Source organism: Hakea prostrata, chromosome 8, assembly GCF_041222555.1.
Source record: "Hakea prostrata isolate BN-2017 chromosome 8, UWA_Hpros_2, whole genome shotgun sequence".
Classification (NCBI taxonomy): Eukaryota; Viridiplantae; Streptophyta; class Magnoliopsida; order Proteales; family Proteaceae; genus Hakea; species Hakea prostrata.
This window is the reverse complement of record NC_142607.1, coordinates 43909493-43964178: the sequence shown is the minus strand read 5'-3', so window position 1 is coordinate 43964178 and position 54686 is coordinate 43909493. Positions and strand designations below refer to the sequence as shown.

General features: G+C 36.9%; 2 protein-coding genes and 1 pseudogene across 4 annotated transcripts; 2 read left to right on the top strand and 1 right to left on the bottom strand.

The window, feature by feature from the left end:
- The first annotated feature begins 16725 nt into the window (after nucleotides 1-16725).
- LOC149008056 (serine/threonine-protein kinase STY13-like) lies at nucleotides 16726-26391 on the top strand. 2 transcript variants are annotated; one of them, XM_089165677.1, is made up of 6 exons: nucleotides 16726-17833; nucleotides 18731-18863; nucleotides 19084-19276; nucleotides 20878-20984; nucleotides 24257-24415; nucleotides 25205-26391. In XM_089165677.1, exons 1-6 carry the CDS (start codon nucleotides 17601-17603, stop codon nucleotides 25490-25492), a joined length of 1113 nt encoding a protein of 370 aa, XP_089021803.1. In that variant the 5' UTR covers nucleotides 16726-17600; the 3' UTR covers nucleotides 25493-26391. The 2 variants fall into 2 exon arrangements, with proteins under 2 accessions (XP_089021803.1, XP_089021802.1); XM_089165676.1 differs by having other exon boundaries at nucleotides 20860-20984.
- On the top strand, nucleotides 26088-28606 carry LOC149008055 (putative inactive ATP-dependent zinc metalloprotease FTSHI 3, chloroplastic; annotated as a pseudogene).
- LOC149008054 (proline dehydrogenase 2, mitochondrial-like) lies at nucleotides 28139-46364 on the bottom strand. 2 transcript variants are annotated; one of them, XR_016175064.1, is made up of 6 exons: nucleotides 45738-46364; nucleotides 44883-45528; nucleotides 44545-44785; nucleotides 44221-44454; nucleotides 28389-28502; nucleotides 28139-28238 (listed from the first exon to the last, which is right to left on the bottom strand). XR_016175064.1 is itself a non-coding variant. In XM_089165674.1 (4 exons), the coding sequence occupies exons 1-4, from the start codon at nucleotides 46311-46313 to the stop codon at nucleotides 44376-44378; spliced, it is 1542 nt and encodes a 513-aa protein (XP_089021800.1). In that variant the 5' UTR covers nucleotides 46314-46364; the 3' UTR covers nucleotides 42363-44375. The 2 variants fall into 2 exon arrangements, 1 of the variants encoding a protein (XP_089021800.1); XM_089165674.1 differs by lacking the exons at nucleotides 28139-28238; nucleotides 28389-28502 and having other exon boundaries at nucleotides 42363-44454.
- Between the last annotated feature and the right edge of the window lie 8322 nt (nucleotides 46365-54686).

The window sequence follows — 54686 nt, the reverse complement described above, 5'->3', positions numbered from 1 at the left end:
TTCAATTATGTATTATGTATTTTTTTTTTCTCTAGACCATTCACTAGAGCAAATTAATGTGCAGGACCACAGCAATACAATACCATCTCCATCCATTAGTGTAATTGCTCAAATTTAGGTTAGTCATTAAGTCCGCATGAACAAGTTATGACAAATTTGACCATTGAATATATAAATGTACTTTTCACAAATTCCATCCTTTTATTATACAAACATCCATTTAATTTTCAAAAGCCCATTTAATGCCCAAGTACTACTTTTGAGTTAGACCCTAACTCAATTGCACTACAAGAAAAAAGGACTTTTTACTAAGTTTTTTCCCTGTATTTAGGTGGCGAAGAGCAGACATCGAGGTGCCAAACATTCTCATCAATGTGAACTATTGAGGAAGGTCAATCTGTTATCTCTAGAGTAACTTTTATTCCTTGAGCGACAACCCTTCCACTCGGCACTATCGGATCACTAAAGCCGACTTTCATCGCTGCTCGACAAATGGGTCTTCCAGTCAAGCTCCCTTCTGCCTTTGCACTTGAGGGTCAATCTCCGTTCGGCCTGAGAAAACCTTTGCACGCCTCTATTACTTTTTGGGAGGTGCCGATAGCTGTCCCTTAGCTTAAAGTCCTGACACAATGTTAGAATTCTAGCTCTTCTAGAGTAGTATCTCACTGATGGTGATTGCCAATTGACACAATGGGGGTGTATATTATCCGTTAACCAATCCCATTGACAATGACTATATATTTATTGAATGAAAAAAACAAAGATACGTTAATTAAAATTAATTAAGCACAAAATTTCAAGATTCTGCTTAGCTAACACGTTTAAGGATCTTATGACAACTATTAACATGGGAAAATGTTTATTATAAAATATTACTATGGAAAGCTACTTTTTACCACAGCTCATTTGTCCCTAGCTACTGCTTTTGTCATTTCAAAGTAGGGTTTCAATCTGTCGGTAGCCATGACCCGGCCGGGTTGGCCGGTCCTTTAGTACATATTGGTTTAGATTGAACTCCGGTTTGGTTCATTTTCCAAACCGCTTGGTCTCATGCATTTCCTCTTCTGGTATGGATCAGTTTCTCTTTGTTTCTTCTTTATAGTCAAAATCAAAACCAACCACAATAGTAAATTTGAATTTATCTTACTTGGTAAGACTTGAGGAGCTTTAATAGTTGGTGACCAGAATCAGAATCAGTTGCTAATAAAAAGAATTTGGTAAGCTTGGTCAAATATTGGAGGAGAACGTTTTAAACTAACTGCAAGTTGGAGCTAATTATGGTGTTTAATTATCTAGATTAGGTTTTGGCATGTGAGTGGGGCTGAAATTTATGAAGATTGGGTTATTGATCGAGAATGAAATGCTAAGCTAAGGATTAGAGATTTATGTTTGGTGGCTTTGTAGCTGTGTCAAGGTGTCACAAACTACTTAATGAAGTATTCTATTTCTTTAGTTGTTGAATAGTATTTGTATTTAATCTTTTTCATTGGAACAACACATGATTAGTTAAGGGTTGTATGGTAATGATTTTATCGATTTTCTTATTTTCAAGTAAGAAATAGGAGGAAAATATCACATGAATTTAGTGCATAGTTAATCAATTGTACACTGATACATTACATATCCCATATCAAAACAGATTGACAGCCTGAGCAAAACTGCTCCTGGATTTCTATGAAAAATGGGTTTCTTTGTTTGGATGCTAGTCACTTGTTAAATTGATGTACAACTGGCCAAACGCTTGTCATATGTGACTCAGTGGCGAAGCCACATTGGGGCCAGAGGGTATAGATGTCATTCTTAATCATTATTTAATGGTTACCATTAAACCCATAATTTTTAGAAATAAAAAGTTAAATCCTAATTAAAAACTAATTCATGATCCATTAATTTCTCCCTATTTATTTTGTCATATTTTCATTATTATTTATTATCTCTTGAATCCTCTTTTATTTCCTATCTTCTCTCTCTTTTTTCCTCATACGTCTAACAGTTAGTAGACCTGGGAGTTTTCCTAGATCTTCTCCACAATTATCAAGTATTCACTATTTTTTTAAAATTATTTTTCTCTTTCTCTTGATTTTAAAAACTACAAAGGCATAATTGATTTTTTTTTTTTTTTTATATCGTTGTTTGTTTTTTTTTCTTAATTTATTTGTTTTATCCCGATTTTGTTGTTGTATCGTTTGTTTTTATGAGTCTTGTATTTTTTTTCTCTTTCTTTTTTTTTTTTTTGCCTCGTTTTTTCCCCTTTAATTGTATTGATTTTTCGTTAGTATTTTTTCATTGTGTGTTATTGTTTTTTCTCTCTATTTTTTTATTATTATTCTTTTTAGAAAACAATGACCTAATCGAAAGTTTTTTCAATTTAATTATTGAATTAATGGTTTTTATAACATTGTACGTTTGTATATTTGTATAGTATTGAACTAATTATTCTATTAAAAGAAAATTATAAGAATAACGTGTAGTGTACTGCTGTTGTGTTCAATGTTATGAAGCTAACAAAGTAAGCACTTCATGGCTAGTGATCATCCTCGAGGCGAGCAATTGTTTCATTTTGTGCATCTTTGGTCTTTTAAACTTCTATACATGTTAGATTGATGATCATCTCTTCCAAGGGGTTTGATCTGGAATTGTCATTGGTATATGTTGTATATCTTTTTTTGTTTAGAAGTTAGCTCACCTTCTTTTTGCTTGTTACTTTGCTGACTATTAGTGTGAGATGAGGGACTTCCTTGTAAATTTGTTTTTCCCAAAGGAATTTTTTTAAGGGTCACAACATTGATATTTCCTAAAAATGGGGCTACAATTTTGGTGCTAATCAAGGTGGCTAGAAGAAACGGCTTCCTCAGCCCCTCCCATATTTCATCCCTATTACTTGCGTAACTGATAAGCTTTGGTGTTGTTGGCTTTTGGCATTACTTTGTGTGATGATAAGCATCAGCATGTAATGTTATGAGCTTTGAGGGGAGAGTAGGTGGCCTTTAGGCTGACTTTGTCATTACGGTATTTGCTACTTATTTTGACCAGTTTTTTTATACAATTTTTTAATGCATGTATCCTTCCATTCAAATTTTTGTAGGTGTAAACCTATAGTTTAGCTTGGTTTGTGGATATTCGAAAGATTCTCATCATTTCTTTGCTTTTTGTCTCTATTGCTTCAATCGTTGTAGTCTCCATTCGGTTGGAAAATATGATTCCTAATTTTACTAACACAGTTCTTTTTTATGGGTTTTTGTCAACTCTTTAATTTGTTTAGGGTCCTTTGAACATGTGTGAAATTGCCATTCCAGTACACAAGGAACTTATTGAACATTTACCCAACATTGTAGTATTTGGTCTTCAGATTAATATTCAAGTGGAGTTCTTTTTATATCAACGGAATATATATACTCCTTTTCTTGCTGGATGCATAAATAAGGGAGAGATATTTGTAAATATATATAATAATATAACCAAGGGTATATTCGTCATTTCTTCTAACTAATTAACGGCTCTAATGGAAAAAGGGAGGATTACCAAGTTAGCATAGTTTTCAGGTGTATATGCTTTTCACCAATTATCTTGAATGTCTCTAAAATTTTTCCAAATAAATTTGGTTAGATTGGACTTGTGGGCTTGGGCTGGGCTTGGACTTGGGCATGGGCTGAACATCACAAATCCGAGGATGGGTTGAAATATGTGGCCTGGAAAATGGGTTTTGGGCCTTAAAAATGATGTTCATGAGTTGGAAAGGTGGTTATGGGCAATATACGAATGGGCTCAGAAAATAGGAATCGAGCTTGGAAAAATGCAGTTGGGTTCGTGGAATTGAAATTGGGGTTTCTGGGAGGAATGGCTTAGATTTATGGGTCTCTGAAAATTGAAATTGGCCCATGAGAACAAAAATTGGTTCGTGGGCTTAGCAGTGTTTATTGGGCTTATGAGGGGTAATCAGCCTGAGAATGGGCCCTGTTCAATTTTTTTTTTCATCCTTAGATGGTGAAGGGGTAAAATATCTTACTTTTAGACATATTTTAATAATTAAATAAGTTGGGGAAATTTGAGGGAAGCCCCAGGATAATTGGAAAAAGGTAGAACACCCAAAACTATGTCAAATTCGCAATGACACAATATTACACTTCACTAAATTTTTAAGTCATGATTAGATAATTTCATAATTCCTATGTTACTTTTAATTTTAGTGACTTTTCAATGTTGTCCCTAGTAAAAAAGAATTCAGAATTTCATCTTCTATACTCCTCTGTCATTTATGTTATAAGATATAGAATAATACAACGAAGGATATATTCATCATTTCCTCTAACTAATTGATGGTTCTAACAGAAAAGAGAACAACTGCGTTAATTTGACATAGTTTTTTTGACTGCCAAAAAATAAAAGGCATAGTTTTTAAGTGTATATGTTATTTGATAAATATTTATAAGATATCCATGAAATTTTTCCGAAAATTTATTATCTTTTTTTTTTTTTTTTTTTTTGGTCATTGACCCAAGAATGGGGAACTAAATTAGCTCGAACAGTCTTCTGCTGACAAAGAGATCTCGATCCCAGGAGTACTCCTACCTTTCCCTAACATGGCCAATGGAAAGATGCTTGGTTCAATCCTTTCAATGCCCCTTTGTCCATGGGTCAATGTTTAGTTCTATAGTGACTCCTGTTACTGACCTAGATAGGGTGATCGGGTCCGTTTCCAAAGTGAAAAAAAATGAAATCACTTTTGGATAGGTATACTCCCTATATATCATCCATACGTATGCACCAGGTGTATGATGAGTTCTTGGCCAAAGTGTGACCTATTAGCCCATAAGTAAGAACTGTGATGTTTACCAAAAAAAAAAGTAAGTACTGTGATGAAGCGGCTCTTACTCACCTGACACGATCGTACGAGGTCACAGATCCACCTATCATGGCCGGCATAACCATAAAAAGATCATTAAAGAAGTGTGAGCCGTTATTAAAACATTATACAGTTGACGATTCCCACCAAGAAATTCCAAAGTGTTGCAGCATCAAACTTCACCTTAGTCGTCCAATCCGCAGCACTATTATCTTCTTTTTCATAATGTCCTTAAAAATCATGATATCCACACAAGATTAACTTGAATAGTTATGTCCTTTTGGGCAAAGCACTATGAATGATTCTAAGATCAGAATCATAGATCGGTTATATTTTTTTTGGAAAAATTAGGTAAGAAGAAATTTAAAATTGTCAACCCATTTATTTAAGATTGGATATGATCGGAATGTCTTGGATCTGAGTCAGCTTTGAATCTAACCATGATAATTTGGATCTAGAGTTGGAGTCTAACCATAAAAATACAAAAAAAGTCGTTGGTACACCCATTATAATCCTAATTTAAAATATCTCAATGCTTGTTACGGTTAATTTATATTTCAATTTATAATCTATGGTTGCATGGCGATATGCATACTCTTACAAATTGAAAATAGCAAGATAATTGTATGTGTGTGGACTACTACGCTTAATCTCAGCTCACGTTTGACACTTTTCTTTAGAATTTTTATTTGCAGATATAGAGGATTATGTTCCCCTCACATCCATCCATCATATTAAAGCAAGAGGAGTCCATCTTTGAGTACTTTTTTTTTTTTGGTAACCTAACTTTCATTTAGACAGGCTGACCCAAGGGAACAAGAGTACAAAGACTTTATAACCAAGGAGAGGACGAAAGCCACATAGCGTCGCCTGAAAGACCTTGTGCTCTCTGGGCTTAGGATATCAGAAACATTGTTGCAACTCCTATGAATGTAAGAAAAAGATACAGATAAAAAAACAGAATCAATTTTCCTAATATCCTCCACAATGGATTTGATGCATGAGGGGATGGGATATCCATGGTTTTTTATGCATTTGAATAGCTCTAGGTTGTCTGACTCCAAGTGCACATGATCATGAATCTCTGCTATGGCTTGAAGAGCACCACTTCTAAGCGCTAAGGCTTCCCCCCCCCCCCCCCCCACTAGGATATTATCAAAATGAGCAATCTGAGATGCTGCGAATTAACAAAGGGCTACCTCTTGAATCTCTTATAATGAAGTTGAGTCCTCCTACCTTACCTTCACTTTTAAGTGTTGCGTATGTATTAATTTTATTAATTGAACCAAGACGGGGGAGGGGGAGTCCATTCCTTTGCTGTGTTAATAGAAATACAAGGTCCCTGAAGCATTTTGCTTTTGGGATTTAGAGCAAATTCCATGGCTGCTTCTTCCCCTGATTTTGCAAGTTCCATCAGAGAACATGATCTCTTTCTAAATATGAGGTTGTTTTTTGGGCCTTTGAATACATTTTTAAGGTTTTTAACCCAAAATTGTAGTTGGGTTAGGCCATGAGCCAAGCCTCCGAATGAATATACCATCCAACGTGCCTTTGCAAAGAGGCAATTAAAGAAAATGTGGTATGTTCACTCCAGTTCCTCCCCACACACTTCAAGCAACCTTACTCACTTTTCATGTTCCTACGCCGGCTCCAATAGCTAAGCCATTTGCACAAGCTCACCACATAAAGTGTTTAACTCTTGGGGTGGTTTGACATTTCCATATAAATTTCCAAGTGCTGGTCTCAATTTGTTTCCCAATAAGAGATGCTGAAGATGATGTTTTCTTGGCTGAGTTTTTTTTTCCTTTGCATTAGATAAGGATGATACACCTTTGAGTACTTACAAGGTGGACCAAGAGTTTAACTCCCCTCTTAAATGAATTTGGAACAGTATGTGCTACTCCAAAGCTTTTTCCCCACACAGTCGTATAGGGTCCATGTAAAACCCATTTGGGGGTCCCATGATCCCATCTTTGAACTTTTTTAATCAGTACTTATATATGTTTCTCATACGACTGTGTGGTGAAAAAATATCTTGGGAGCAGTTGGAGGAGATGATCCAAACTCCTCTTAAATATGTGATTCAGAAGTGAACACAATCCTCTAACCTCGTAAATAGAGAATCCCAACTCTCTAATGTAGAAGTTAAAATCAACGTATGAGATTGTTGTCGAATGTGGATTAAATAAAGTAAACCCAAATAAAAATCAGTAAAACCAGATATTAAAAAAAAATTTGTTATTTCTTATCAGACCCGGTCCAATTGGTATTAACCTCTAGAGTCCTCTACTTCAATTTTACTTTATCAAAAGACTAACCATAATGTGTGAATCCTCTTCTTCTTTTCCTCTTCTACTTTTAAAAAAGAGCAAGCTTTTCATTAGAGTAATTCATGATCCATTTTTAAAGCAAGTGCAATGGCAACTTTCTCCATAGACCACTTTTCTATCTTTCGTGATAAAGTAGTAATTTAAGAACAATTATTGCTTGAACTTTCTCTATTAAACGAATCACCCTTTTAATGCTAAGCCAAATTTCGTTATTTAGTGAATCTTAGCTAAGATAACTTACTAAATTTTACAAGTTGCGTAAGCGTGTGTGTTTTCTTTTGGAAGAAGATACAGAAACAACATCACAAAATTAGTTAACACCTGAGGTGTCTTCTACGTCTAGTCAATAACATGATTGATCTCTCTATGTACAAATGAAACTAGCAAGAAAGTCAGCGCTTGATTAGTTTCTGTTGGTGGGGAAGATCTATTTCCTTGATCAACCCTGGTTTTTTCTGGTTTCGGCCTACCTTAGCTTCCTGACGACAAAACAAGATTTAGAGTGGGCCGCGACAAAACAAGATTTAGAGTGGGCCGCCTCTGAGAACGGGAAACCACCTTCAATGATTAAGTCAGTTTTAAGGAAGAAGTTGAGAATCAATGCTAACAGAATAAATGCTAAGGGTTTGCGGAAGAATGTTTTTCATGGAGTTATCAGGGAGAGTAATGGCTGGAGAAAGCTCTGGTTATACCTGAGAGTGCTGCCTTTATTTATAACGAACATGTAACCTTCCTTTGCCTGTAATGGCCGACTGACCCTTAACGATGTGGCTCAATGGTGGAGATGGCTACGGTGACCTAGTGACGTCCTCCTCTGACGGTTGCAGACCCCAGGGCTGCTGCGAACACCTTTTGTAATCAAGGAGTCAACTCAAGTGTTGGCTGGATGTGACGTTGTTCTTAGGACAAAAAGTGGTGTCACAGTCCTTGTGGCAGTCGTAAAACGAATGTTGGGCATCCAAGTTGTCCCTTATCACTGCACGGCCCTCGAGACATTTATTGCTGAAATTAATGCTATGAGACACTGCAAACGAGGAGATATCAAGGATCCCCCAAAGGCCGCTGGCTTTGCTGAAAAGACACTGGGCGTCTGGACTTGTCAGCGGGCCGCTCGCTCCAGTCTACCCTTTCATCAGCCTAGAAGCTCCTTTGTTCCAGCTGGCGTGCAACATTTATCTGAACCATCAACCCGTCGGGTTGGGTTGATTGAACCATTCCGGTTTTGTGGTTCCTTTCAGGTCACCCACAACATTTTCATAAGAGGCTGAAACACTCTCTATAGCACAAGGTAACCACGCATGAAGGCCTCCATTGCTATTTTGTAATCCAATTGAACCTCAATGTGCAAGAGAACTTGCTCACGAGATCTATTCAAACCACACTTAATAGTAAGAAGCTCGACCCGAATGATAACATTTTCAAGAACACCCAGACTTAAGGGCTTGTTTGGTTACAAGAATTCAAATATTTGAATTCTCTGGATTCATAAATTGGAGATTTATACCCGTTTGATTGTGAAAATCACTGGATTCATGAAATCTGTAGATTTTTTAGAATGAATTCACAGATTTCATTCCATAAATTCAAATTAACCAAACAATTAATTTTATGAATTATGACTTCATATAGATTTAAAATATCTAGATATTTAGAATCTCCAGACTCATGTACCCAAATAGACCCTAACAAATTTATTTTTAATTAATTATTACGATCTCAAACTTTTGTTATATACTCTAGAGTTGAGATCCATCTACTATCAATTAGGTTTCACTTAATCAAGTCATTTAGTATCTCAAAATTTTACTTTATTTTATCTGTTTGAATATCATTAACCAAACAAGAACTAACTAACATAATCAAATTTAGACTCAATATACTAACATAATTAGACAAGGACAGGGCACAAGAACTTAATTGTCATTAAATTCAATCTAACAGATCATCTATGGTATCCAATTGAGAAACAAGTTAAGACATGCATGGTCCAGATCTGGACCCCAGTTTCACTGGTTGAGACCAAGTCAAATTCTAACCAAATACTTGTTTCTTGAACCACTTGGCACCCTTAAATTTATTTGAGTTACGAAAAAAAGAAACCTATAATTCTTATGTGTCCATATTCTTGGGCACCTTCTCTTATGTCTCAATCATGGACCTCACACTCTTTTTTTAAAGACGCTATTTGATGAATGATTCGAACACCCACCTCCCTTTTTTTCGTCTTTTGGTAATATAACTCACCTCTTCATGAGTGTAAACTATGCTTTGTCATCATAGTGATTCATCTCTGGAAAGTTCTATACCATTAATCACGTTTGTGCTTAAATTATTTGTCCGACCCCAATTGATCTATCAACATCAATTCATCAATAATGGGGTGGCTCAATGCATAGGTGATGAGCTCTTAAGCCACGTGTGAAGAGAGATATAGTACGAGTTTGGATTCGCTATCTCTGGGGAGAGGTACGTGAAAGATCCCTACAATACATAGGGTAGGGGTCGCACCTCTAAACAAATGGATCCCGCATCTAAGAGGTGGGTCTCCACCCTACATTCTAATCTATCTATAAACATAGCCCATCGAATTAGAATAATAAAAATCATTAAGAATGACTAACTTCTCCAAATGATAGGTACTCAAGCAATTGCTTGAAGTAAAACAAACAATTGTGGTGATAACCACCCCAAATTATTGATAATTAACCAATCTTGTTCATGAGATAACTAATTATTATACCATATCATAACAATATTTGTTCACCCAAAAAAAAAAAAAAAAATTAAAACAATCTCATTACCACAAAAATAATAATTTAAACTTTCTCGTGGACTTTTCATTGGGTTAAGGTTTTCAGCTTTAGATCCACTAGATTGGAGAATCATTCGGTGCATTTAATAATTGGTCCCAAAATCAGCTTTCAAAACCATCCCTTTCATTCGAGCTTCCAATTGCACATCCATAAATTAAGTTTATAGGTAGAAATTGCATTATGTGGGATTATAATGGCAGTTTTGTGGTTGGATTTAGTTCTTCGATAATTATAGTTGAACTTGAAGACATTAGAGATGACATTTTTCTTGACTCTTCTTTAGAAGTTGTTGATTTGCTTATCTATTTGGATTGTTTACTTATGATTTTGGCTTTCTAAGGTCTCCAATCCTCTTTAGATTAGATGAATTTCAGTTTAATTATGGATATTTTGCAATTTTGCTCTTTGTTTGGTAGGGTTTCATTTAGTTATATTCTTAGGATTGACAATGATTTTGTTGATTTTTTTTGCTAAGGGTGCTTGTAAATACTCCTTAAACACCTTTATTTATTGTGGATTCTTCTTGTTTGTATAAGTCTTATGACTTAAACTGTTTCATATATATTCTTTTATTTTGGCAAAAAAAAAATATATATATCAAATCCCATCCTTATTTTATCTAATTTAAGAACAAAATTAACTGTAAGGAGTTGGCTCGATTAGTTGGTAAAAGATAAACCTCTCATAGTATAAGCATGGTACCGTGTGTCGGCGATATATCGTCGACATACGGCAATAAATTGACGTGTCGCTGGGGGCTACACGAAACCCCCCAGCGACACGAAGTTTACCTTTTATCAGCAATATATCGCCGATGGTCGATTTTTTCGACTTCCAAATCTCCCAAAACCTCACCATCGTTGTCGATCCTTCGGTCCTTCCTCATCAACTCGCCCGTCCGCCAAGTAGATACCTGAAATTGAACCTTAGGTTTACCAAACATGGTTTTAAACAATTTCTTTAGTGAAAATATGTGAGTAACAGCACCAAGAGCGATCGATGCTGCACGGCTGCACCTTCCTTCTTGGTTTCATCGATCCAAAGAATCCGATGTGTGGTCAGAATCAAAATCTTGGTTTTGAAGTCAGGGAAATTAAGGTTTTTTCACATGCGAGGTCGACAGAAGAGAGTGTGGAGCGTTTGAATTCGCCGGAAAGGAGAACCGCTTAGCCGCTGTCGGTAAGTTCTGCAGGTGGAAGCCATTTTCCGGTGATCAGCAATCCTGAAGAAGTCGCTCGATAAGTCAGCATGTGTCGCCGTGTCTCCTGTGTCGCCAGGCATCGACACGGCGACACAGGTCGACATGTCGGACCGTGAGTATAAGGTCAAGAGTATGATCATAAAACATTCTCTCAAAAAAATAAAAGAAATAGTTTTTTACCTGTCACCCACTATAATAGGGGTGAAACTCTGGGTTACCCACTATAGTGGCCTAAATTATACGTTACATGCTTACTAAATTACAAGTTACCCACAAGTAGATTTTGAACCAAGATTTTGTTAAGTGAGTTGAAAAATGACCATAGTGCCATTGGATAGTAAAATGATGAAATTATCCCCATTTAAAACCCTCCCATACTCAATTTTTAGGAACCATCTTCTACCTGCACCTTGTCAAAAACTGCCTACCTGCCCTGGAAACCACCATACCCCTGTCGAATTCTCTCTCTCTCTCTCTCTCTCTCTCTCTCTCTCTCTCTCTCTCTCTCTCTCTCTCTCTCTCTCTCTCTCTCTCTCTCTCTCTCTCTCTCTCTTGATTTTATTTAGAAACCCTAGTTTTCCTTGAGATTTCGTTCTTATAAATGAAACCTATAAGGAAAAATTGATGAAGTTCTCTCTTCTCTCCTCAATTAAAATATAGAAAAGTAAATGAAATTGATGGTTGTATTCCTCTAGTTGTTCGATTGTCGTCAGATTCTCTTCGGAAAATTGCCAATGGTGGGTTAGTTGAGCGGTTAAAAGCCCAAACTCTCAGTTGAACGGTCAAAAGCCCAAACTCCCATGGGGAGGTCTTGGGTTTGTACCCATTTGGGAGCACCAATATTAGTAATATCCCCCCTAATATAAACTCGTTAGCTACAAATTTTCGATTGTATATTTACATCTTTACCACTAGACCAGCTTTGCGTTGGTGTATGTTTACATCTTTACCATTTATTTGCGAGGGGTAAGTTTGAAATTTAAGAAATTTAGCAACTTTAGTAGCTATTTTAGTAGAAAATCTAGAAAAATAGTCACATATCATTGGTACACAATTTATAAAAATAAGAAAAATAAATCTAAATAAATAACTTAATCGGATAATTTTTTCGGACGGATAATAATCGGTAAGAAAGGGGTACACCATATCCGCATCCTATTAGTAATAGGACAGATCAGATGCCCCTAAACGGATGCATATGTGAATTCGGAAACAAATTTCGGTTATCCATTTACACCCCTAGCTGCTTGTAGAACTAAAGAGATAATTTGAAAAATTAATTTAGGAACTTGTTCTTTAATAAACCCAAAGGAGAAGATGATAGAGAACTTGGAAAACCCTAAAAACCACAAAGCTTTGCAGGATCTTTCCATTCAATTCTCCATTAGTGAGTTTAGTTTCAGGTTGAATGGTTCTTGTTCCCTTTGATGGCGATGTCACTGTTCTGTCTGGTTCCGTATTGCTTATTTAATTTTACAGTGCATAAAGCCAGTGGTGTAAGAGTAAAACCAGTAAGAACTATCATTTCACATCCAAATAAACAAAATGAAGGTCTATATTTCTGAATTTTAAATCCGTCCAAGCAATCTCCAAAACCTACATAACACAAACAAGAGAAGATCAAATTAACAACCGTCAGTAATCAAGTGTAGATCTGCCATTGCAATTTCATGATCAAAACCTCACGAACTTCACAGAAAGATTCATATCTACTTCAAGAGCGTTGATGGAACCAGTGACTTCTTTCTTTGTTTTTCATTTTTTTGCTGCGGATTTGTTCTTCTTGCAAATATGATATTTACGAAAACTAAGGTTTCTTAAAAAAATGGGGCAACAGAAAAGAGAGAATCTGGCAGGGGTACAGTGGTTTTGGGCAAAGGTGGACGGTTTCTGGCGAGGTATAAGTAGAATATAGGTGAACGCACCTAAAAGTTGGGTATGGGAGGGAGTAAATGGGATAATTACCACAAAAAGGAGGGTAATTATGTTATTTTACTGTCTAAGGGTATTATGGTCATTTTTCAACCATTTCATAGAATCTTGGTTCAAAACCTAACGGAAGTAATTTGTAATTTAACAAGTGGTGACATGTAATTTAAGCCATTATAATGCAGAACCAGAGTTTCACCCTAGTATAGTGAGTGACATGTAAAAAATTCTAAAAAAAGTTATCTAATTATTTATACAAACAAGATTCACAAATTCTTACATGATAGATTAATCTAAAAAAAACCCTTACGATTCAGTTAATTAAATAATTAAATGGATTTATATCTACAATATTATTGGATTGTTTCATTTGCGAGGAGTTGGATTAGAAGAAACTCTCATCTCTAATTATGCAGTAAAGATAGAATTTTTAAATTTCTATTAATTATAACCCAAAAAAAACTAAATCCCATAAACAACATAAAGGAAGAGTGAAGGGAATATTTTACGAGGCAATGTGCTCTTGAAGCACTTAAATTAGCTTAAATTACATGTAGACAAATAGAAGCACGGTGACGAGCAACACCATATGTGTCATGGTGGAAAAAAATATGGTTATGTACTTCAAGTTAGAGTCAAAGCCTTGTCTTATGTTTGGGACCATTTATAACCCATATTTGGGACCATTTGATAATCTACTAAGTGTTTTGCTTAAAAAAAAAAAAAACAATATAACAAGCATTGAATCATAATTAATGAAAATAGAGAAGATGAACATTAGAAACCCATTTTTGCATAGATAAGAACTAGGGTTTCACAGAAGATATAGAAGATGAAGAAGACCTTTGGTCACTAGAGATATAGAAGAAGAATTGAATGATGCAAGACTACTATTGTAGTATGAGAGCGTTTTAGCATGGTTTTTATGTTTACAATGCCAAATTCTATGAATACCCCTCTCTAAAGCTATCTCATTTAAATCTAGTGTATTCCACTTTTCTTTCAAGAAATAGAAACCAACAAAATTTCTATTTATATTGTGAAAATCACTAGGAACAAAACACTCTTATCAAATGGTTTTTGAACAATTTTTTTTTTCCCGAAAACAAACACCAGAAATTGTTTTTTGGTGAGTTATCACATGGATTCTCGAATTATATATGAATATCACTATATGGATGTAATTACACGCCATTAGTCGTCTATGAAGCAATCTTAAAAAGTTGACTTAATTGGCAAAGACCAATGGATCAAAAATTTAATAAAATTTACTGTATATATATATATATATATATATATATATATATATATATATATATATATATATATATATATATAATATTTATGTATATATATATATATATATATATTTTTTTTTTTTGGAGAAAGGTAGCTTTATATTAAAATTTTTAAAAAATAAAGGGTTTACAGACGATAGAATTTTTTCCCATTAGCATCATTCCTAATAAGACAGGAAAGAGCTTCAGGGAGATAAAGGGGGTGAAGGTGGAATTCTTGGGTGGATTGCGAGAATCCAGCCAGGAAGTCCGCACAAGAGTTCACTTCACGCACAATATATTCAAAAGAACATGCAACGAAATCCCCAGTCAGCTCATGAATTTGTTGCACAAGATCTACTACATACCATGGAACCCGATAAATCTTCTGTATCATCTTAATAGCCGACTCGGAATCGGATCGTATTTGGACTCGTTGTGCCCCAAATTGCGAGCTTTCAGTAGGCCAATAGCAATTGCTTTAAGCTCAGCATGAAGGATGTTAAGGCTTGGCATACCACCGGCTATGGCAAATATTGGTTTGCCAGTATTGTCACGTCCAAGTGTCCCATAGCCTCCACGGCTACCAATTTGAGAACCATCGCAATTAACTGCAATCCAACCGTCTGGTGGCCGTATCCAACGAAACATCTTCTCTATGTCAAAAACGAATCGAGCTTGGATCTGCCAACGTTGAAAAAATTCCCTTGTTCTCGCATTATTTGGCACCTTGTCTGATGTTGACGAAAAGCGGTGTCGTGTTTCCATAACAATTTGGCTAAGTATCGCTGTAGGACTTCGCCGATTAGGAGAGTTAATTCTTAAGTTTCTTTCTCGCGAGATCCTCGTACACCGTACATACAAAGCTAAAGCACCGTATTTGATTCATTAGAGTCTTACCAGGTGAATTGATCTCGCCACCCATGCAAGCACCTCCTTCCATGATCCAGTGGTAATATGTCTAAATCCGTTGAGCTTTAGTATCGAAGACCAAATCTCATTGGAAAATCCACATTGAAAAAAAAGATGATTATGATCTTCGTTAGCGTGAGTGCATAAGACACATGTACTATCAATCACACCTCCCCACTTCATGAGTTTATCCTTTGTTTGTAACCTTTCTTTAGCAGCAACCCAACTGATGAAAGAGAAACGTTTTTGGCATCTATTACCCCATATGACCTTATACCATGTAACCGACGGACGTCGTTGACGAATATGTTCCCATGCTGATTTGAGCGAGAATACGCCAGATGAGGTTGGAACCCATACTGGTAAATCATGAGGAATCACCAAGTACAGTTTGGTTGAACTAATGTCTCCCCATCTTTGTTGAATCGTATAATCTGCTGATGGATTTATCCAAACATTATTTTCTGCAATCAAGGTCTTCACAGTATCACCGTGGGATCGGCCAAGAGCTGGTGCAATTAATATACCCGGCTTCCAAAGAGGACCATGCACAAGCCAAGGATCAAACCATAAATTGGTTTTCTCACCATTTTTAATGAGATTCTTAACACAACCGATTACCTCCATTCTAATTTTGAGGATGGCTTGAAAAGTACCTGAGCAACCACTTGGCCTTTGAATTGCCCAAATTGAGAGGTTGTTTAACCATCTACATTTGATGAAATGGACCCAACATGAATTAATTTACTGTATATTTAAATAGTTATAAAACTACCTTCCTTAGTCAAGGTGTTTAAACTAGCTCAGAAGAACCTTAATACCAAGAAGACAAAACATCTTCTTTGAAACAATCCTCTTGTCAAAAGAGGGGAAAAATGCATAATTTGTTGATAAGATTTGTCAAAATTATTGAAAATAGACCTTAAATATGTCTACCGACACAATATGGGTGCAAAATAATCCACTGCGGTCTAGAAGTTGAAGTATTCCCGATAAGTTTCTAATAGTGTGGGATCTCATAAAGAAGTTTTGTCATTTTGTTTTGACTTTTCTTTGAGCACGAGGCGAATAACAAGCAATGGAATCTGCTCATTTATATTATTTTATTTAAACGAAAGGGATAGGATAATTGGAATTTTAAAAACTAATATAATAATTAATAAAAAAATCAAGTCGGCAGGGAGAGAAGATGAAGAAGAAGAAAAAGATCACATTGTCTCCATCCGTGTGGGTAGTCTTCATCTCGGCTATTCTTCGACGACCAAGAACTTCCAAATCGCTGACGTTGCCACCACAAACGCTTGCTTACCTTCCAATGCTATCCACGTGGCTAAATTTCATTTGTGGTGTGGAAGACGTTTCGTCACTCTCTTTCTTAGTTTCTTTCGCACGCGCTTCTCCTCAGTTGAAACAATAACTCCCAAGAGAAGAAACCCTGAGAAGAGAACAGAAAGAAAGAAAGAGAAGAAACTCTTTGGAGATAGAATATCTTGAGTGAGACGCTTTCCTTCACCATTAGCTCCGCAGAAAGCTATGGTGATTCAAAGCCTTAAAGAGCGACATAAAGTGAGATAGAAGAGATGCTTTAGGTGTAACTGGCAAGGTTTTTTTTTTTTGTTTGTTTTTGATTGATCTCAGAATCAGTAGTTGCGGAAACTATTTTCTACTTCAACAACGATAACAAGAAGCAGTCAACACCACAAGTTCTATGATTTCGAGCTCTCTTATCTTCTCTTCTCTTGTTCATTTTTCAATTTTCTTATTGGCTTTTTGAAGTTCGAGCATTTTTTTTCTCTCAAAAAATACAAGAACGAGTTGCAGAGAATCTTTAACAACAGTAAACGGAGGGGATTTGAGCTTTTATTCTTGTTCTGTTTCTCCTTGGTTTGCCGATGTCCGAGCTGCAACTTTGAATTTTTCTTTTTCCTCATCGGTTTTTGTGGTAGCTTTAGTATTTGTAACCGTCGTTTGAGCGAGTGCTGTCTTTCGTGATGAGCGCTTTTTCGATGTTGAGGTTTTGTTTGTTAGCTTAGCGTTATAAATGAATTTGGAAAGAAATGAAGGGAACGGTTTGAGAGGTTAGTGGAATTTTTCTTGAAATACAAATACCTGTGGATTTCTGTAATCTGTGCGAAGAGTGATCCTTTATGGCATGGATGGTTGGTTTTGTTTAGAGGAAGGCAGGATTTCATGAAATTTAGCATAGTTACTGTAGCTGAGCTTGAGGGAGCATATAGGTGTTGGAGTAGGAGGACAAGTTAAATGAAGTGTTCTGCGATCGTTTGAGACTGCAGCATGAGTTGTGGGGAAGAGAGCAAAGAAGGTAGAGGTGAAAGGGAACTGAAACAGACGGCAAGGAACAGCTCAGTTGAGGTTGGTGATCAGTTCGAGAAGCATCCAGTCACACAGAATGGATTGGTCCCAACGCCACAGTTTCAGATTGATGAGAAACTACTGATAGATCCAAAATTGCTATTTGTCGGGTCTAAAATTGGGGAGGGAGCGCATGGAAAAGTTTATCAAGGAAGGTAAATGAAGGGGAGCTTTCTCTGTCTTTTTGATGGGCTATACATAAACTGTAATTTCCATATTTTCGTTGTTTTAGCTTTTGATTTTGTTTTCAGCTTGGATTAGCTCATTCTGCTCTTGAGATCTAGTTATATGCTATTATTTGCATTAATACTCTTGAAGGCTACAAATTATCGATCAAGGGGTCAAGAATTTTCTTTATATCCTGAATTATGCTATTCTAAAAAGGCATTCTTTCAAAATTTTATTACAAATTCTCCTCTTGATTGTATGGATCATTCTAACAACTAAGACGCTTCATTTTTTGAAAATGAATGTTCAAAAACATGTGTTGGAGGGGACATGTGTCCTATCTTTTTGACTAACATTTATTGCTTTTGGTTCGACTACATCTTTCCTCCTATCCACTCACCAAGAACCAAAGATATGTAAAGTATTCACGTTTACTTTTATCAGAGTTCAGGACAAACCTTTCAGATTTTGGTTCTCCCTCACTTCTTTTTCCAACTTGAATTCAGGGGGAGTGACCTACAAACATATTGAGTATCATACAGGCGCAGCCATGCAGGACCGCATATTATTCATTAAGATTCATGTGTAATACTTAGAGATACACCAAATCTTCACAGAACTGGGATAATATTTCTAGATATGTGACACTTAATACATGCAGGCATAAAGATTGCATAACTTTAACATTGGCTCTATCAATGTACCAAAATGCTAATGCAACAGACTTGTATGGACAGTATTAGTATGGCATTTATGTTGCCAGTTTATGCAACTTGGCCTATTATTTGCTTTTCTGACAAATGCTCTGTTTTATATTAATATTTATTTGGTAATATTTGATTTATTAATATATCCATATGTGTCGCCTCCTTTTTGTAATTTAGGTACCGGGATCAAGTTATTGCTGTCAAAGTTCTCAATAGTGGAAGTACCCCAGAAGAGAAAGCTAAACTTGAAGGCCGTTTTATGCGTGAAGTTACAATGATGTCTAGAGTGAAACATGAGAACCTTGTCAAGGTCATCTATTTAGTGAGAATGTTTAGTTTTCAAGGGTTTAGATAATTTTGCATGTCTGCTGTTGGTTCAGTAGTCCTGAGCCTTCAGAATGGCTGCTGTATCTCACATCCTTGGTGGATTACAACCTTATGTTTACATACTTTCTCCTCTTTTCTTACTTTGATGTTGTTTCAGTTTCTCTTATCATTGCATTCAATTATCTTCTCTGATCCCGTTGCAGTTCATTGGAGCTTGTAAAGATCCTATGGTGATAGCTACAGAACTGTTGCCAGGGATGTCACTCCGGAAGTATTTACTCAGTATCCGTCCAAAACAATTAGATCTTTCTGTAGCAATAGGTTTTGCCCTTGATATTGCACGGGCCCTGGATTGTCTACATGCAAATGGGATTATACATAGAGATCTTAAACCTGGTAAGAATGACAGTATAAATACAGGACATTTGAATTTTCTATGGTCAATATTTTATTTTTTATTGTATTTCACTGCTGCTATTTCTTCCACTAAATATCAGCTTAGAGGTTTTCTTGTCAAGGTGACTAGGTGACCCAAGGCATTGGAGGGTGCGACACAACTTAATAGCCATGTTAATGGAACATGATATAATTATGCTAGCAATGGCTTAATAATTTAATTTGAAAAAGCCAACATATAATAAGCAAAGCATGGGATATACTGTAAGCATATTCATTAAAATGAAAAAGAAGCAATTAACATAAATATATGTAAACTACTGAGTTTCAAAAACTTGGTACAATCTAAGGTATGTTTTCACAAGTTCACAAGGCGAGTGCATCAAACTAGGCACACTGTTGCCTTGGACACAAGAAGCCATCTGGACATTCTGAACTCCTAGGTGATGCCTTGACAACTATGCTTTATTGATCTAGTGTTGTATATTTCATTGGCATACCCGGTGAGAAAAATATAATTTATGCACAACCAGACATATCACATATTATGACCATGCAATATTGGAATTCTGTTTGAAAGGTAAAACTTTAGAAAATATTAATGTTCAATTCCTTACATGCTGATGAAAGATCTAAAATAGCTAGGGGCAGGCCTCAAATGACTATAGGAGAGGTGGAAACAAACTTAGTCTGGGGAATATGCCACTTTTGACTTCTCAGCCTATTGAAGGGCAAAAGGCCATCTTGTTGACACCATGAAGCTGAGATTTTCCTCTTTCTAGGGGCTATACTCTTACTCTTATTTTCCATTTTGTACGTCTCTTCACAATTCTCTTTCATTTTTAATCCTTTATCCCTATTGCTTTTTGGATGGATCCATGTAGCCGACCACATTTGGATGAGATTAAGCTGAGTTGTTGTTCTTTTTATGTCCAATTCCTAGCAAAAGCCTAGGAAGTTGTTTAGCAGTGGCCCAGGATTGTGTTTATAAGTTAGGCATTTTGTGCAGAGCTCACCTGAAATGGTATTGCTTAGATTACAAGTGTTACTCTACTTCAGCAGACTAGAAGTTTTGTACACTTCGATTGTGTGGACTCCTTACCACACATTTTTCTCAACGTCCCGATAAATATCTTAAGTTACAAGATGGGGAAGTTAAAATCATTCTGATCACTTTGTTTGATACTGAAATTCAAGCCTGAATGGATTAACTTTGGTTGTAATGGAATATAATTTCATCCAATTTATGTAAAATATAATTTTTGTGTGAACATAATCTAGATCAGGTCATTAGCTGTGCTTCACATTAAGTGGACATTATATCTTGCAAGGATGGTTTGCAGCCTGAGAACAGTAAGCAAATAGTTTTATTGATATAAATGATTATATGGATGCTCTAATTTCTCTGAAATGTGCTAATTTCTTGGGTGAAGATGTTTTAACTCTTGAGGACAACTTTTGGAGTTCCTCTTGTGCCGTTTAAAAATTGATTGTGGTTTTGGGTTGCGTTTTCATTTGAATCATGTAAGAGCAACTGAACCTGAACCTTTACTAATTATCTGATGCAAAAATTAATTGTGCAGACAATTTGTTGCTTACAGAGAATCAGAAGTCCGTGAAATTAGCAGATTTTGGTCTTGCAAGAGAGGAATCTGTGACTGAGATGATGACTGCAGAAACAGGAACTTACCGTTGGATGGCTCCTGAGGTTTGTGCCTTTTTGACTTACAGATATGTAGATCATAGGAATTGATAGTTGAAGTTTATTTGTATGCCACTGTATGCTTGAGTGAGAACAATCTAGAGATGAGCAGTGTTGATTAATCAATAGTTTGGGTTTTGGAATAAGTGGGGGCAAACATGAACAAAATGTTGAGCTCAGAAGGATTTCCATGTAGATTTGGTCTTTACTTGTTTCCTGCCTTTATTGATGCAGCCTCGAGTGGGGAGTCCCAACGAGGAAGCACGCATCCATGATCTTCAATGAAATCAGCCCATAAACCAGAATTTCAAACTAGATTGTAGAGGGTATTCTGGGTATTTCTAGTGGTCGGATTTAAATGGAACTCTTGAGGGATTCGTACAGCAGCCCCTATGGATGATATAGTGTGAAAAATTGGCTAGACATGATGGTTGGTTCGAGAGTCCTAAATTAGGTGGGAGTTTGAATCCTAGTAGGACTCCTATGGTTGATGGGTTTAGAGGATTTGGTTGGAGCTGTGACTCAAGGGGCATGTGGATGAGGTTCCTCCAAGTTATTGGTATAAATTTGCCATGGAAATTTTGGTGTTAAAGTGAATCTGAAAATCAAAGGAAAAAAATACAGAATAGAGGAAATAATATGGGTGGAAGGCTAAGGGGTTGTACAGAAGGGGCCAAAGGGGTTGGGAATCAAACATAAGATAAAAGGGTGGAAGATGGAAGTGAACAAATGCTGGCTTACCAGTTTACTTGGAGAACAAGCCTTGTAGTGGATTGATATGGAAGTGGACAGAACTAGGCAGACTGCAATCACTGGCAAAGAGTGTCTTCAATTGCAAAACTTGGGAATTATATCACTTGAGCACCTGGAGGTTCATTGCCACTGCTGTCTGCTGGAGGAATCTCTCCCTTAAGCAAACACACAGGCTGTAATAGTCAATATTAGTAATCTGAAATCTGAACTATTACAGGCACAGGGGTTTATAGCCTTACAATTGCATTCCTAGTTGTACTTGAGTAGAACACTGAATTGAAATATAAGCACTATTTAATTAATATATCAGGTCCCCAATAGTGACTAATTAATTAATGTGTATCAGGTCCCCTGTAAGGTGTAATTAATTAATGTGCATTACTCTTAATAGACTTCACCTAATGTAGACTCAAACAGAAATAAGAAGCCTATTGTGGGTCTTATTACAAACTCGCCACTGACAGTTCAAGTGGCTTCCTTATGCTGCTGGGCAACAAGCCTTGGACTTCTTGGCCTTGGTCCTCCATGTTGGTAGGTTTTGGGACCTACATCAGTTGTCAGTTTGTATATGTTTGTTTCCAGTTGGGCTCTGTGTTTCTTTTCAATCTAATCTGCCTTCTTCATTGAAATTGGAGCTAAAGAAGAAATTAGCTTCACCTTTTCCATCTGTGCAAGAGTTGAGAAAAAAGAAGAAAGAGAAGGTTCTCTCTCTCTCTCTCTCTCCCCACCCCCCATCTCTCATTTTGAGGTGCTTGATGATGGCTTTCTCTATATCAAAAGAAGAATAGTATTTCAGCTACTTTGTATTTATCATTCAGGTTTTGAGATAGTATACTGTGATCTTATGAATAAACTTTTGACTGGTGAGTTTCTTTGAATCCGAGAGGGTAGTTTTCTTTTGATATTTAGCCATTATATCATTTTGACTTTTGAAAAGAGATCTTGCAACCTCATTATTCATTGAATTGGGGTTCTCTTCTGTCCTCCTTATTTTGTTGTGTTTTCAGAAAAAAAGTTGTCTGGAGAAGCTACTTTCTGGAGGTAGCTTGTCCCCATAAGTTTCACTTTTCTCTAATTGAGTCCATAGATACCTCCATAGATGGGTATATACCGTATCATAACATCTAATGGAAATTTAGAGATAATGTAAAACTTGAGAAGGTTGTTCAAAATTAGGTTTAGTTACCCAAGAGGTTTGAAGCCTTAAACAATGCTTAAGTACATGTTCTGAAAAAACTTAGTTAATATGCCAGTATATAACATCTTAAAATGGTCTGAAATGCAGTTTGCTGACTTGTGAAGTGAGACTTTCTGCTGCACTAATGAAACTCCATCATCTCCATCCTCTGGGTTGGTGAGGTTCTAATCAAATGGCTACGACTTTGATACAGACTTGATCCACATCTTTTCTCCTTTTTTTATTCTTGCCTTTTCCCCTTCTCTAGATTCCTGTTAAAGTACTCCAGTCCTAAGAAGCAGAAGGACATTCAAAAGCAGAATCTTGGAAGAACAGGATCCTGGATCATATTGGTCTCTGCTGATCTTAATTTGGATTGGACTATAATGACTGTTGAACATGCCAGAAAAAGCAAGAATAACAAGAAAAACAGGGGCGGGGGGAAGAGGAACCCCAAGGAACTCTGGGATTGTGTCTATTGGCCGAGGAAATGATGAACTGCTGCAAAATCACATCAGAAACTGAAATTCAGTTATGAAAGCAAGGTGTGGCCAAGTGGACTGATTGGCCAACCCAAGGGGTAAGATTTCGGTTGTTCCACTCTGAATACTAATTTGATGGATTGGCTGATATGATCTCGACTCTTGAAACCTTTCAGTTTGAACTGCATTGAAGTGCCACCTAAAGCCAAGATTTGAAACAAAGTAGGTACAGATTAGATTATAAGGTTGAAGCAGGTGTAAAGGCTTGGCTGGACAAGCTGTATCCCGTTTGGAAGCCTAGGCCTAGATCCGGTTTATTGAGTTCCTTAAGGATTAAAATTTTTGGTAAAGTTTAGGGGTAAAGATTGTAATTTTAACATTAAGTTGAGATATGGTCTTTAGAGGTTGTTGACAGGTAGTTTGACAGGAGTCAATTTTGTCTACAATGTTAGATTATGAACCTTGTAGTAGATTTATATGAGTTGACAGTGGAGTACATTGAGTCCAAGAGAGCCTTTTATTTCATTTTCAGGTTATGAAAAAAGGATACATGTTTATATTCGTTTTGTTAGTAGCTATAAATTTGTAACCATCTCCTGTCATCAATTCAGTTTTGGGATTATTTCTGTGATTGCTGATTTGCTTTTGTGCACTAGATGGTGATCATTTTTTTCTGAACCATTTTTATGGTCACCTTTGGGTATGCAGTTCTCCTGAAAAACTGCTGGTACTTCCAAAACATCCAGACTCCAGTTGCTTAGCCTCTTTTTAGTTAAAAAGTTCCATTTTCCTTATAAAATTTACCTCTGTACTTCTCTGGTAGCCAGAAACACTAGTTTTTATCAGGAATCAGTTTGGCCTTGCAGTTATACAGCACCGTGACTTTACGTCAGGGAGAGAAGAAACATTACAATAACAAAGTTGATGTCTACAGCTTTGGAATTGTCCTATGGGAGTTGCTGACCAATCGAATGCCATTTGAAGGCATGTCAAACTTGCAGGCTGCTTATGCTGCTGCCTTTAAGGTGAGGAGGTCTTACATTTTTTGTCTTCTTACTTTGGCATGAGATTGCTTCAGTGTCAAGGAACTAGCCTTCCTCTTCATTTTTGAGCCTTTATTAATTGTTGCTACGATCCTGTGAATTCAATGCTATGTAGTTCCATGGGTTACCGTACCTTGGTGTTCACCTTGCACTATGACCGCAATGATCTATAAGGTAGTAATTTGTTTCTTCATAAAAGATGTTTCAAGCTGGTTGACTAAGTTCAACTGTGCAAGTGATTGGATTATATTATGTAAAAGGAATATGGATTCTTGGTGATTCTGGTAGATGCACGGATCATTCTCTCCCCCCCCCCCCAAACAAAAAAAAAAAAAATCAGATACGTTTAGATGTTAATTTTTAAGAGAACGTTGTCATGTGAGGTTTTTCCCTCAATATAGAGCCACCATATGCTTTTCCTGTTTCTTCTATTTCTTACAACTTTACGAGTATCAACAATATCTGTTAATGAAATCTGCAGAGAACTGGGTTTGACTCCAAAATAGTGAATTCCTGATACTTCCAGGTTATGCTTTAGTTGTACAGGCTTAGAAATAATCACAAATTTTCCAAAGGTTTTCATTATTTTTGCATTCCCTTGAATGTATTCTTTTAATCCCTCTATGTTGTTAAATGAGAGTTCCTGACAGTTCTTTTTTTTTTTGGGTGACTTTTTGTGACCATTACTTATTAGGAACTCAAATAGTTCCATAGTAATACTGTTCTTTGAGATCTAACAAGTTGACCATGTTTTGTCATTTGGAAGAGCAGCAAGCGAGGCCAAATTTGCCAGAGGACTTGCCTCCTGATCTCGCATTCATCATGCAATCATGTTGGGTCGAAGATCCCAATGTTCGCCCCAGCTTCAGTCAAATTATCCGCATGCTCAATGCATTCCTTTTCACCCTCACACCTCCCTTGCCTGAACCAGACACCACCAAGGAGGCAGCAACAAGTCGTCATAATGCGATCAGCGAGTCATCTGCACGTGCAGGACGGAAGTTCTCTTTTCTTCGCCAACTTTTTGCAGTAAAAAAAACTAAGAACAACAGTCACTGAAGGGATGAATTTAGTTGATCTAATTTGACCAAGGAAGTCAGTCCAACGGTAGGAATATCTTTGGTAAGTTGATCTATGGTTAAATGCTTGAGCCATGACATGCAATGGTTAGAAAACTGGAATGACATGGTTTTAGTATTTAATGAGGAACCACACAGAGAAAATGAATATAGGAGAAAAAGATGGAAAATAATTGTTAATGCCTTGTCTACCCTCTTGTTTATACCATTTACTCCCCAAAAGGGCTTCTTGTAAAGCGATAACATTTGCTTATTTTGAGCACTTCTGTTTTTGTATTGGGTACGTGTAGTGACTACCCAAACTGCACAGGCGTGTGGCAATTATGGCTATTCAACACTGTCCTGACTCTTGGAAAACACTCTAGAATTGCTCAAGGCAATGGTTGGTTAGTTTTGGGCAATATTTAGTGCCTATTTTGGCATTTTTACTGCATTTTCTGGAATGATAATGCAACTTCGACTGGGTGTTTTCCCTTATTCAATTGGAGACCGATATAGGTTGGGAGTTGTGATTTCCTGACTTTTCTTTGGGGAATTTTATCTTCATAGACCCACTAGAGTGGCAATTCATTTGTATGGATTCATCAGTGGTCCCTGTTACAAGCCGTAAGGATAGGATTTCCATGGTCCAAATACTTCAGTTGCTTTTGTGTGGAATCCTTGGAGGCTTTACCATTCAGAGGCTTGGTGTGTGGTCAACATATGCCTTGACACATCCCATTTAAAGGTAGATTATCGAGGGTTTTGTTCATTTGGTAAGGGCCAAAAACCCTTGGTATGAGGTTGAAAGTTTAAATCTACTTGAGAGCATGGTCTTATGAAGACGGAGTTGTGATAACACTTTACTTGAAAGCTAAAGCTGCCTCAATTTGTGAAAATAAAACAGTTTAACAATTCAGCTTGATATAGGCTGAATTGTTGATCATAACTGAAGTGATGTTGGAACAGGTCGTACCCAAATTTGAACTACACTTACTATTTTGAGCAAATTGCACTGGCACCCAAAATGGAGGTCTTAAAGCATTGGTACCCAATTTTATGCTTAAAAAATATGGACATCTCAAAAATTGAATTCTTAATGTTGCTGAAAACCATTAAATCACTCTTTATTTTTTTTCCTTCATATTTTGATAGGAATATTTTTAGAATTGAAAAAAATAAACAACGATTTAATGGTTTCAATGACTAATTGGACTAATGTGTCTAATGAAAATTCAATTTTGGAGTGTTAGTATTTTTCAAACATAAAATGGAGTGTCAAGTGTTTTTCGACTTCCATTTTGGAGTGCCAGTGCAATTTACTCTTATATTGTTTTTACTTTTACATGTTTTTAGGGCCTGTTTGGTTACATAAATCTAGAGATTTCAAATCTTCGGATTCATAAATCTAGAGATTTCAAACTGGATTCATAAACGAGAATATACCCGCGGTTGTAAAAATCTAGATTCAGAATCATAGATCACCTTTACACAAACGGAATTATAAATTTATGGGTAAGGGGTGAAATCGAGATTTCAAAAAGCTATACAGCACATCACAAAAAGCGATCAAATATTATTTTAGGATGGATCCATAGATTTCATTCCACAACCAAACACTTAATTTTATAAATTATGACTCCATAGATTTGAAATCTCTAGATATTTGAAATCTTTAGAATCATGTAATCAAACAGGCCCTTAGGTAATCCATTTTGACTTTTACACCCATTTCAAACAATATGATCACGTCAGTCTTGGCTGGTTACTTATCCCAATTCTCGATCACAAACCTTGTGAGGATAGGTGATGCTACGATCAATCAGGGCTGGGCATTGATTCGGATGGTTCGAGCTTGATTTGTATGGGTTGAAAAGAAAGAAGGGAAAATGAAATGCAGATGTAAAGGTATTTATAATTGATTTCTTTTCACAAATGGTAAATATAATTGATTGTAGATATAGGGATCTACGTGTAATTTATCCAAAAAAATACAGTTACCGCATGAGTTTTCTTACATAAATTCGATCATATTTGGATCCAATATTTCAATAGTGCTTGATAAACAGATGAATTCTGAGGGTTTTTTCCGCGGAAAGAGTTCAATCTTGAATAATGAAAGTAATTGATTTCCGGATTGAGCAGTTGGAAGTCAATTATTTGTTTTCTAGATACAAGATGGCTGTCCTTCATTATAGCCACTTATGGTTTGTTCAGGTAACCAGGTTTCATTCTTCAATCAATACAGAGTTTTATACTGTAGAGAGAGTTTCGTAATTCAACTGGGAAAACGCCACCTTTCTGTTTCAGCTATTATGTCCTGTTCTAGTTCAGCATCTTTTTCTACATTCAGTCGTTAATGTAGTTATAAATCTAGAAGTGAGTTGGAATTTAATATAAGAATTAGGAGTCAATGGGAACAGAGGAAACGAGAATACTCATCTGGGCAAAAGAGGTGACTATGGTGGAAAAAAAGAAAATAGAAAAAAGGCTTCTAATTGACATAGTTAGCTATACAATTTGAGTTGGGAAACCCTCCCTTCTTCTTTTCTGTAAGGGTTGGAGTTGTGTGATACTCTCAGTCTTGTTAATGAATCTTCAGAGTGGATCTGTATCAAAAGTTCTCTTCGAAGAAGGGTCTCGCCATATATTCATTCTATGACATTAATTCTCAGGGTACTGAGAACACTAAGATGGAAAATCAACCATCTTCAGAAACTTTTGTTGCCAGAAAGATGATACTGAAACTGTAACAGTGATAGGAAACAATGTGATTAGAAAATTTTCAAGAGCCCTATCTGCTCTGCAGAGGCAATACTCCACTAGGAAGATAGATCATGATGGGTAATTTCTTCTTAGTTTGTTGAGAGAAAAGGGAACTACTTATAGTTCAATACCTGAATCAGTGCTAGTGTTAATGAGAAGCATTTAAATATCTGTGCCATCTCCGTCAACATCTTTGACTCCTCTAATGTGGTTGTCACACCATCAACTTTCTGCCATCAGTAGTCCTGCAAAAAAGCAGCAGCCCATTAATCAAGCAGGCAGTCTGAAGATGTGGGGGATGTTGATGCCTAAACTGGAGCTTATGGAGTTAAGCCTACAAATCTTTTAATCTCATACTTCAAATGCACATCCCCCTCATTCCTACTGAATCTTTATTTTTAAGGGTAGACGTGTTTTAGGGTGAAAAAAGACCTAAGGTGTAGGCTTTTAACACAAAATGTTTGGCTAGATGATGTATAAAGTTTAAGAGTGAAAGGTTGATTTGGAAGGCTAGAATCTGAGGAAGCAAGAAGTTAGTTCTGAATTTGAAAGGGGAGGCAGTTCTGATGTCTTAGAAAACAAGAATAGAAATGAAGTGGAAGAACAGAATGTGAGATTGATGGGCCCATGGGTGGTCTTTAGAAACTTTAGCAGGGGCATAAATGTACCCAAATTATAACCCTACTTAGCAGCAAACCAGCTACCCAGTTTAGGATGATCAGATCTGGTTGCTACTCTGTTCACAAGGCCTTATGGATGCATGAAGATCATTGAGTTATCAGAAATCAACAGAAAGCGGTGCGTTATAAGAACATCAAGTCATCAGCAAGAAAAATCTTAACCTTATCCCAAGTAAGTGGGTTCTCAGCTACATGGATCTGAAAGAGAAGTGTCAAAGGAGTTGTTTACTTGAAATCCATCTTTGGCATGCCCAATGCGTGAAGTGTGCCGGCATCTTCGAGTTCCAAGGACTCCGAGAAAACATCAAACCTGGATCTGACTTCCAAGCAATTGAGGACTCCATCTTTTTTCCTTGGGCGTCTCTAATACTTAAATATAGTCTTTTGAGAGAAGACTGAGAAACTTGTTCTGGTCTTTTAGGAGAAGACTGAAACTCAAACAAAAATATATAAGGATAAATCTACATTGTTGCAGGGTAGTAGGGTTGTTGATAAAATTGATGATGACGATGTTCTTTTCTCTCTCCAAGTCTTCCTTTAAATACATCATCTTCTTGATAGTTAAATTTTACCATAACTTCCACTTCAATTTGAGATTCAAACATAGGGATCAACTGCCATAACTTACATAACCTCTACTTCAAATTTGAAATTCAAATAGAAGATCAACCACCATAATTGCCATGACTCCCATTTCAAATTTAAAGTACGAGCCAACTGTCATAACTGCCACAATCCCAATAAGTGACTGAAATTCGGTCATCAACTGATCATTTACTGTATTGGTCACTTGTAACTCACTTATCATTGACCATTTATTGTGTTGGTCACTCCCCGCTCACTTATTACCAACCATTAACATTCAACTGCACTAAAATTTGCAAACGACAGAAATTTGCAGATGTAGAGTAAGAACAAAAGTAAAAAGGGCTGTTGAGTTAACAATAGCAAATATGGCAATAGCTAAGGTTAATAAGTAAAGAAACATCCCGAGATCAACCCTCTGCAAAGTGTTTCAGCATACATTTTTGTCCTCCAAACAACTCTATTCGTGATCATACATGGGTTGAGCCCTGCAGGAAGCATATCTTCTCTTACTTCATTTCCAATAGTCATTTTAGGCCACTGTCTACCTCTTATACTTTCTTCATTTTGAATCTGGTCACTCTTCCTTACTAGTGCATCCTTAGGTATCCATCGGGCATGCCTATATAACCCAAGTAACCCAGCTCCCAGTTTCTTTCTAACACAACCATCCTTACTTTCTCTGCTAGTCTTGTTGTGCAGTTTCCTCAACATCCTCATCCTTGTTAAAAGCATCTTACCCTATGGTGCTTTTCATAACTGCCCAACAGTCCACTCCATAACTCATGGCTGGTCTAGTGCTATTCTGTAAAATTTCCCATAAAGCTTTACTGGCATTTGTTTGTCACATAATACTCCTGATGTACTCTATACTTCATCCATCCTACTTTATCAGTGGGAAACATCATCTTCTATATGAGATCTTCCTTAGGTTGAACAAGACATCTAAAGCATTCACTTTGTGGTAGCTCTCACTCCTCAAGCTCTACCACTTCATCGCTTGCCAGGGTTTGACTTAAGTTGCAGCTCATACATTCTATGTTTTGTTTGCCTCTTGATTCTTTTTTTTTTTTTTTTTTTTTTTTTGGGATTAAATAAGAAATTGTATTAAAAGACAGCAATACGCTTACAACATGGCAGAAAATAAAGCAAAGATTAAAAAGCACTGACAATGCAACACGGGCAAGACCCAAAGAAGATGGGCTGAATAATGGCCAAAGAGACTATTTTGCGGATTTTTTCTTGTTCTTTTTCTTTGTGGACTTGAGGTCAACCAAGAAATCGTCACCAAATGGGTTGTGCCTCTTAAGAGCAATTAATCCTTCTACACTCAGCACGATAGAGGATCCTCAAGCTCGTTAGGGATTGGGTCATAGGCGGAGTTTGGATTGAAGGGCATGGGCCCATGGGGCAAGGGGCCTAATAAGGAGCATTTGGGTGATTCAGGGCGGAGCTTGGAGAGCTCAAGCCCATGCGCCAAGGGGTTTATTAAGGGGCTTTTAGGGAAGGGGGGTAAAATGGGGAGGGAGAAATGATTGTGGGAGGAGAGCGGAGGGGTATTAGGGGAGTTAGATAAAAAACCTAACTCATTCACCGAAATGGGAGGAACGACAGGCGTAAGAGGAGATTCAGAGGTTTTAGGACAAAGGGATTCATGGAAGAGGAAAGGAGCAAGTTGCAAAGCAGGGGAGAGTAGCGACGACTCATGGAGGTTCCCGACGAAGGAAGAAGGTCCCTCAAAATCTATGGAAGGAGCTGGTCCCCAAGCTTCGACAGTGGTAGTAGGGATTTCGGTAGCAGAAAAAAGGCAGAGAACCTCAGAGGTTTCTGCAGCCAGGGGAATAGTGTACGGGGAAGACTCAGTTTGACCCGTCTTTTTCCTAGATCAACACCTCTGGTAAGTGCAGGTTACTGGCGGCCAGTGAGAGATAGGCGGGTCCTCAGTGGAAGAGGAAGAATTAAGATTCTTGGTGCTGGTGGTGATTTGGGAAGCAGAGGATCGGGGTGAAGGGGCTGGAGGTTCAGAGGGCTTAACATGAGAGTAATCTCTAGCTGGAGCAGAAGAAAAAGGGATCTGAGCAGCAGCAACGGTAGTGGCATCATCAGGATCGTGAGCAGCAGAAGGGTTAGCGTGATCTTGAATCCCAAAGATGGAGGTCTTGATAGCAATAGGGTTAGCGTCGACCGCCACCTCAGAGGTCTCGACAACAGTGAAGCAAGAGGTGGTCGGCGGCGGCAAAGGGGCAGCAGCACCATCGACTGAGATAAGGTTCAGCCGGTTGATCAACGATCCAGGAATTTTTGGAGGAACATGAGCCATTAATTCAATCAACGGAGGCGGAGACAGCACCGCTTGCAACGAGGTCGTTGGAGCATGGACAGCAGGAGCAGCTTGCAGGCTTTGTGGGTGAGCATCAGGAACATGGGGCTTCAGCAGCGGTAGAGCAGACAATGGAGACCCGGCAGAAGGAACTTTCATATTAGAGCATTCGGAGCTGTCGTGACCAAATGTGAGGCAGTTTGAGCATCTGGAAGGTACCCAATCATACACAATTAGTTGATTGAGGTGTGAGCCCGAATCAACAGCTATGGAGATACAAGGAGGGAGAGGCTTTGATGCAGGCACATCCACACAGATACGGGCATAGGACAGGCGCTCAAGCTTGGAAGTCTTCATATTAGAGCGGAGAGGACGGCCTAACGCAGAGCCGATACGATTGAGACATTCGCGATTCCAAAACTCTAGCGGAAGACCAGGGAGATTGATCCACAGGGGTTCTAGCTTTTTATTAATCCCTTCTATTATCAGAACACCATCATTAGCAAAAAGCATACACAATGGGATCTCATCTTGAATTTGTCTAGTTAAACCATCCATAATGAGTGCAATAAAAAATAAGGGCTTAAAGCTGAACCTTGGTGCAACCCAATCATAACTGGAAATTCACTACCTAGGCCGTTTGTAGTTTTAATACTTGACTCCACACTCTCATATTTGTCCTTGATTATGTCCATATAGTTACTTGAGCACCTTACCTTCTCTAGAACATGACAAATAAGTTATGTTGGAAAACTGTCATATGCTATTTCTAGGCCGATAAAGATTATGTGGAGGCTCTTTTCATGAGCTCTAAAATTTTTTGTAAGATTGCTTAAAAGATAAATAGCTTCTATTATGGATCTCCTTGGCATAAATCAAATTGGTTCTCCAAAACAATAGTTTCTCTTCTTAGGTGGGTTTTCGTGATATATCCCCATAGTTTCATGGCGTGGCTTACTAGTTTTATGATTTTATAGTTATTGCAATTCTAGATGTTACCTTCATTTTTATAAATTTGAAGTATAGTGCTTCTCCTCCAATCATTAGGCATTTTCTCTGTACTCAAAGTCTTCTTAAGTGCTTGGTTAGCCAAGATTCCTTTCGTACTCCTAAACTTTTCTATGTTTCAATTGGTATTTCTTCCGGACCTTGTGTTTTGCCTACTTTTATCTTTTGTGGAGCTTCTTAACTAATGTGAACTGGACTCGAGGACCATCCAAAAAGGCCTAGGGAGGTTTCCAGTACTCTACGGCCCAACCAGCAACCCAGGGAAATTCGCACAGCATACGGGTATTTTGGGTACTCCTAGTCCAACCCAGTTTGATTTAGCCCAAATCAGAATCTTGTTAGGAGTCCAAGTCTATCTTTATTTTATTATTTGACTCCTCCTTTGTTAAGTTATGAAAGAATCCTAGCCTAGGAGTCCTAATTAGAGAGGGATTCCTCTAAAAGTAGCCAAAATTCTATTGGGAAACTAGTTCTACTTTTGTTTTTGAAGTTGGTTTAATTTTGGACAAGTTATTGAAGAGTCTCAATTAGGTTAGGAGTCCCAATTAGAGAGGGATTCCCTTAGTTGCAGTCCAAAATCTACAAGGAGTCTAGTCCTACTCCTGTTTTGTAATTTGAGTCATCTTAGGATGAGTTATGATAGAATCCTTGTTAAAATGAGAGCTCCAAGTCCAGTAAGAGTCTAAGTTTGAATCACTTCCTAATGTTGAGTTCTAGTATCAGTACACTCATGTAAGGTTATAAGTAAAGCCTTTTAGCTTGTGAGGGGACCATAGAAAACAATTCGAGGGAAACTCAAGTTTCAACTAGGTGAAAATGGGAAACCTAGGTGGGAAACTAGGAAATTTTAAGGAAACTTAGGGACTTTTTTGTGCAAGTTTCAACATGAAGTTTCGACAGGTTTTAGGGAGTATTTTAGGGTGGGACTCTGCATTTAAGCTAATTAGAGTATAAATAACACATTGGTTGTATTTTGCTAAAAAATCAATGTAGCTATGTCATTTAATGTACATAACATCAATGTAGAGTTGTCCGAGAAGTACACTATAAACTTAACTAAAGTACATAACATCCAATATATAATTTCTAACTTTAAAACATCAAATACAAAGTAACTGATAATAAAAGGAAAGTACAACTCAGTGCCAAGAGGAGTGCCTCAATGGATCCATCCTGTGAGCCAAGTAGTACTATGCTTGTAACATCCTCTCCTCCAACCAACGAACATAGACAGCCCTTGACGTTTTATGCCTATGGTTGTCAAGGTAATCGACAATTGTAACTTTATAAGTCTGATCAACAAGATGCCTAAGATAACCAATCCAAGGGAATAACCAATTTGGATAGGGAAGTCCTAATGGAGGGGATATTTGCCGTGGTATTTGGGAAAACATGAAAGAAACAAAAAAATTGAAAATTTGGGAAAGCTATGAAACTTGCGGGAAAAAGTCCCAGGTTTCCACGAAATTTCCCAAGTTTCTACAAAATTTCCCATGTTTCCCACTAAATTTGGGATTTTTTTTCTTCTCATGAACCAGCTGGTCCAGCTAGGTTGAACTAGGTTTCGAGGTTTTGACAAGTTTCGACAAAATTTCAACGATTTCAATCGAAACTTGGGATTTTGTTCCGGTGCCCTGGTTTTTTGTTTCGAGGTTCCCAAAATGGGAATGGTTGAAATATCGCAAGTTTCAACCGAATTTTGTTCTATGGAGGGGGCAAACTTGATAAATGTAAATTTGAGAATTGAAGGAAACTAGATGGAGTTGTGGGTTTCCCTAAGGAGGGAAACTTGCGGCTGCTGTAGCGTTTTAATTTCTGCAAGTTTTCAAGTTCTTCAACCTCCATTCTCTCCTACAAATAAGTATAACTAAACCCCATCCCAGCCTCTAACTCTGTCCTTTGTTCTTTTCTCTCGCAGCCCTCTTCCCCCCCCCCCAATCGCCAAGTCCTAATTCTATCATCTCAGCCCCTACCCCGTCGCAGCCTCATCCCACCTCCCAATCCTGAGCCCTTTTCCATCATTACAGCCCCCCTTTCTCTGTTTTCTTCTTCTGTTTCCTCTCTTCACTCTTGTGTTGGCAGGGTTTTCCCAGGTTTCTAAACCTGAGTTTCCCTCATCTTCTTCCCAAACCTAAAACTAGATCTCCCAAATCCCTCATCTAATTCCCACCCCCCTTAGGAATCAAATACCCCTATCCTCCCCTTACCTTCGATGCTAATTACAGCTCCCTTCCCTTCACTCAAAACCCTAGAAAACCCTACACTTCATCTTCTTCATGAAACCCTATTAACCCTAACCCTCTTTCACTCATATCTCTCAAACCCCTCATCCAAACCCATTTTCCTTTTAGAATCATCTTCCCCTACCCCTCCTTTACCTTCAACCTTAACCCTAGCCCCAGCACCCCCTAGAAACCCTAATTCTTAATAAGCTGTAATTTGCCTAAGCCTTAAACCTAAGATTCAATTCTGGGTTTTATTCACAGCAAGGTTCAGATCTGGAAATCGATAAACCCTAGACCCTAAACTTACCTGAATCCTATACTATTCCTAAACCCTACAACCCCTCAAGACATCATTATACTTGAACCATACAAAACCCTAGAATTACTGCTGGTTCACTTGAATAGATCCTGAAAAGTAAACCCTAGATTCGGGGTTTGCTCATCAGCTCATTATAGATATTCTTTATGTGTTTTGGCCTCTGGACTGTTTCTCTCTATCTCTAGATTCATTCTATAAGCCAAGGCATCCATTTAGCAGGTTGTAAAAATATTCACACTATTTCTCCATAATGCCCTTATTCAGTAGCAGTACTCTGCCATTCGTGTTCCAAGTAGCTCTGACATGGTACAACTCTCTGCTCTTTCTTCTACTTGTCTTAGTTATCTGATAAATTGCATTTTTCCCTCCCCTTGTACTTAGTTTTTTTTAAAGGTTATTTAGCTTTTCGCACAATCTTTTGACCTTCTTCTCTAGCTGCATAGTATCTCAATTTATTCTCTGCTGTTAGCCCTTTGCCAGATCAAGTCATCAAAATTCAAGATTAGACATCAGCAGAACTAACAATATTAAGTCATTACAAAAAATCAATGTTAAGCTAAAAATCATAAAAAAAAACAATATAGAACCAGAAGAAAGTTGAACTGAAAAAGCAAGTTATTGGAAGTTTGAGAGAATAAAAATAAAAAAAATGCACATTTGGTTTATACTGTTCTTGGAATTGTTGTGCTGGAATACTTAGTCTCACTTTAGTTTAAAGAAATTATGTTTCAGCCAAACCTTATTTGACATTGCGTGAATGCATTTCTGCAATAAACAGGCAAAAGTCAAAGTAGTCAATTAATTAATCAGTTTTATCTGATCTATTGTGTGAATTTTCAGTATTTTCAACCTGCATTCATACTTTTGGTTCAAAAAGCTTTCTGAGGATAGTTTTGTGCCTGTCACTAAGCTGTCAACTTGCTGATTCTTTCCCTCGAATCATGATGAATAGATGTAATTGGTATCATGTGTAAATATGTTGTCTATCTTCTTGCCTGTTTGAACCATAACAAAGGTAAATATAGATTGTATCCACTAATCAGATTTCTTTTATAATGTCTGGAAATTTCAAGTTTTCCATGTTATGTCTACAATGAGCTATCAACTACAGAAGATTGGAAGCAAAGTTACCCAGACATGTCCTGCTCGTTGGTCCAGCTGGGACAGGGAAAGCATTACTTGCTCATGCGGTGCCTGGAGGAGGAGGGTGCCTTTTTTTTTGCAGTTTTTGCCAGTGAATTTGTAAAATTATTTGTTGGAAGAGAAGCAGCACGCATTAGAGACCTTTTTGACGTGGCAAAAAGATGTCCCAGTCAGTAATATTATTGATGAACTTAATGCAGTTGGAGGAAAGAGTAGTGTAGTTTTTAACGACAAAAGGGACCAAACTCTAAACCAGGCAATTTTTTTATCTTTCAATTAATAAGCGTCTGATTTAACATATTGGGCAATTTCATTCCCAATCGACAGGAAATGTTGTATTCCATGCAGCCGCTGACAGAGGTGGATGGATTTGAATCAAATATGAAAGTCATTGTTATTGCAGCAGCTAATAGAACAGCAGCACTGGATCTGGCTGTCTGTTGTCCTGGTCGTTTGTCACTAAAAGAGTTTGTAGGGAAGCCAGATTAAGAGGAGAGGAGAGAGATTCTGGCTGTACATTTGAGGGGAGTTCCTTTAGACAGACTGTATTTGCTTTCTTGTGGCATCTCACTCAGGGCTTTGAAGATGCTGACTTAGCTAACATTGTCAATAAAGCTGCTCTACTTGTTTCCCGCAGAGGTATATTTAAAACCTTTTTAATGGATCTTGCATATTCAAGTGTCATCCAAATTTCTAAGCCCTAGGAGCAGGAGTGGTCAAAGAAGTCACATTTTCAGTCACATTGATAATCCTTGTAGATGCATGGTTTGCATTGTAGGATTTGCAACTTGAACATTTCAGATTTTGAGAATAGAAGTTTGGAACTCTGGAGATTATCTCCGCGTACATTTTGTGATTTTGTGGACCTTCCTAGCAATGTTAGGACCTGTTCTGCTGCCTCAAAACTCTAACTCATTAACTTGCAGCCAATGTTTCTAAGTCCCTTTTGGTTTTTGGTTTCGTCTGAGTGAATTTTACATTGATCAGGTGCCATATATACCAATAGAATTTGGTAAATGGGCAGATTTTCCATACCACCCACTCCCCAAACAATATCAAAGCCCGTAACACATTTAAGGCCCAGCGTCAACACAAATTTTCTTTTCATATTCAGTAGTGTCATTTCTCACTTCCTATCAAATCCTTGTTTTCTTATTCCAAAACACTTTTCCCCTTAAAATGATATGCTTTGTTCAGGCTATTCAAATCCTAGTTGTAGATTTGTCTTACTGTATGATTCATGACCTCAGCTTTGAAAGAAGCAATATCACCAGAATTTTGATTCTCAACAGATCCTGATCCTAAACTGTAATACCATTTTAACCATACCTCCATGAGTACTTATTGAATAAACAAAACACTTCTTTACATTGAAGTAAAGCAGAAACAGTTATAGTATAAATTCGTTTTTTCATTTCTGATTTGGATGTTCTTTTGAAGAATTATAACTTCAGGTAATGGGATTCACTAATCACGCAAGGGGTTTAGGTTAGGAAACATCATTTAAACGAGAAGCAACAAGTTAGGACCTCCGACCAGAAAGCACAGAATTCAAAAAGAAGAAACAGGACAGATGCTCATTAAGTATTATCCAGTGACTGATTCAGCGGGAGAATATTTCACTAAAATTTAATGGCAATCCAACAGTCAGATTGTTGATATTGAATAGACCAATATAAAATAGGAAAGAGAAACCCACACAGAAAATAGAAGTCAATAGCCATTACAGGGTTCTAGAACAGCATTGAAGCAATGGAATTTTTGAATGATGATTAAATTAGCCTAGTTAGACCACAAACAGAAAACGGAGTAGTAAATTAGTTTCAGAAAACATGATGGCTACTGAAGTTTTGGGTTGTTCTGGCTTTGAAAACAGAAACATAAATTATATGACTGATCAATGAAGGTGAGATTAAGCCACAATAGAAATCTAGTTATCAGAAATTCAGAGTAACCGATCAGACCACAAAACAGGGTCAGGGAGAGGTGGGATTTAGCATACACAAGAATAAGCATTAACAGATGAAAGGTAATAATCAGATATGAAGGTAGAGAGTAGAGAGATCTGGCCTGTTTTGATTGGAGAAAAGAAAGGGAAACACCCAGAATCCACCATATCCTTGCTGAATCCACAGCAAAACCACTTCTGAAACTATAGAAGTAAAAACCTAGAATCCATGGAGCTAGCCCTAAAAGCCACAGACCTATAGAGCAGAAAAGCTTCTTGTTACAATAGTAGATTCATTGTATAGCATATCAAACCACTAATTATGGACCAACCCTCAAGTCTGAACTAATTTGTAACTTCCCAAAATTTCTAGAGTCAAGAACCAAGGTATCCAAAAATAAGAGTTTCTGAAGTTTCGACAGCTTCAAAAACTAGACTCAATTGTTTTTTAACAAAAAGAAAAAGTCACTCAACAAGGAGCCAATCCAACCTAGACCTTCCAGAAAAGATAAAAATCAGAATTAGGAATTGATACCTAATCTCTTATAGGACTCAAATCCCTCATAATTGCGCTTGTCGCTTGGCCCTTCACAATAGAAGACCCTAAAATACTTGACCTACTGGGGACTTAAAATTAAGTCTTACCAAAATTGAACCTACTCTGAATTATGGAGCAGGAAAGGGGTTGTGGTCCTATGCTACTGCAAGTTCTTGTCTTTATACCACATATGGAGATGTTCTAACAGGCTTGCTTCATGAAACAACTAGTTTGTTAAATTCCCTTGAGTGCGTTGATGTAAGTACTTGTCTTAGTCATATGTTTATGCAATCATGTACTGAGAATTAGGAGTCTCTAGTTTAATTTTCTGATTAAAGACAGGCTTAATAATATGTCACACTTGTGATTTCTCTGATTTTCCTGGGTGATCATATGGCTTTTGCTATCTTATAGAAGCCCTCCTATTGAGATACCATTTATTAAGGAGAGATAATATTCAATATTCTGGTTATTACAGGTGGTGAGACTGTAACAAGTGAAGACATCATGGAGGCTGTAGAGTGAGCAAAGTTTGGGATAAACAGTAGGCAGCTGACTCCTAGTACCACAAGCACAGAACTTGGTAAACTGTTTCCACGGGTGCCATCTCTGCTAAGAAAGAATTATATTACAAATGACAGGTTGCAAGGAACTATGGCTATCAAACTCCCAGCCAATGGTTGTCTATTTATGGTGAACCCACTATGTTCTTTCCAAGAGTACGGTGAATTATTCATTTACTTACTTATACTAAGAATTAAGAAAGGAAATGTTCAGACCTGCAATCCTCTTGATTACCTGCGACGTTAATTTTTTTAAAATGACATTGGTATAACAGCTTTCCCATGAAAGCTGTCAAAATTCTTTTTCCTAGTTTCTTCAGTGTAATTTTTAGGGCTCCTACCTACGGAGGTGCGCTAAATATTTTGTTGTTGGACATCCTTTTGATGGACGTATATAGATTTGTTTCCATTCACTTACATCATACTGTATGTAGACAAGTTTTATCCATTCATTGGTTGACTGAGATTGCCAATAAATGTCTACTTTGGAGTTATGGTTGGTCGGTCATGAGGCTTTACACATGTATGTGATCTGTATCAGTGCATAGATATTGCTAACCTCCTAGCACTATGGAGAAATTCACCATCAGTCCCACATTTTTGTGTTGTAATACAGTTAAAAAATTAAGAAGGGTAGAATTGTCTGTCTCTAGGATATTTTTACTGTAATAACCCCACATCGGGAATATCTTTTTTACTCTTGTCATATCATTATTATAAACAAAGGCTGAATATGTCACTCAGACATAAGATTTAGACCATTCAACATGGTATTAGAGAAATAGATTTGACCCATAGATGTAAGAAATCTCTAGAAAAACACCCTAGAGCTCCCGCTGCCACTCTCTCTCTTCCCCATCGCCCCTCTTCCGACAGTGGCCTAGGACCATCACTGACACCTCCGCCTGGTCCGAGGACCATGCTAGACTTTTGCCACCCTATTGCGAGGTCCCTAGGCCATCACATCCCTATCGTAAGGCTCCTAGACCCTCAACTCCCACCGTAGGCCTCCTTTTTTCCTTCGGAAGGACCCTAGGGTATCGCCTCATCCCTGTGATCCTCTTAGGGCCCATTTGGTAACGGGCCAAGGAACAGTTTTTGGCGTTTGAAATGGGCTTTGGTTTGAGTTTGGCCCTGGATCAACTGATTGGTCATCCAGATCGAGCCTATGGTGAAAATCCAATAGGGCCTTGACATTTTGGGCTACGCCAGTGCTTGGGCTTGGCATTTGCACCCCAATGTTGTGGTTTTTTAGTTCCACCTTGTGGACCTAACCCAAGTATCTTCCTACGGATCTCGAGGAGAGTTCTGATTTTTGTTGCCATCTTCTTCCCCAAGTGTGGCGGAAAATATACCTAGCAACTCAGTGATCACCTCTGGTGACTACCTCCAGCGCACTTCTCATCGCTTTACATAAGTAATGTAGTATTGTATTTGATTGATCAAAACAGTAGCCAAATAGGACCTTTCATAGGGAATCAAGTTCAAATTTGATGGACTTAAGATGAAACAGAATTCAAATGTGAAAGAGGGCTGAAACTAGAGTGGTATTATAAGGATAATAGCATAACAAGATGGGCTGAATAGATCTTCAAACAGGGGCAGAACTATAATGAAGAAATTGAAAGGACAATAGGAGGGAATTGAGAATAAAAATGTAACACCCAGGGCTTCATACCGCAAGGTGGATCGATTGGATCGAACACCAACCTACCTTGATCAAACACAAGGACTCTCATAAGGAAGGAATGCTAACAAAGCAATTTGAATTCAAATGATGAGTTGTCTCTTCACCTCTTACATAAGTCTCTTTATATAGCATTCTAAAAGGACATAAACATTAATGGTAACATCCAACCACTAGCTAACACCACCTACCTATTAATAACTCAACTACTACCTAACTCTTTGACAAAGGAAAACTCCTTTGACAATGAGTTTTTTTAGTTTCAAACCACAGCCCCTTTTATTGACTTTTCAAAAAACTAGACTACAAAGTTCAACATATGTGGGCTAGCTTTAAACCACTAAAACAGTCTTAGCCCATGAAAGCCATGGGCTGATTTGGGTGATACCTTTAGGCCTTTGATGGGCCTAACCCAATGGGTTTTTTCTTTCTTAAATATGCCTTTAATTCTGCATCAATAAGGACTACTTTATGACAACGGACGACTGCTTGTAGTCGGGTGTGTGCCAGCCGGTATTTTGGCCAAATCCCCCTAAAATACCAATTCTTTCAGATCAAAGCATGCGATATGGCTTTTTGGGGCCTTTTCATAATGCTAAGAGAACTAGGACTTCTAGTCTCCTTTGGAAGACCTACATTTTATTAAAGGTAAGTGGTGGAATTGCACCTCCATGTTTAACAAGGTTTTTCAGCTTCAACCGACAAGAAGCATTTCCTTTTGTGCCTACCTCTTTTGGTTGACTGCTTTTAGGGCCCACTTTCAAGCTAGTTCTCTTGTTAGCTTGTCGGGGATTGCCCTAAGAGCCTCTGATCATGAACTCCATGTTAGACGCATCGAGTTGGTGAAAGGATCGACATCTTGTCTTCCAAACTCAGGTGATTGAAATGGGTTTTCAAGTTCTCCTCCTTCCCTACCTGGTCTAGTTCTTTTAAGAACCACCGGGCTTTGTTCTGCAATTCAATCTCACTAAAAATGGTCACGGATTCATTACGGTAAGCATCCAATAGTGAGCTCTGATGTATTTTCCTCCCGATACCGAACCTCCGAGCTCGCCACCCAACACGGCCATCCTCCAAGTGCCAGCTTCTCCTTCTAGGTACCAACCTTTACTCCTGCTCAATCTGGTGTTGCTAACAGAGGACGTGACTTCCATCAGTCATCTCTGCACGCTCCCTTTTGTCGGAAAGCACTAATAAGCATGTAGCCATGTCGCTTCCATTGGATCAAAATGACTCTGATACGAAGCTGATAAGACCCCAACTCCTCTTCCTCGATCGCACCTACAACTTCAACTCAAAAACACACGCACAACTTAGTATTCACAAGACTTGGATTGACTTGCTGCACTTAATCCGGCGATTACAACTAGCTCTAGCACATACAACTCCAACCCCCAACCCCCACCCACCAATAAATAAATAAATAAGCACCTGATACCCTATATTGTGATACCCCAAAGCCTGAGAGTCTTCATCTCCCTTTATTTACTCACTTCTTGCCTCCCTTCTACGAGTTCGACTTCAGTGCTGCGCATTAATTGCATAGCACCCAAGCAATTTCCCCCTTCTACTCCCCCCTTTTTGCCCTAATATACCGTCAAACCAAATAAATCCTAGCAAACCCCCTTTCCACCTCAGCCATACCCTGTTAACATTCCCAACGGCAAGTACCTGCTTCCCATTGAGTCACTGCCACATGCCCACGTCCTTTAATTTTGTCTCTCACATGGTTGGGTGGAAATGATCCCCTACAACTAGCCTGCCCCTATGGTGCTCCAAATTGGTGTCCTAACAGAGTATTTGTGATCATCATTGCTAATGGTGAATCCATCAACCAGCCTGAACATGTTCCATTTTGACGAGTTTTGACGATTATCACAGCCACGTACCTATAAAATAAGCTGATCAACCAGTTAAATATGGCCACAGAACAAATCCAATAATCTCGGCTAGAACATTGCATGCAGTAACTTTCAGTCAAATAAGTATCCTAAGTTTATCAATATAATTAACAGATTTCTGCATTAGTTTATTGCATCTCAATGAGAAGCTGGGGCCCTGTTTGGTTAAGTTTCTGTTCCTTGTTTCTAGTGTTTTCCTGTGCTAGTGGGAAAAAAAACAGAATCTTCCATTTGGGTATACCAATTTGTTTTTATGTGCCAGTGAAACAGACTAGCCTTTATTTTGTGCCAGAAACAAGATTCTTGATATATCAAAACCTTGCATCACCAATTTTCAAATAGTTTTTTTTTTTTTTTTTTCATGAAAAACTGAATCCAAATAAAACATTTTTTCCGGAAAATTTCTAGGCACCTGCAACTCTCCATCTTCTATCTCTGCCTTTGCCTTCAGAAAAGAGTTTTGGAAAAGGTTTATGAAACACCATTTTATAATTCAAAAACGTCTTTTTAGCGTGGAAACAAAAAAAAAATGTTTTAGGTGAAAAAGATGTGTTTCAGAACAGAAGTATTAACAAAAGAGCCTGAATTCTTAACTCCTAAGATATTTTGATAGTTTGAGAGATCATCTGCATATACTATTTCTGGTGACTGAATTTTGGACCAGGAACATCATAAAGTGTGTTTTTTACCATATTAATGGATACAAGCACTCTCTTTTTGTTGTGTTTCACCTTCTTTTAAAGAACAGATTATGTCAGTAGTTGAAACAGAATTTCTCATTCATTATTATCTCTTTTCAGTGGATCAATATTTATGTCCTAGCTATTTCTTTAGTGAAATTTATGTCCTAGCTTACTAGACTGTATTTGCACACATTGGAAGGCTTAGTCATTGGTTCAAACACGAGAATAGACATCACAAATATCATTTCCATTAGAGTAAGCAAGCATATACAAATTTATATTAGATACTTTATTTACACAAGTTCAAAGACGGGCCATCAGCTCTAACAATGATAATAGATCTCAAAACTCAAAGGCACTTACTTAACAAAGCATATAACATTAGATACCATATTTACATAATTCTGAAGAAGAGCCATCAGTTCCAGCATGAGAACATATCTCACAAATGACAGTGCTATGGGCCAACATAGCACTCTGAGTTGAATCACAATTTGGATGAACAAGAAGGTTGATGGCTAATGGCTGACTGAGGTCATTATCTTGTTTGTTTCGCTTCCCACAATCGCAGACTTGAATCTCCTTTCTAACTCTTTCCTGTTCATCCCCAGATGAAAGAAAAGAAAAAGTTAAGACACACAAACACATTCTAAATGGCAAATCTTTTTCAGTCAGTTAGAAGAATACCTCATCAGTAGTCTGTCTAATGTTGAAGCAGATAGAAGCCCTCTATTTTCTTCAGCTCTCCTGAGAAGGTAAGGCATGACCTTTTCTACAGGTCCAAAGGGCAAGTACTTGCTTACTAGAAATCCAGCGTTTATTAATCCAAAGGACAGACCTTCAGCCATTCCTTTTAACTGAGCAAATTGCAGCTTTTGATTTCCTCTTCCGATTCCTAAGGAATGAGCCTTTGCTGCTGCCACCCTCCCTATTGATCAATCAAACGAAACAATTAGATGAAACAGCCTGTAACACTAATACTAGTAGAAAAATACCATCAGGATAAAGGTTTTGAGCTCTCTTACCAGAATCAAGGTTATGTGTGGCAAGAACAACAGCTGCAGATCTCTTGGCAACCTTCTCCAGCATAAATTCAGTGCAATCATTGTAGCAGGCATGTGTATCCTTAATGGTATCATGAATAGGAGGAGCAACGCCTAATGAAGAAGCTATTGCACTCTCACTAGACATATAGGCTCCTCTGACCAGTTTGAAACCAAGTGGAATGCCTCTTTTCTCTGCAGCTTCTATTGCCTGACCAATTCTTTCCTTTGCATCTTTCAAGTAAGCTTGAATTGTTCCGAAAACCATCACATTGTTGTCCATATTGCACTTAATAGCAGCTGAATAAGTCAAGTAGTCGATTGCAGGTTCAACCAGGGTGTATTCTGCGTCAACAAGTAACGGTACACCGCTCTCAAGGGATTTATCACATAGCTTATTCAATCTTTCATGTGCCAGTTGGAGATCTTGTTCCTCTTCTAGTGTAAGAGGCTCTGGTCTTTTGCGGGTATGATAGAGAGGGCTAGAAGGTGTGAGGATAGGCAATGTATCTCTCTTCCATGGAAGACGAAAAGAAGAGTCTTGTACTTCCCATCTCAATAAATCACTTACTCTTTCAAGTAGCTTTACAGGGCAAATTGCAGTGATTTTCACGCAAGCAAAGCTCACCTATGTCGCAAAAAAAAAAAAAAAAAACCAAGGACCCATTAACTTGTATCTAATTCAAAGTCTACCATATATTTGCCAATTTCAGTATCAACTGTTTGTTAGAATTTCAGACAGTGACTACCCTAAGGACCTGGTTCTGCATGTTCATGTGGCAAATTGAGCTTTTATCATTCTGTCAAGCAATGTAGAGAGAGAAAGAGAGAACTTACTGAAGAAGGTGGAAGCAACTTGATAGATTCAACGGTCTTAAGGAATTCCACCAAGTTACGATCACAAGCTTGGTTATCGATGGCATCTTCCAACCCATAATCCAAAATACCTCTTAACCCATCATCCCAAAGCTTCTGAAGAGTCCTACTGGCTTCCTCCAAGTTCTCGCCGGCACAAAAATGTTCATAAAAAGTGTGCTTTACGACTTTCAATATAAGTTCTTTACAGATCTTTGTCTCCACGAGCCTAGATTTCATTACCCAGATACCCAAATCAACAATAGGATCGCATGCAGCCAAATGAAGATTGAGAGATGATCTCATCAACTGAAGGGTCGTAAGCGAAGAAAACAATTTCTCGTCACCTTCCAGGCTCAAAAAGGATTTTGCAGATGGCGATGTTGATGTTGATGAAGACGACGATGATAAGAAAGAGTTCACAGTCTCTGTGTCATTGTACGGAGAAGCAGATCCAATGATGGAAGCAGAAGCAGAAACAGTAGGGGAAGAATTCAAGATTCTGAATTGATTTAGATTCTGACTTCGGAGGAGTCGTGGGGAGACCCGAATCGCCATATAACGTTGGGAGCCTTTGTAGGATCTCTAGGTTTTAAGTTCTTGTGACCTTTTCGGTTCTTCCCCTATTCCTGCCTTTCTGCAGACTTTATATATAGACTTCCCAATGGAAGACGATCAGAGTGGCAGGTTTTGTAATTCCGGGAGAATTAGAGGGTTTACTTTTGTTTGGTTTTTTTTGGTTTAAAGCTGTTTTACTAAGATAACGATAGTTGCGGAAGATCCAACTGTTATTTACCGTTTTCGATTGAAATCAGTGGCGTAGCCAGCCTGGTTGCTTGATGACCTTTGACCAAGCTTTTACTTTTATTCTTTCGCTATTTACCATTTGGGTCTCATTGCCTCTTGGGGAAAGATTTTCTTCCCAATTCTACCCCTTTCACATTTGCAAAATAATCACTCATACGGATAGTTCAAATTTTCGGCAAATTTCGGCGAGCCGGCGAAATTACTCGAAATTTCAGGAGGTCTTTTACGTCACTAAATTCAAATTTGGTGACCACCTTAATTTGTACATACTCGACCGACAAAAGTAAAATTTTATGACATTATTTTAGGGCCTGTTTGGTTACATGAGTCTGGAGATTTCAAATATCAACATGCAAATACAATTAAGTATAATATACATGTGCATATTATGTTAATACTAGATATTATGCATCGGTGAATCCATTTGTTGTGAATCGTGTGACTCATTTTAATGCTAAAAAGCCCGAAGGCTATAGTTATTAGCTTCTCCTCCATACTTTAATTTCCTTTCATACTCATTCAACAACATTATAGCAATTATTTTGAAAAAAAAAAATTTGGAGAATAATGGTTACATATTAAATGAAAAAACTCTCAAATTTTCGTGAAATATTGTTTACAAACAATGCTATTCCTATCAAGAATGAAGCGAGACTTGCTGTTATATGTTAAGATCAAAGGAATATATGGCAAAAATGTAAGAAGTAAGAGAAAAAGTTTGGGGAGCTCTGGAGAAGAGAGAGAAATTTAGGAAAAATAGATTGAAAAATTCAGCGAAATATCGGATTTTATTCGATGAATTACTATTTTCGGTGATGTTTCGCAAAAAATCACCTTATTGGTGAGATTTTGGCATTTTTTGTACATTTTAGTTTCGTTCTAGAAAGAAAATCAATAAATGTCAAACCGTCCAAAATTTAGCGAATCTCGGCCGATATTCCAAGAAATGTTTCCTATACTCATTCATTGAAGATCTGAAATACCCTTTTTAGGATTTTAGTTGCAATATACAACAAAATGATGCCATTGGTGGTGGAGAGATTTTTCTCCGGTCACTCGAGAGGATAGTTATGTTTAATTACCTAGTGTTGTTCTGGGCTAAAATTAGGATCCAAGGTGTATGGTATTTTTAGGTGAGAGTACTTGATTCCAATAAAAGTAGATGACTTTGAAAATTTGCCCAATTAGGGCTTTTGTTGATACAAACACTGACACTGAAACTAATAACCCTAAGAAGAGAGTAATTCTAAATCAGATATGAAAAAAGGAATGCTAAAAATCAGTAAATAGTTGTACTCACATTTTAGTAATTAAGTTGAAATAGGAGAGTATGGTTGGATAAGTAGTTAAAGTTACATGATAAACAGTGAGATAGAAAATAGGTAAATTGATAAGAAAGAACCTTCTAGAATAACTTGACATCCAAGAACTGCACGTTGTCGGAGAAAAGAGAAAACTAAAAATAAATCTTTTATTTGATGAGATCCACGTCTGGCTTAGTCATCAAATTCTACCTATTTTACTATTTTATTTAATATTTATATTAATTTATCATTTTGACAAAAAATAGTAAACAACTTCATCAATAAAGGCAAATTTTAGATTCTTCCAATTTTATCTCTTATCTTTATAATTCAATTTTTATTATGTTAATAGAGTGGATAACTTCTTTGACTCGGATAGTAAGTTATCTAGTCTGTTTGTAAGATTATTTGACTTTGCCATCAAATGATTGTTTAGTTGGCAATGACCAAGATCTCTTAGGCACTGTTTGTTGGAATACAGGTTGAATGGGAAAATGTTTGAAAAAACAATTTTTTTATTAAAATTTCAAAGTTGAACTTGTTTGGTTCACTAGGGTGGAAAAATTAGCAGACAAGCTTCTTTAAATTAAGAAAACATGTAGTTGAAGTAGCATAGTAACTATTCCACCTTATGCTTTTCCGTAAAAGACCAGAATTCCGGACCAGAGAACCAGCAACCCGCGTATCATCCTCCCACAGTTGAAACGAACGCCCTCTGAGACAAATAGATGGTGAATCCTTCAATTATCTTGCCATACTTTCCTCCCTCTTTAACTGGATCGAAAAAACGCTCGGACTCAACCTGGGGAAGCTCCCATATTTAATGCTAATGACAAACCTTCTTGGATATAACCAACGTTTAACACTTTTCTTCAATATCTTTTCATTTTCTTTTTTTCTTCTTCCTCACCCCATTACATATGGACCCACATATTTATTTTTCCCACTCTTTTTTTTCCACTCCGCATTTGCAAACAAACGCAGTCTTAGTGAAGAGGTCATGGGTAAATCATTATCCTTGGTGGTATATTTAATTGGGCTTGGATACACCACCATCCATATCTGAATCACAATAAGCAAAACCGTTATCCGAATCTGATCTAATATCCAGCATAAATTTATAAAAAGACATCCAAACTCAATAATGATTCGTTCCAATAAACTATTGGAATACTAATAGCTAATTTTCATTTTCTAATTTTTGACTTCCGATTTTTTGGTTGCCGATTACTAGTTTCCAAATCCAATTATCAACCATTATAGAAAGAATTTTTTAATCTAATGGTTTTTTCATAGTTTTGCCGATTGGTTATGGATAATTGACGGGTTTAGAGTGAGTTCAACCTATTAATTAATATTAACCAATTAAACTCTAGTGAGGGTAAAAACGCCACTTGGTAAGATACTATTTAAAATTTAAACATAAAATATTTTTAAAAAGAAGAAGATATATTTCACTTTCACTAGATAATATCTGAAAATTTAAATACTTTTGAACCTTTGGATGTAATATATATATATATATATATATATATATATATATATATCATCTCACGTTTTCCCATATTCTCCCACCACCGTTGGATTCAACTTTACTTGTGTGGCCAAATTATAAACCACTAACTTATAAAACAAAAATATACTACCGCAAAAGAAGAACCTATAGTGGGCTTTCACTAGATAAAATAACTCCAAAAGAATTAGATACATTTGCAAAACCATATGGATGTAAACTCTGTAAAACCTTATAGATAAATAAATACATATAAATATATATATAGATCCTTGCTTTATAAAGGTGAGTAGATATATACATATACAAATGACGAGAGGTATATACATAAAAAAAAATGACGATGAGGTTCTCCCATATTGCATCCGACCAGCTTTGGATTCAATTTGACTTGTGGCCATATTGTAAACCGTTATAATCACACATTTTTGACTAATCTACCTTGCATTATTAAGAGATGGGCCCATCACCTTAAGTGGGCTACATGATGAAAAAAACACCAAGAGGATTAGATCCATTTATAGCATGAAAGCCATATGGATAAACTCTGTCCCCTTTAGATAATTAAATACCTTTCAACGTCTTATCGATCCTTGCTTTTTCAAGGTGAGTAGAAGATACTTCTACAAATGACGAGAGGGTCTCTTTTGCATGGACTAGCTTTTTAGACAATTTGACTGTGATATTGTAAACCTTTATAATCACACATTTTTGATAATTTATTTTGTATTATTAAGAGATGGGCCCATCATCTTAAATGTATGATGAAAGAAACATCAAGTGGCTATCTATCCATTTATAGAATGATAGTAATATTTTGTAAAACTTCTTCTTCTTCTTTTTTTTTATGGGGAAAACTCAAGTTTTCATTTTTTTAAATATTTTTTATGGCAAATTACATATAATCCCTGGATTTATAATCAATTATATCTATTACCTTTAAAATAAATTAATTTTAAATATTTTTTTACTATTAAATAGTAAAACTAAATGATAATATTAACAATAAAAAGTATTTTAAATTAATTTCTTTTTAGAAATAGTGGATGTAATTGCAAATCGAGGAAGTCTGTATATATATATTTTTGGGGATAGAAAACCAGTCTAAGAATGAAATACCTACATTTTTATTATAAGGTATGATAAATGACCATTATGCCCCATAAAAGGACATCTGTAATATGAGGGTTTGGATGGTGTAGGGTCTGGAAGAATGATTGAGGGAAAATTACGTGATTATTTACTTTGGGTTTCCCTTTACAAAAGTAACCACTCAATATTTCACTTAACAAAATTAGCTAAAATGAGTTTGCGTTTACAAAACTAACAAAAATAATGATTTTTCATTCCTATGGACATTTTTAACTCCTAAAACCAACCACACTGAAGGGGGAAAATCACTATTTCGTCCAAAAGGGAAAAGTCTTAAATTTTCATACTCTTTGAACATTTTCACCCCCTATTGGTATAATCAATTTTAAAAGTAAAAATATCCAAAGGATGATGAAAATCACTATTTTATTTTGGTTAGTTTTGTAAACGCAAACTTAGTTTTAACTAGTTTTGTTAAGTGAAACATTGAATGGTTACTTTTGTAAAAGGAAACCTAAAAGGTTATTTGTTACATCGAATCCAGAGATTTGAAATCTGTGGATTCATGAATGCGATATTTATATCCATTTGGTTGCCAAAATTATTGGATTCATGAAATTTAGAGATTCATCTTTTACACTAAAAATATGAATATGTAAATTTATGAGTATGAAGTGAAATCCATAAATTTCATTCTTACTATAAAAATGCTAAATATTTGTGCATTTAAAAAAATTACATATGAATCCACAAATTTTATTCCACATATTAGTTAACCAAACAGTTAATTTTAGGAATTATGACTCTATAGATTTGAAATCTCCAGACTCATGTAACCAAACATGCCCTAAAAATAGCTAATCATGTAATTTTCCCAATTATCAATCAAAACTAAGGATGTCAAGTGGTACAGTGGTAATGCTATATGATATTGATATGGAACAAAAATCATACTATTATTATAAAAGTATGAACTAACAAGACATGATTACAATTATCTTTTTCAAAATAAAATTTGCTTATTCAATTCATTAGATTTTTAAATAATTTAAGAAAGACGTCCAAAATTGTAACTATAATTCTTAAACATGATATCAATTAATAGAATAATATAATAATTATCATTAACTGAGTATGACCCCAAATGACATGTCGCGTCTCTCTTTCCCAAAATACCATTGTCTATTCAATTTATTATATATTTCAGTCATTTAAGACTAATATACAAAATTGTAACTACAACTCATAAACATAATACTAATTAACAAAATAATATAATAATAATCATTAATTGATCTAAAAATCAACTAAAAAAAAGCATACAAGTTTTAAAATATTTCATAAAAATAAAAAATTATATTTGAAAATACACCACACGTGCTTGTGTACGTGCGTCATTACTAGTCAATAAAAAATTGAAACTGTAGTATACCATTTTCATATTTACATGTACAAACCGCTATCATACAAAAACAATACGTGAAAATGGTAATAAATGATATGATATGATTTTGGTGTATAGATAATACAAAGATGGCATAAAATGATATGAAATCAATATAAAAAAGTATAAACAATACAAAAAATGTGTATATCGTCGATACTGCAAACAAAAGACCGATTGTTTGCAATAGACAACTTTTTTTTTTTTTTTTGGACCAAGGCGAGAATGATATAAATATAATAATCAAGGAATTACAATATTAGTAGCGGAAGAACCATCAACCTTGCACCTCTTCACAGACCAATATGTGAAGCTTGTAAGGCAAACCGTTCGTATCTAACCGAATCTCTATAGGCACTAAAATCAAGCTCGTCAAAAGGTCAGTGCAATGATTCATCTCACGGACTTGGTGAATCACGCGAAATTGAACCAATGAACCCTTCAACTCCCAAATATCCTCGACAACACACATAACATACCATGGAATCTTGAGTTCACCATTCACACTCTGGACAACATTGAGAGAGTCAGATCGAACCTCCACACTTTGGAATCCACTTCATATTGCTTCTTGAAGGCCAGCTCAGATGCCCAATAACTTACAAATGAGAATATTCTCCTCCAAAGAACCAACAACAATAGCAAATATAACCTTCCCTTCGTGGTCTCTCCCAATCGCCCCATACCCGCCTTTACCAGCAGCCACTGAACCGTCACTATTAATTGCCAACCATCCCTCTAGGGGTCTCAACCAATGATGCATCGAGGCCGTGGCCAGCACAAAGCTACAACCAATATTCCATCTGTCAAAGAACGCTCAGTTGGCAGCTGAATCCTTCACTATGGGTTGGTCTTCCATGAATCGTAACTGAACTAGCCTCACGATTTGACGAGTCACCGGCTCCGCCGACTGCTCACCTTCGTTGTGGAGACGGTCATTTCCTTCCTTCCAGATGCAGTACACAGTGGCATTAAAATTGAGACATTTCATAGACTTCATAACTAAGTATCCTGAAAAAGGGGATATAACCCACTTTAATTCTTCACTCCATCGACAAATATGGCAATTAGGATGGCCATTTAAAATCAATATGTTTGACCAAACCTTTTTGGAGAAGCCACATTCAAAGAACAAGTGGTCACAACTCTCATTACCAACCTTGCAAAGGATACAAGTGGGGTCCACTTGAATACCCCAACCTAGTAAATGGTCCTTAGTTGAAAGTCTTTTGAGGATAGCTAACCATGAAATCAAAGAAAAGCGATTTTGACCCTTTGCTGCCCACACCACTCGAGCCCAGGAAGCCGTCGGTTTAGAGCCACACATTGCATGCAACGTAGTTTTTAAAGAGAACTCTCCACTCGGGGTTGCAATCCACATAGCCCGGTCACTATTATTTATTTGTAAACGACGAGTTTGAGAAATATCTCCCCACTACGACTGAAGCATATTATCATTAATGTGGTTCTCCCACTCACCGCTCGCCCCGATTAATTCATGAACCTTCATAAATGGGTCTCTGCCAACAGCTGAAGTAAGCACACTATTCTCACGTTTAAGCACACCACCCGCCAACCATGGATCATGCCATAAGAGCGTAGAAGATCCACCATGAATTAAGTAATGAATGCAATTAACCGCCACGCACCGAAGGTTGAGAATGGCCTTAAGTGAAGATGAACAATTCGAAGGTGAGGGAAGTGACCAAATTGAATGTTTTTTTAACCATATTTTCTTGATGAACTCAACAACCCAACAAGACTTTCTATTTGTTGTCAAACTCCAAATGTGCCTCATAAGAGACGCTTGATTCCATGCATATAAGTCATAGAGACCCAACCCACCCTCCTCTTTAGGAGTACATACCACATGCCAAGCTACCTTGTAGGAAATTCTATTTACAACACCGAACCAAAAGAATTTTTTTAACTATATTCTCAACGTGATTGAATTTTATATATATATAAACACTATTTTTTTAAACAATTTGAAAAAGTATGGTTTTACAAGGGCAGTTTAAGTATCGTAAATTTTAATACTAAATTGATACATTTATTCATAACATACAAAAGTAGTTTCAGTACCAATTTCTAGTTTTAGGAAAGTTACCACTATTTATGCTTTAGCTCATATTCTCATTGGTCCTATTACTTCTACAAGGGTCAAAGATAAAAAAAAAAAAAACTCATATCCACTTGTTGGGATTTTATAATTATTAATTTAATTATATGTCCAAGGGCAATATTGAAAACTCACTATTAGGGCGGTTACAAAATAGGGTTATATATTTTGGTAACCACCGCACGAGAAAGTAAGTGATTGCATTACATAAGTTTTCCAAAACCGGCGGCTCTCATCTCTCTCTCCCTCTCTCCTAGAAACGCAGGAAAGGAGTTCTTGCTTTAGATCACTCTTCCATCATTTCCACACGGCATTTGGGTTGTGGAACTTGTTCCCTTTCCTAGTGATTGTGGAATCACCCCGGTAGAGCTTTGGTGGAAGAACGAGGACGTGGATCCAAATTTACTTTCGCTGCAAGGATCTTTTTTTTATCAATTATGGAATTGAAAATTACATGGAGTTATTACCTAGTCATATTTTTTATTGTAAATTTGTAGTTGGTAAAATATTGATTATACCATAATAACGTTTTTTTTGTAACTCCCAAAAAAATAACTTTTTTTATTTATTTTTTTTTTTTTTTTAGAATAGTAGTTTATCAAAAACTAAAGCCATGAGTTTGTTTACAACCTAAAGCATTAAATAACAA

Coding starts and splice junctions, on each gene's coding strand:
- LOC149008054 (XM_089165674.1), bottom strand. CDS start 46,313: ATGGCGATTCGGGTCTCCCCACGACTCCTCCGAAGTCAGAATCTAAAT. Junction 45,529..45,737: donor AGTTGCTTCCACCTTCTTCA/GTAAGTTCTCTC, acceptor TTTGCGACATAG/GTGAGCTTTGCTTGCGTGAA. Junction 44,786..44,882: donor CACACATAACCTTGATTCTG/GTAAGAGAGCTC, acceptor ATTGATCAATAG/GGAGGGTGGCAGCAGCAAAG.
- LOC149008056 (XM_089165676.1), top strand. CDS start 17,601: ATGAGTTGTGGGGAAGAGAGCAAAGAAGGTAGAGGTGAAAGGGAACTG. Junction 19,277..20,859: donor ACATAGAGATCTTAAACCTG/GTAAGAATGACA, acceptor TTAATTGTGCAG/ACAATTTGTTGCTTACAGAG. Junction 24,416..25,204: donor CTTATGCTGCTGCCTTTAAG/GTGAGGAGGTCT, acceptor TTGGAAGAGCAG/CAAGCGAGGCCAAATTTGCC.